We start from the raw sequence: 72,089 nt of genomic DNA, 5'->3' as shown, positions 1-72,089 counted from the left end.
GAATTTCAGAAAGGCCTGGAGAGACTTACATTAACTGATGCTGAGTGAAATGAGCCGAACCAGGAGATCATTGTACACTTCAACAACAATAATATATGCTGATCAATTCTGATGGATGTAGCTCTTTCCAATAATGAGATGATTCAAAGATCTTGTGATGGAGACAGCCATCTGCACCCAGAGAGAAGACTGTGGGAACTGAGTGTGAATCACAACATATATTTTCACTCTTTTTGTTGTTGTTTGCTTGCATTGTTTTCTTTCTCGTTTTTTTTTTCTTTTTGATCTGATTTCTCTTATGTAGTATGATATTTGTGGAAATATGTATAAAAGAATTGTACATGTTTAACATATATTGGATTACTTGCCATCTAGAGGAGGGAGTGGGGGAAGGGAGGGACAAAATTTGGAGCACAAGGTTTTGCAAAGGCGAATGTTGAAAATTATCCAGGCATATATTTTGAAATAAAAAATAAAATAAAATTTCTTCCTTAAAAGAACACCCACAAACTTTCTTGAAATTTTTAAATGAAAGAAAAGTAAAGGTTTGAAGACAGATATCAGGTCTGTATCTGTCTATTTCCATTCATGTATTTTACAGACTTCTAAATATAGAAGATGCAAAAAGTGTTCTGAGGACGGATTATCTCAGATATCAACTAAAAGCATCCTCCCTTATTTTCAAAGTTGAAAGAAATGACAAGGAACTAATCTTTACAAATCATCTCTTATTTATTGCTCAAAATATTTTACCACAAAAAATTCCCAGTGGGTTCTTTGAAATAAATACAGGAAACAAAAGACAAAAAAGGAAACTGAAGAACATCATGACCATGTATCTTATCTTATAATTGCCTAAAATCTGTCAAAAAAAAGCTAGTCTCTCTAGAGGACTCCTCCAGATACCCTTTTAAGCAGACTCCTTTCCCAAAGTCCTATCTTTGATCTTCCTAGTCTATTTTCCTTCTCCCAATCAAGTATTACATAGATTTATGAGAGTTAACCTTGGTTGTTATGTTTTGATATTTTGATGGATGAGTAGAGAACATGCAACTTATCCATGCCTTCTGAGTAATTCTTGACTATATCTTTCCATCAATTTTCCATGGAGGTTCCAGTGCAAAAGATTTTATCTCTCTCAGACTGTAAATTGTACAAGTTGTGAAATGAATAAAATTCAGTTCTATCTCATTTTCTTCAGCCAATCAACCACTCCCAGCAGTGCAGCTTGAAACTTTTGGCAGCTGATTCTCCTGCTATATTCTTAACTGCTTACTTTATCTTCTTAACTCCCCTCCTGCTAAGTTCTTCACTTCTAATGGTTCAAATCAGAGCACCCTGGCGCTCAGTGACTTACTTTTCCCTTAGGAGGTAAAACTCATGAAATCCACTTTTATGTTAACTATGAAACCAACAATCCTTATTTAATTGTTCTCTGGTTTCTCAAATAGTTATGTGATTTATCACTTGATGAATTTTAACCTCTACAGCTCTAAAAACAATAATATGTAAAAGAGTCTGAGGAACCATAGTCTCAGATATTTCTATCCTCAAGCAAATTCTCAGTTCTCTAGCTACTCTTCTGTTTCTTTCATATTTTAACTTCTTTACAAATGGATTTTGTCAGTTTTTCATTCAAAAAAGGTCTTCTGCCCTTTGTTGTTATTGCTGCTGCAGCAATACTGTTCAGATATAAAAGGGATAGTGTCTCACATTCTTTAGAAGTTGTTGTAATGATTTTTTCTTTACACAAAAGTTCATTTTTGGCCAACAAATCCATTTTCTGCCTCTTTCAATAATCAAATTATTCACTTGTAAAAGGGACAATAGCTTACATTAATATAAAGCAAGGCCTAAAACAGGGGGAGACAAAGGTGTTAAAACTGTTTGCCATTGTAAAGGAAAAGATTCACAAGTAGTTCAATTGTAAGAGGTATCTTTTATATGTGGTGAGTCCTTGAAGATAATTTTGTACCAATTGCATAATCCCAGAATTTTGTAGAATATCCTAAATAAAATCCAAGATCACTCAAAAGTAATTAGCCTGACTTTATGCACATAGAAAAAATAAAGTGGACAAATAATCTTTTTTTTTTTATCCAGACTACATAATACATATTTGAACAATCAGACCATAGGACTAATCCATCAATATATAATCTTGGGCAGATATTACAAATAGACAATGAATTGGACTTTGGATTTCTCTATCATGCTCCAGGAACCTTATTATCTTGCTAGATCACACCAACCACACGTTCTGCCCCTGGAGCTCCACTGAATGGAAGGCAAGTGTAGAGTTACCTTTAGAACCTTCATTTAAGGAGGGTGCCCAGGTGATAAGATCTTCAGTGTTAGGTAGCAGAGGAACTGATCCTTGGGGCAGGCAGGGAGAAGGCTCTGATGGAAATTAGTTTAGCTCAACCTTTGGGGAGGTGGTCCAGACTGAAATCCAAGTTATGTCAAATCTCTGAGACCCACCCTCTGTTAGAGGTCTCCAGAAGTCTCACCTTGGCATGCCCTGTCAGAAATCCCAGTCATATCCCTGAAGTTAAATTTTCCCTGTAAAATCTACTTATGGGCCTTCCCATGACTGCTTCCCTTCTTTGGGTCAGTCCCCTCCCCACACACACACTCTGCCTTTTGGTATCTCTTCCCTTCTCCCATGCCACATGGTATCTCCCCTAATTCCACTAGGCTTTTCAAACCCACTTCTCCTCCTTACAGCTAACTAACTCTTTTAGGGGGCTAGGTCTCTTTCAGGATTTTTCCTGCTAGTTAAGGGCTTACCCCAACCTCATGGGATGCTCCCTTTTTACTGGGTAATTGTGAGTTCTGTTGAGGAACTTGCTTGTCTTTCATATGCTCTTCCACTCTCCTTCATATTTACCATTCCTGATGTCTAGTGTATCCCTTCATTTTGTGTATAACCTCTTCCTTAAATAAATCTACCTTTTGCCAAAGAGAATGGCCACTGAATTCTTCACATGACTGAATCCCAGCTTTTGGCCCTGCCATCACCTGGTGTCTACATCACCCACGCCATTTTGGTCCATGAACTATATCATTTGTGGCCAACCCCACATCATAAAGCACATCATCATCAGCCATTTCTTCATTTCCCTCCCAGCTACACCCATTGGCACTTCTGTATAATATTCCTGAGATGGGATATCATCACTCTCCCTTCTTTTCAGCTTTTATTGTTGTGTGTTGTCTTCCCTCTATTAGATTGTAAGCTCCTTGGGGGTTAGAACAGTCTTTCTTTTTTCTATTTGTTTATCCAGTCTGGTTTATAGCGGGTATTTAATAAATGTTTATTGACTGAACACAGAACTAAATAGGACAAAGTGGATGGGATTGCATTTCAGAAATTATACGTCCTTTTGATCCCTCCAAACATTTCCCTAAAATAAAATATTGACATTTCAGTACTTTTCAGTAGTGCTATATGTCTATGAATCATAGAACCTCCAAATTAAAACAGCAGGACACTTAAAGGAAAACATAGACAAATGAGGCTACAGCTTTAGTTCAGTGCCAAATTGATAATCAAAAACACATTAATGAGAAGGGAAGATGAGCAATCATGTATCCAGAGCAAGGAAAATGCATATATCTTGTGTGCTGTACCTGAGTAATGTCAGATGTAAAGAAAGGGTCCATTTGAGTTCTGATGGGAAGATATAAGCAAGAATCTCATAAAATGAGAAGGTTTAGCTAGATTATCTGCCTCTTTGCAAAGAATGCCCCCATTTACACGATCATAGGCACATTGAAGTATTGGGGTTAGTCACTGCAGCTCTGTGGCTGTTGGAAAACCAAAGAAAAGCTCATCTAAGCCCATTAGGAGAGGGTTCATCTTTCAAGAGGCCAGGTCACATTGAGGGCTACAGGATAAGGACTTCTTTGCTTGCAAGAACCAGCAGCTTGGTGAGGATGAAGAGCAGACAGGCTTAGAGACAGGATTAGAAGAAGAAAAGTTGAGACTGAGCAAGAAAAGGTGTAAAAGCTGAACTCATTAAGGGGAAAAAGTGAGGACAAAAGTATGACAGTTGTAATTGTGCAGAGCTCTTTAGTGTCCCAGGAAAAGAAAAAAAAGATCCGGGAGGGAAAAGGGTCGATTATGGGACTATGGAAGCCTAATTCATTACAATAAGATTCAAAGGAAAAATTTATGGCATAGGAGTCCTGACTAAAAAGTCATTCTAAGAGATTTTTTTAAATGATGATTTATCACTTATCAGGGATCAGAGAGTATGATGCATACTTTATACAAGGGGAAATTTAGAAAATTTAGCAACAAGGGGAGAAAGTCATGGGAACTACTGCTTTTACTTTAAGGCAATACTTAAGCAGACAGGCTTTAAAGCCATTTATAGCCCCTTTCAAAAGGAAATGGTTGCCAAGGAGAAAGGGAAGATCATTTTCGCTTCATGGTTCAGTCCATGTGAAATCAGCTAAATAAGTTTAGGCTTGTAAAGGATAGAAGAGAAATTTAAGATAAAAACAGCAGTGAGAAATTGGAGGACAGAATGCTCTCAGAATTCTTCACCTGAGAAGGAGGGATCCAGCTGGGTGCCCCCCTGTCAGAGCCATTAGGTGGGAGAGGGTAGACTCGCTACCACCCACTTGGATAAATACACATCCATATAACCCAATCCCATAAACATTTATACCTCTCTGTGCCAAGTACTGTGCTGAGACTGGGGATATAATTATTATTTTTTTTATTTAATAATTACTTTATATTGACACTCGTTTCTGTTCCGATTTTTTCCCCCTCCCTCCCTCCACCCCCTCCCCTAAATGACAAGCAGTCCTTTATATGTTGGATATGTTGCAGTATATCCTAGATACAATATATGTTTGCAGAACCGAACAGTTCTCTTGTTGCATAGGGAGAATTGGATTCAGAAGGTATAAATAACCCGGGAAGAAAAACAAAAATGCAGATAGTTCACATTCGTTTCCCAGTGTTCTTTCTTTGGGTGTAGCTGCTTTTGTCCATCATTTATCAATTGAAACTCAGTTAGGTCTCTTTGTCAAAGAAATCCACTTCCATCAAAATATGTCCTCATACAATATCGTTGTCGAAGTGTATAATGATCTCCTGGTTCTGTTCATTTCACTTAGCATCAGTTCATGTAAGTCTCGCCAGTCCTCTCTGTATTCATCCTGCTTGTCATTTCTTACAGAACAATAATATTCCATAACATTCATATACCACAATTTACCCAGCCATTCTCCAATTGATGGGCATCCATTCATTTTCCAGTTTCTAGCCACTACAAATAGGGCTGCTACAAACATTTTGGCACATACAGGTCCCTTTCCCTTCTTTAGTATTTCTTTGGGATATAAGCCCAATAGAAACACTGCTGGATCAAAGGGTATGCTCACTTTGATAATTATTTGGGCATAATTCCAGATTGCTCTCCAGAATGGTTGGATTCGTTCACAACTCCACCAACAATGCATTAGTGTCCCAGTTTTCCCGCATCCCCTCCAACATTCATCATTATTTTTTCCTGTCATCTTAGCCAATCTGACAGGTGTATAGTGGTATCTCAGAGTTGTCTTAATTTGCATTTCTCTGATCAATAATGATTTGGAACACTCTTTCATATGAGTGGTAATAGTTTCAATATCATCCTCTGAAAATTGTCTGTTCATATCCTTTGACTATTTATCAATTGGAGAATGGCTTGATTTCTTATAAATTTGAGTCAGTTCTCTATATATTTTGGAAATGAGGCCTTTATCAGAACCTTTAACTGTGAAGATGTTTTCGACTGGGGATATAATTAACAAAAAGAAGGCACAATCCCTGTCTTCAAGGAGTTTACAATCTAGTGGAGAGACACAGTAGACAAAAGAAGGCAGGAAAGGGTCGGGGAGAACAGGAGATATTTTGTGCCATGGAGTTAAACCAGGAAGAATAACAGATGCAGAGTGGAGGGAACCCCAAAGTCCATTTTCTTTCCTCTATAAAGGAAGGCATTAGGGGAATTTGGTACCCCAGCCCTCCAATCAGAGGGGAGAGGAGACTGAAGGAGATAATGTCAATCAAATAATGCCAAGTGTAAGTGAGAGATGGACTGCAATACTTAAATGCTACAGGGAAAAGTAAAAGAAATACAGACCAGATAGGCTTTAAATGTCCATACTTACTACAGGGATGTGACTGTCTGGCAGATGCACAAGATCACTTTTCCACCTAAAAGATAAATGAAGGAATTATGGAAATGGCAAGAGAGAGAATAAATGAAATCCAGCAGAATTGACCGCTCCCTGGGGGCCAAAGCTCCTTCCACTATGATTCTTTTACTCAAGGTTGTTCTTTCCATTTCAATTGTTTTAGGAAATTCTGAAGACCACTTGGCAGGATTAGATACCAGACACTGAGTTCCTTTCTAACTAAACTGCCAACCATTCCAACGCCACTGCAGAGGGCACAACTCTGTTGGACTGGCCACATTGTTCAAATGCCAAATGTTCACTTGCTAAAAAGACTATTTTATGGATAAGTCACTCAGGGCAAGTGCTCACAAGGTGGTCAGAAAAAACAATGCAAAGACATTCTCAAGGTCTCTCTTAAAAACTTTAGAATCGATAGTATGCCATGGGAGACACTGGCACAGGACTTCCCAGTATGGCGTGCCCTTGTCAGGGAAGGTGCTGAGCTCTGTGGGCAAAGCAGGATTGAATTAGCTCAGAAGAAACACAAGATGACTAAATTAGAGAAGCCATCCTGAATGTACATAGGGATTAGTTGTTTTCCACCTGTGACAGAGCATTTTGAGTTTGTATAGCTCTAATCAGCCATAGACAAACATATTAACTTTACTCCAGCATCATGATGTCATTTTGGTTTTCCTTGAGAATATAAGACAACAAAAGCATTTTTTTTCTTTTGAATCTCTAAATATTCTCAATATATTTTGGGATTTACTGACTAGAAGTCTCTCTTAAGGCCATACTTTAAACCAAAACCACTCAATAGGTCTCACACCAAACCCCATTTGGTCATAATTTGGGTCCTGATTGACTCAGATTGAATATAAATAGCAATCATTTCTGCTCTGGCCAGAAATCCTGAGGGTCTTCCCCTCCCAGATTTATTTATTTAGATTATTTTTTCTGACTAGGCAAAAAAATAGTAATATTTGCCTCTGTCCCTTTCTAGCTTTAATCACTGAATGCATGCTGCCTCAGTCATACTGAAACCTGTTGTAGACCTTAGCTTAGAAAAGCCATTGCATCTAGGGCCCTCTCCAGTCATCCTGATCTCTATACTGGACCCAGATGGCTCTGCAGGGGAAAGTGAGGCAGGTGACTTTGCCCAGCCCCTCTTCTCTTAAATCCAAATCACTTGTATGTCATGGCATCCCATCCCTGATGCCTTGGTCCTCTTCAAGAATGAAGGACAAACAACAATAAAAATAGCTAGTCAGCCAACCCACCAGCTCAAGGTGTATTTGTAAACGTTTAACAACCTTGGTGGGGAGGATACATACATGACACATTTCTCAGTTTAACCACATTATTAATATTTTCTCCACCACTTTCTTAAACCTTGACAACAAACAGAACAATAAATCAAGCTGCCTTTGGCTTATTTGTAGTGTTTATAGACTTGGGAGAGATAAGTGAACACATAGAAAACTGAACAATGGGCTTTAGCCTCTAAGCTGGCTCCCACAAGTCCCTGCCCACAGCCCAGTCCAAAAAAACCTGCCCTCTGGAGACACAGTTTATTTAGCATAGAGGATGGAGAAAGTCTATCCTCTTGCACTTGGTGGCTAGGGTGACCTAGACCTCTCCATGTCCCACGTAACTTTCTAAAGTTGTTCTGATCTATTGCTGGTTTCCTCCCTTAAAACAGTGAATTACAGATGTAACATCCCCTCCACTCTCCTCCTCCCCTTGAACCCCATAAATCTTCCCTCTGGAAAGAATATGATAAACATATTCACACAGAGATGTAAATGACTCCTAATATCATCAACTGTTACTATATTCAAGAGTATTCATATTTCTATAACAATATAAATCAATAATAATTGCTAACATTTACTTATAGAGCATTTTCTATATTTCTGTGCTATGTGCCTTACAATTTTTATCTCATTTGATCCTCATAACAGTCCTGGAAGATAAGTGCTATTATTATCCCCATTTGACAGAGGAGAAAACTGAGATAGGCAGAGTTTAAATAATTTGCCCAGAGTCACAAAGCTAGTTAATGTCATAATCTGAGTATTAAATTAATAGTCTGAAGCCAGATTTAAACTCAGGAAGATATCTTCCTGGTTCTCAAATGCTACCTAGCTGCCCTATAACGGAAGGTACATAAACCCATCACTCTACAAGAATTCATACTCTACCAATCAAGTTATCAAAAGGCAAAACTTTTCAAGATGAGACTTGAAAGCATCTCCTCAAAATCGCTTACCTGGGAAAGAGAGGCAAAATTTGTAAAAGTACAGATTTAGACAAGATAATAATAATGGTACAAATGTGGTTATCTAATCTTACCTGGGTTATCAACATAATCTTTTTACCCTCCTTTAGTTGATTCTCTATCCTGCTATTTACAAAGGCTATTTTTTAATACTTTTTTATACAGAGGCTATTTTGATACCTTTTCTTTTCTCAATCCGTTCAGAATACCTTCTCCCCCAATCCTCTTAATTGAAGATCTTGTCTTTTATTTTGAAAAAAGAGAGGTAATCCTTTGTGGGCTTCTTCTTCTCTTTATCTCCCCAACTCCATACCTCAAAATTCTTTGATACTGCTTCCCATCATTTTCTCCTCTTTATTCCAATGGATAATGAAAAGGTGATGCTCTCTTCTTTTTCAAGACTAATTAATCCTTCCATGTTTGGGTAATTTCCTCTTTTCCCCAGCCACATCTGGAGATTGTCTCCCTCTCCCCACAGCAATTCTTCTTTGTTACCAATCTATTTCTTCCTAGCTCTTTGTTACCAATCTATTTCTTCTTTAGCATTGGCTATCTCCCATGTATTCCTTGCTCATCTTTACCTCTTAGAATCCCTGCTGAAATATGATCTACAGGAAACCTTTTCTGACATTCCCCTCCCCACTCTTAGCTGCTGGGGCCTTAACATAATAAGTGTTTAATAAATACTTATTGATTTCTCTTTCAAATTATCATGTGTTTATTTTTGTTAATATATTTTTTATTTTTAATTTATGGAATAAAACAGGCATCTTCATAAGATAGCATAACCAAAAAGATGATTGCATATGAAACTACAATCTATTATGTGCAATTTGCTTCTCCTTTTAAATATATGAGAAAGTTATATGTAAATTTTTCCCTCCCCCTCCCAAAAGGGCTACTATTAGACACAAATGAGTACATATATGTAAAATTATTTTATCCATTCTTTCTCTAGATATAAATAGTGTCTTCCTTCTTATATTCTTTGTACATTTTTATAAACTTATTTATGTACAGGTTGTTCCCTCCAATAATATTAAACCCAAGAACAGGTTTAATTTGGTTTTTCTGTCTCTGTAAACTCAATATTAGCACAGTGCCTCACACATATAGATTATAACAAATGCTTATGGATAGTTTATTGATTAATAAGTAATAGAACAGCCAGTAGAGAATAGCCAAAATTTGACTTGCTTTATTTGAGGATAGCTTTCAGCTGACTCTTACTCTGAAGTTATCTTTGAGGAATATAAATTTCCCCTCTCAATCAGCCCATTATGGACCCTCTAAATGTAGTTTAATCTAAATCTGATTTAGTTTCCCCATAGAGTCTGTTTAAGTAGGTCTCTTTCCTTAGGGGATGTATGAGATGATAATTCTTTTCAACCAAGTTGATGCAACTTTTATGGCCTAAGAGGATATATGAGATTATTAGATGTAAAAAATTCTCTCTGTTGTAAATTTTCTCTATTAAAAAAAAAAAAAAAAAGCTTTGTCTGAATGCCAGTAAGGGTCTGAAATGGACAGACACGAGATAGATAGCTCAGATCAGATCATTTAATTTAAAGCATCCTTTAATATCTGACCGGCCAGGATTGACCTCCACTAGACAGGCTAGAAGAGATCAGCCCCAAATCTTTAGCGAGGAACACTTTTAAGTGCATTTGCCACATCCTGTAACCTTGTGGTTACAGATTTCAGAAATCACTGACACAGTTTCTCATTTACAATGGAGATATGTCTGCATGGGAGTGAGCTCACAACGGAACCTGTCAACATGTTTTGCAATGTTGTCCTGACTCTATTAGGCACACACTTCTCAGAAAATCTGGGACTTCAACTGCTTCTCGGAAAGTCTAGGGTCTCATGAACCAGGGGATGGGACCCAGTCTGAACATAACACTTCCTTTAATTTAGTTTGAGCAACGTCTGCCTATAAGCCTGAGGCCCCTTGACCCAGGGATGAGGGGGCCAGTCTTTTGTCCATTTCAGGTCTAAAGTTATTTTTCCACTTGTACTTGAGCATAGCAAAAACCTAGGTTTTAACCTCTATAATTTTGCATTGTTATAGCATTATTTGGCCGCAATTGCCTATCACATGAACTCGGTGGGAGATATTTCTCTGGTAACAAAAGGAAAAAGTCTAACAACAGAGAGGATCAGTAATTCAAGCAGAAAATAAAATGTAAGGACTTAAAGGACTACATCCAAATATACAAAGTAAGAGTACTAAATAGGGAAAATTAGAGATTCTAATAAAAGAGGCAAATTTCACCTTGTAGCTGTCACTGAGACTTGTTGAAATGGAATTCTGAAAGTTACAGCTTCTTTGAAAGGAACAAAATAGACAGAAGCTGCACCAGCATAGGGTAACTAATCATCAAGAAGAGACAGTATTTTGGGGGGGTTAGGTGGGGGGGTAGATGGAATTAGATTTCATTAGTATAGAGAATTCTTAGTGAGGAAGCATCATCTACCAAAGTAAATTGACTTTTGTTTGGCCACTTATCATTTTAAAGAATTATCCAGGGGAATTGGTCTTGGTCTAGAAATAAAAATCATATTTTGACACCATTGCAAGTGTCCCTGATCTGCTTTTCTCTTACACCTTGAATTGATGACAGAGATATGTTCCTAAATATTTTGGTTTCTTCACCAACCTGAGAGGTTAGCCATGGTCATATATCCAATAAATGGGGAGCAATATTTGAACACAGATCCTGACTCAGTACTCCTTTCTGTAAAATTGGAATATTATTAATACTTCCTGGGGCTGTTCTGAGAATAAAATGAAATATTTGTAAAAAACTCTGTAAATCTTTATAAAGCTAACCACATGTCAAACAAATGTCATTTGGATCTCAAAGTATGATCCAGAGACCCCTAAGGGCACCTGAGACCGTTTCAAAGAATCCACAAGGTCAAAATGATTTTTATAATAATATGAAGATGCTTTTATTTCTAATATTATATTCAGTAGGGCAAAGGAAACTGGAGTCTTTCACAAATGTGCTAATTTAAAATAAACAGACCCTGATACACCAAATATGAGTAAATTAGGTAAAGATATACAAAGAAATTCAGAAAGTTTCTAGGGTGCTCAATATTGACCCCTAAGAATTCATCAGAATTTCTAGATATTTTTAGACCTTTCCTCTAGAAAAAGTTGTAGATGGGCAGAGATTGAGTCTGAGCAAATGCCCACAGTGACATCACATGTTAAGGGGATGCTATACTCACATAAAGAAATCCAGGAACTTTAAGGGAGTGAAAGTCACTTGTATGTGTATCAAGTATAGGTATAAAAGGAACATTCCAAAAACCACCTGATCCAAAGGAGGAAATCAGGAGGAAATTCATCAAGATCTCAGAAAACAGCACAATCCTAGAATACAGGCAAGATAGTAAGCGAGAATTTCAATTATCTGGACATCTCTTAGAAGAAATTTTTAATGGCAAGTACAGCTGATAAATTAATGTCTTATCTCAATAAAATATAATTTTTTGAAAGCCTGTTATTCTTTTTTTTTTAATTTTTTAAAATCTTTTTATTGATAGAATGCATGCCAGGGTAATTTTTTACAGCATTATCCCTTGCATTCATTTCTGTTCCGATTTTTCCCCTCCCTCCCTCCACTCCCCCAGATGGCAAGCAGTCCTTTACATGTTGAATAGGTTACAGTATATCCTGGATACAATATATCTGTGCAGAACTGAACAGTTCTCTTGTTGCACAGGGAGAATTGAATTCAGAAGGTATAAATAACCCGGGAAGAAAAACAAAAATGCAAGCAGTTTATATTCATTTCCCAGTGTTCTTTCTCTGGGTGTAGCTGCTTCTGTCCATCTTTGATCAATTAAGGCTCTCTTTATCGAAGAGGTCCACTTCCATCAGAATACATCCTCAAACAGTATCGTTGTTGAGGTATATAATGATCTCCTGGTTCTGCTCATTTCACTCAGCATCAGTTCATGTAGGTCTCGCCAGTCCTCTCTGTATTCATCCTGCTGGTCATTCCTTACAGAACAATAATATCCCATAATATTCATATACCACAATTTACTCAACCATTCTCCAATTGATGGGCATCCATTCATTTTCCAGCTTCTAGCCACTACAAACAGGGCTGCCACAAACATTTTGGCACATACAGGTCCCTTTCCCTTCTTTAGTATCTCTTTGGGGTATAAGCCCAGTAGAAACACTGCTGGATCAAAGGGTATGCACAGTTTGATAACTTTTTGAGCATAATTCCAAATTGCTCTCCAGAATGAAAGCCTGTTATTCTAACACTGGTTCTACAAAACAAGAAATAACTGCTTACTGAAGAAGAAATAGGAAAGTGGCGTTTATTGAATATCAGCTTGGTGTGGTAGAAGGCCTGCCAGGCAACAACAGTTGTTGCTAGCTGGAGCTCTGCACCCACAAATCTAAAGATGGGTCTTTGCCAGGGTAATGTATTAATAAGGAAGGGGCATTTCTATCAAGAGAGAGCCTCTATGACTATACCCTCTGAGCACTAACTCAAGCTTTCTGGAAAACAAGAAAATGGGATATTCCCATCTTCATGGTCTCTATTATTTTCCAACTAGTTTTGGCTCCTGTTAAGTGCTGAGAAAGTCCCTATTCTGCTCTCAATCTTGCCTTCCCAGTGGGCAGTTGTTCCTTCCTTCAGGGCTTGTGTGAAATGAGCCCCAGCTTCAAATCAAGAAGCTTAGAAGAACAAGTTCTCCAGCTAAGAGGGCAACAAATTTAGATTTCTAAACTGGAAAGGCCCTTATTAGTCATCTAATAATATCTCTGTATTTTGTTGTTGAGGAAAATGAGATCCAGAAGGCATCCTCAAGACCACCCTCTGTTCTCTGACTTCATATACAGTGCTGTTATCTCTGGACCATGTAGCCTTCCTGGCTCAACCCTGTTCTGCCTCCCCAAGGAAGGCTACCCTTTCTTCCATTCATTTTGAGGATTATTAGTGATGTGTGCCTAATAAATATTTTGGACAATCATATTCTGAGGACAGCAACGGGGAAGTGGGATTAGGAAAAGGAAGTAGGCCAAAATCAAGAGAAATTTGAAAGTAAATATCAGGGAGATCTTCATAAAACATTAAAATATGCAATGCTACCTAAAATTCTGTAGTGTTATTTTGCTTTTTAAAGCAGATTTTCACACATTATTTTTTCTGCCCTACAGAGAGTTGTGTAATGGACAAAGATTATCATCTCCATTTGACCATTGATCTCCACTAAAGTCCTATTCCAAGGTCTTATATTAGTTTAGAAATAATCTTGGGTTCTCTCTACAGAGGCCCCACAGTTCTGGGAAGCCTCAACTGAAAATGGCTTTTGAGGCTAGGCTGATAACAGAATGTGGTACAAGAAACAGTTCAGGTTTGGAAAGGCTCTATCATAATTAGCCATCTCAGTCACTGCAATTAATAAAGTCGTCTAATAATTCAATTCAATAAGCATTTAGTAAGTGCTTTCTTTTTGTCCAGATACTATGCTCGGTACTAGGGATCTAAGTGTAGGGGGAAAAAAGTTCCTTTTTTTCTAGCCTGGGTTAGGTATCCCTTCTAAGATGATTTAATTGGGATCTCTCTGAAACTCCATTCTAAATCTCTGGAATTTAGAGCTCTAGAATAATCCAAAGTTTAGAGAGCTTCTAAAATCTTTCCTGAACTCGCTTTAAAAATAAAGAGAAAAACTAAACTTGTCAAAAGAATAATGACAATCTCAATAGGCATAGGTGGTGATAGGGGGGAATTTGACTGTCAAGTAAAACTTACAAGGTACTATTCATAGCTGAATGCAAATTTGAAATGTGCTCCGAAATCCTATCTTGCCTGTGTAGATTAAATACCAGTTTATATTTTAGCTGTCCTGGAATATCTGGCATAAACTATAGCTTTAAGGTTTTCTTGTCCTCTGTGCAATGTTTTCATTATGAAAATGTTTATTTGAATTTTTAAGACACATAAAAACAGGAAAGGGAGAAATGGATGTCTCACTTCAAATTCCAGGTTGTTTTGGTTAGAGAAACCCCTGGTGGTTTCGGAGGTAAATGATGCATTATGCTCAACTGGCCATTAAAAAGTTGATTATCTCTCCCTCCACCACCAACCTCAGGAGATGGATAATGCAAATCCTGAATTCTGGAGGAAAGGGCACTTACTGGGTATTTATAGTTGACACTTGGAGTGGCCAAGAGTGGGAGAAAATCAGGATACTGTCATTTCAAATTCCTGCCCTTTGCCACACATATAGTTTAGCTCATCTCAAGGTCAAGGTGACCTTTAGAAGCTGACCTCAGGTGACCATGTGAATTGGTTCTATGTTGAAGTGGCTAAAGAGCTTGATCACCCACCTTTTTTTGTCTTGTATTTGTCTACAAGTACCTGTCCCCTAAAAAACACTGAATTTCTACCAACTTGTGTTTGCATTTTAGCTCCTGGATGATTTTCCGGCTCAAAATACATCTCTGTCTATTCATCCTTTTTAAAAAGAGGGAAGTAAGTGCTGGTATTTCAGCATTATTTAACACGCTTACATTCTGTCCTGTAATTTCAACCGTGGTCATTGTCTTTGCACAAAGAAAAGGGCAGACATGAACACATCTCCCCTTGGAACCTGCCCAAACTAGGGTGTTTGTATCACTACCTGAGTGGAGGTTGCGAATGAAAATGGATTCTGATGTTCTGACTGGCTCCACAGGATTCTTGCTGGGCAAAAAACATGTTTTCACCAAGTATGGGTAATCTGGGGGTTGGGGGGGAGGAAATCAAAATATGCATAATTGCCATTTGGAGTATACCCTCATTAAGTCAACATGTAATTTTACAAAGTTGTGAGAAAGTTAAATTTTTCTAAATCAAATAGTATTTTAAATGTAAAGGCAGAGGGGGAAGAGTCTTGTTATTTAAAATGAACTCTGAAAGGAACCCTTTTGTTCATCAAAAAGATTTTTCTGTCACATGAATAATCAGTCACTGCTCATTCACCAGCCTGGAATTCAGATGTTGATTTATCTTGGGTTTTCTTCTGTTAATGCTGATCCCTTAAGCGAACCCGTGACATCATTTTTGACACCTGTTTTTCTCCAGTACACTCCTATTTTCAGACACCATTCTTTGAAACCAGAATTCATAAGCACATAATGTCAGAACTGCAAACAGACACCTAAATTTTTTCACTCATGGGCTTCTTTAGATTTAAAATCTCATAGACTGAAGGGTGGAGGGGAAAGGATGTTAGGGAAACTCTCATGTTTTGGTTCACTTTACAGCATCACATATTGTCATCTGAATGATACCAATTACAAATGTTTAGGTAATAAATTCTCTCCCAAAGAAAATCAAATTTCTAAAGTATTAGAACCCTCATCTTCTGACTCTCTAACTTTATTGCAAATGAAATATCAATGCCTTGTATCACTACCTTTGTTCAATAATCTCATCAACTCCCATGGATTCAATGATATCCTTATGTAGAGTATTCTCAGATCTAATGATCACCACATAATACCAAAGAGATCTCCTACTTCCAAAGAGGGAAAAACTAAAATAGTTTTGGAAATGGAAAGAAGCTAACAACTTTATTTTAAGGTTGCATGCTAAGTATTTCAAAAATAGTAAACATTCTCTCAGCCCCAAAATAATCCTTCAGCTATTGCACATTTGTGAGGTCTTTTTCTTTTAACAATTACATATTTTCATGTGTATATAAACAAGGCATTTAAGGTTTTTAAAGCTTTTTAAAATCAACAGAATTATCATCATGATGTCATTATTAACCTAGAAAAGTGGACATTTTTACTGAGGAGAGGCAATAGTGAAAAAGGAAAACAATGAAAAAGGATAAAAGGGACAGGCAACAAAATAGAACTGGATTTCAGAGGAAAAAACTCCAAGGAAATAAAGTAGCCCATAACATGGAAAAAATTAAGCTTCCTATGAACAGATGAAACTCCCATTTTGAACTCAATTCAATGTCAGTGCAACTAATATTTATTTATATAGCACACATATTCCCATAAATTAGAGTGTAAATTTTTTTTCATTTGAAAATGGTTTTTTGGTGGCAAATATTGATCATGGCTTGAAATAGCACACTATCTTTTAGTCATGGCCTTTTATTCTTTCAAATCTTCCAATTTCACTCTCTAAAGGATCCACATAACTATTTCCACCAGTGGAGTCCTTCCACCAGCCCACTTCCATATGGTTCCTTCAATTATCAGCTGTAGGAAATTAACTTAGACAATAAAACAAGATCCATCTGCCTTCTTGATATGGATGCCATTTGCCAGTAGCTGTTGAATAGAAAAAAAATGTGCATTTTTTATTTGAGAGGGTCCAGTTGTCTCTCACTCTCCCAGAATACTTTCCTCCTATTTTTGGCAGGGCTGATGTAGGTCTACCACAGACCATGAAATAGCTGAGGAGGCTATGATTTATTAAGGTTTCCTAAACAGTGACTTTGAGTCATTGTTTTCAACAGAAAATGTTCATTTCTTCTTCCCTCTTCACCCTACTGCTTGCCAATCACAAGCACCATAAAAGGGTCTTGGGCTTAGGAGAATGGCACCACTATGCCCTTTTACAGGGCCCTACAACCTCTAGAAAAAGAGGATATTAATTTGCTTTAAAATCTCAGGTTCCCAGCAGCACTTGCTGCTACATAACAATGCACCCCACTCCTCTGCAGTGAGAAGCAATGATTGAGGGGCCTTAGGTGACAAAAGCATTCCTCATCACCCAAAGCCATCTGGCACATATGTATGAATGCACCACCTCAGCCAGGAAGTACACTTGTCAAGTCAGAATGGAGAAACATCAGAAAGGAGACAGAACAGACTGTAGCAGATACAGGGATTCCAGAAGTAGGGAACAAAGGACCAAAGGCTCATGACCACAAATTAAGAGAATATAAGCATTGGGAAAGAAGAGAGCCGGAGAGGGAAAGGGGTGATGAGCGGAGGGGGAGGAGAGATGAGAATTGAAAAAGAGGTCACGTGCTGTTAGAAAATGACATTTTGAGGTAAACTGTGTTCTCAACTGTTGGAATCTTTACAAACTTCTAACTCATTAGAGTTGATAGATTATTGATCTGATCTTACAAGAAGACGTTTTGGGCCAGAACCTGAAACAAGGTACTAAGTAGAACTAATTGATACAATGCTTGTGTTCACACCTTTACTCACTGGAGTTCACAAGTATGAGAGATTCACAAAGTTAACTGTGTAACTTTGTGAATTCATACCTCCCTTGAGCAACAGGTAACCCTAGAGAACTTCTAAATTTAGTTCTCTATACCATTAATTTTTTAATCTTTGATAAAGATGCACTGGCTCCAGCAGAAAGGTTTTATAACCGATCAGAAGAGCAGTGTCCAGTGCGAGCAGCTCCACTATCTTTAGATAATCACCAGGTGATGTGGAGAGATCCAGAAAGTGGTGAATGGAAGGGACCAGACAGGCTAACTGCTTGGGGGAGAGGGCTTATGGCGTAATTCAGCTGAAATCTGTCCGAGAGCCTCTGTCTGCTTCTTTTATACGAGAGAGAGGAATTGTGGGATATGAGAGAGAGGGATTTGGGGTTTTCTCCCATAGTGCTCTCTGGCCCTAAGAACTTCAAGGGAGGTGTAAATTCAGATATCTCATACTAAAACCCTGAAATTTCCCAAACGTGTGAACTCCAATGAGTAAAGGTGCAAACACAAGCATTGTATCAATTAGTTCTGCTTAGTATCTTGTTTCAGGTTCTAGCCCAAAACTTCTTCTTGTAAGATCAGATCAATAATCTATCAACTCTAATGAATTAGCAGTTTGTAAAGATTCCAACACTCAACAATATGATAAACATAAAGACTTGCATTAATGAAAAATATGATATGTGAAGTTTTTACATAGACTCTACAGAAAAGCTTGGCCAGCTTTTTAGTCCTAGTGTAAGTTCCCACATTTTACTACTACTATTCATACCAAATGATAAAAGGGAAACCCCAGGAACACTGGCTTTCCTCCCATTTGTAGGGGATTGTTTTTCCTTCTCCAAAAACAGACTTGATGAAATGGTGGAGGCTGAAGGTTTTCTCCCTATGTATTCCAAATCAGTGTTGAAGACGGTTGCCATGGGCCAGAACTCTTTCCCTAGGCCCAAAATTGTTTCTGGGAAAAGCCGTAGGTTGCCAAAAATAAGTGTATCAGAACTGCTCCCAATGCCAGAGATTTCAGTTCATCCCAACAAAGGAGAAATGATGCTATAGTTATTTAGCTGAGCTGAAGCAAAAGAATTCCTCTCCCCCTCCTTTTATATGTGTAGGAACTCATGGATCTCCTGAGAAACACGGCACCCTGATCGCGCTGCCGATGCTCTGCGACAGCTGCCGGCTTTCAGATGGACTATTCGTTGCCGCGATCATCCGGGAGCAGTGACCATTTGTCCCCTCCATCCGCTCCCAGGATGCTATCCTGAGAGCCCCAATCCGACATCAGGGAGGACAGTGACACCTGGCTGATGTTGCTGACCTGGTCCCACGGGGCGACCTTGTCCCTTCGCCGGTCATCCATCCCAATGTGAACGCTCACCTGGGAGGGAGTAAGGGGCTTCATGCGGCCATGGGCTTGGGCTTCATACTTTTCCATATCTGGTTTCTTGTAACTGGGAAGAAGGAGATCAGCAAAATGAGAAGTGGTCTGACAGGATTTTTTTTTTTTTAAGCATTTTTTAGGCCTTGTAAACTAAAGACATTTTATAAACAAAGACAAGACTCAAGGGCGGCCCCATTGATGTTATTTTACTGTGTTTATTGGCATTATTTAATGCTGCCATTTAAAAAAAAAATTAGTCAGAACAGCTAACTATACCTCGCAGGACTTCCCAAGTAACCAGGAAAAGGAATCTGAACAAAACCAGCAGACTCAGGACAACACCTGTACATCCTCCCCCTTCCTCCCCCAACTCTCCAACAAAAGCTACACTTCCTCCTCCTTCTGGGATCGCCTTCCCTTTAAGGGAAAAAATTGGCTCAGCTCGCCCAGGGCCAGGAGCTTTTCTCCTTTCCACATTTCCCAAGCAGTAAGCATCATTAAAAGGATAAATGAAAGAGCTTCCTTGTGATGGGTGCAAGGCAGAGCGCCTACCCTGGCACTAGACAGAGTTGGTGATTTATAAAGGATTGCACACGTCCAGCTCCACGGGAGACCTGATCTGAAATCTCAGCTTCAGGTGAATGAACGGTTCTGCTGGGAGGATGGCCTGGACTTCTCTGATTCCCCTCACCCGCCCCCTGGGCTCTCTGGGCTACTCACCACTTCAGCTGAAGTGAGGAGAGTACCACAGACACGGAGGAGGCGGCCATGGCAGCGGATCCCATCCAGGGCTGCAGCACAATGCCAAGGGGCATGAACACACCTGGAAACACACACAAGATAATGACAAACCCCCCAGATGTCAGCCTCCTAGACAACATGACTCCCATGTGCCTTTCCAGTTTTATTTCATCTCTCTCTCCTTTTTTTTTTTAAGCAAAAAAATATGAGCATTTATTAAGTGCCTACTAAATCTAGGCACCAGAATACAAAAACAAAGCAAGAAGCAGTCCTTACTATCAAGGCTTATGTTCCAAAACTCTACCTTTTGGTTAAATTGGCCAAATAGCTCTTACCACAATCAGTAAATTGAAAAGAAGCAAAACCCTCAAGGAGCTTACAAGCTAATAGGAGAACATGAAAATAATTAATTAGAAAGTAAGCTACATACATATGAATAAACAGGAAATAATTAACACAAGGAAGGCACTGGAATTAAGAGGGGTGGGGGAAGATTTCCTTTAGCAGTTGGGATATTTTTTTAGGACTTAAAGGAAGCTGGGGAAATCAATAATTGCATACAGGAGGGTAAGCATTTTGGGTTTGGGGGCCAGTGGGAAAAAACCTGTAACCAAGAGCTGAGTGTCTTGTTTGTGGGACAGCCAGGAGATCAGGGTCAACGGACTCAAAAATACATGGTGGGGCACAAGGTGTCAGAAAACTGAGAGGCAGGAGGAAAGGGGATAAAAACCTTCATCTTCCTCTTCTCTATTTTTGATCCAGGTGATCCAGATATGGCTATGGAGGAGAAAGGAAGTCTGGTGACTGGCCAACTCTGCCTCAATTAAATCTAATTAATTTTCAAGTCATCTTCCTAATGTCACTGATTCTCTCTGAGATCAAAGAACAAATAATAACACCACATTTGTGTAGGGGACATTTTCTTCAAAACTAAACTTGGAGAGCTCCAAACTTCCTTCACAGAACAGCCTGAGGCTATTCATGATCCCTCCTTCCAGTTAGTAGTGTTCCCTCCCTCCTGAAGTTAAGCTGTGTAAACTCTTAAATTGGCTTATCTGTGTGTAGGCTGTCTTCCCTCCAAGAAATTGTAAGCTCCTGGAGGGAAGGTTTTGTTTTAGACTTTGTATCCCCAGTGCCTTGCACATAACATAGCAGGTGCTTAAAAAGTATCGAATTTAATTACTCAGCCCTTAATAAGAAAGCATTGGGAAAGTGTCCCCTGCACCAGCTCATGACAACACCAGGGACTACCTTTGCTGTCCTAAATCAGGCAAAAAAGTCTCTCCTTTCCTAAAACCAGTGCTCTCCCAGTGATGCCCTTGGACTGTCAATAATGGATCTCCATGATAATGTTGTGCAGGTCACCGCATTAAAAGGCCCAGAGCAAATCCTCCAGCCTCCTGGGGAGGTTTGTTGGGGAAGATGTGTAGAAGGTAATAAAGTGATAGCAAAGGAGTAAGATGCGGGGACTTGTGGTCTGCACCAACTAGCAGAGTCCCTCATCTATGCAATCACAGAAGCTACATGAATAAGGCAAAAACAACCAACAAGATCTTAAATACATGAGGCTATACATGGGAGAAGAGTTGTTTTACATATTACTTTCTTGCCCTCTCCCTCCCTCTGTCTCTCCATCTCCATTTTTGTCCCTCCATACTTCCCTCCCTTTCTTTCACTCTTGTTTCTCACTGTCTCTCTGTTTCTTTCTTACTCACTCTCTTTTTCTCTTACTCTGTCTGTCTCTATCTCTTTCTCTGCTTCTTTCTCATTCTCTCTCTCTGTCTCTTTTCTTCCTCTTCTCCTTTCCTCTCCTCCTTTTGCTGTTGTTTAGTCATTTCAGTCCCAACTTTCCCTTCATGACTCCATCTAGGATTTTCTTGGCAGAAATACTAATTTGTCATTTCCTTCTCCAGCTCATTTTATAGATGAGGAGATTGAAGGGAAATAGGAGTTAAGTGTCTTGCCCAGGGTCATACAGTAAATGTCTGGCCGGATTTGAACTCAGGGAGAAGAGTCTCCTGACTCTAGGCTTGGCATTCTATTCACTATAGCCCCTGACTGCCATCCCTCCACAACCTCCCACCCTCCTCCCTTAGCACTGTCAAAATCTTCAGTACTTCTCTACTGAGCACAAGATACTGTAGAATGAAACAATTCAACTATTATAAAGCTGGAGAATGTGAAATTAAAAGTCATAATGCTCCTTAATGATCCATCTGCTTGGCTCTTCCTGAAACTAGTCATATGACATTGTAAGCTTAAGGACAGTCTTACAGATGTATATAATTTATTGAGACATTTCGGGAGAGATCTAGGGAAAAGGAAGTGAAACCCTGGACTGGAACATGATATGGGAGAAAGCATACTAATCCTGGAATTGAGAACCTGGATTCAAATCTTGTCTCTGATACCATCCAAATGTCTTTGGAAAAGTCATAGCCTTCCCAAACCTCTGCTTCCTCATCTATAATATGAGGAAGGGTTGCAAGACATGATCTCTGAGACCCTTGAAACTCTTCATCTATTACTATAAATAAGAGACATGATCCAAAAAAAATTAGTGAAAAGTTATATTAACATAGGAAAGAGGGTTGCTTTTTTTAAATGAAGGTTATTGACGCTAAATTATTGAATAATAATTTTTTGTATTTATAGGGAACTCCGAGTCCTATTTTGGAACTTCATCATGTTGAGAATTCTCAAAGGCCATGCTTAGTTATGTTGCACAAATTCTGGCAGGTCTGTTTATACTGAAGACTTCAAATACTCATCTAGCAGAGAATTATGTGTCTTTTTAGACAATAAGCTCTTTGAGGGCAGGCTTATCTCCCTTGTGAACTTGTGCCCATAATTTCTAGTGCATAGTAGGCATTCAAGAAATGCTTTTCAAATGACTGTTCAGAACTACCTTAGCTGCATAAAGAGGCTCCCCACTAGAAGGTTACTCAGCAGGTGATGAATTTTTTTCAAGAAGAAATTTAAGAAGCTTCTAAGGGCTTCAGGACAAGTTATAATGGTGGAGGGAACTCATATTGATTAAATACCAGATCAAAGGAATGTTTAAAGATCAGTTTTCACCCAAGGACATCAAATCATTTTGGTTTAACAGAAACAAGGGGCTTGGTCCTGACATGGTACAGATGGGGAAATTTATATCTAAGAATAGATACAATAGATAGATAGATCTAAGAAAACAGTTTCTTCTCCGTCTCCCCAAAGCAGACAGAGCAATGTGTGATACAGATAGCTAGTCAGGACAAAACTCATCTCTAGCTAATAAAAAATTAAGCCAGTAAGTTCCTTTACTCTTTCTTCTCCAAGAGCCAACATCTTTGTAACAAACCAACTGCAAATCACCACCTACCTGCTGCGATGGGTATCCCAACTAGGTTATAAATCAAGGCCAAGATCAGGTTTATCCGTATTCTCCAGACAGTCCTCCTGGAAAGATGAATGCTAGCAACCACATCTAGCAAATCGTTCTGAAACACAGGAGCACACTGACTCAGGAAGCCATCCTCCCTGACCACAGCCAACTCCCTTCCCACTGGCGTCTCCAAGTTAGGAAATAAAAGGAGGGAAGATGAATCCAAGCTCACCCTAATGAGGACGACATCAGCGGCTTCGATAGCCACATCTGTCCCTGTGCCGATGGCAATGCCGACATCGGCCCTCGCCAAGGCTGGAGAGTCATTCACTCCATCTCCTACCATGGCCACTTCCTTCCCTTGGTTTTGAAGCTCCTGGATCTTGGCCACTTTGTGAGAGGGGAGGACCTCTGCAAATACTCTGTTAATGCCCACCTGAAGAGCAAAGGAAATCATAATGTGGTATGGCAAGGACAACAGCTTGCAGAAGCTCGGGGCTTTCATTCCTTCCTCTTGCACCAAGAACCCACGTTCTGAAAAAGGGTCATCAGTAGAGATGAGAAAAAAAAACAGAACACGATAATTGTGCCTTGGCCACCTATCTCTCCAATCTAGGAGGACTGAGAGAGCAGGTTGGCCAGGAAAGCAATATGGTATAATGAAAAGAGAAGTGGACTATGGGATTTTCATCTTTAAAATAATAATAATAAAAATAAAATTAATAATGTCCCATTACATTTATATTAGTTTTGGAAGCCATTTCCCAATCAATAAGTATCTTTCTACTTCTACTTTTTTGCTATCACAAAGGGTAGTGCTACAAATAATTTGTCATAAATCATATTTTTGTTTCTGCCTTTGATTTCTTAGGGATATATGCTTTTCAGTGCAATAATGAAGCTAAACAGGACAGTTTAATCACTTGCTTAATTACAAAATTAAATCCAGAACTGTGAGACCCTTTCACAGCTCCTGCTACATGAATATACAAGCAATAGCTAGTGAGTAGTAGAAATAGCATTCAAACCCAGGAATCTTGTTCCCTTGGTTTGCCACTCAGAAAAAACTCAAATTCTCTATTAGCCGAGTAGAGATTCAAGAAAAGATGCTAAACTAGAAAAATGTCTTCTTTTGATATGTTACTTGGTTTTTTCTTTTTTATGCAAATAAGGACACATACAGAAAAGATTGAGTTGCTTTTCACTCCAAGGTTAAACTGGTTGTGTCAATGATGAAGACCAATATAGAACATGCAAAGTCATGGGATGCCTAGAAAGAGTTCCAGCTTTACAGTCACGACCCTGAGTTCCAAGCACCACTTCTGATATTTACTCTGTCAGTGCTGAAAATGGAGATTACAATACTCAACTTCCTCCCACAGAGGGTGTCCTGCCTGACCTCTGAGGCCCCCCAAGACTGAATCCGAGGCTTCTATGACACATGGGGACTGAGGGAGCTGGCCACAGAAATCATCATTGGCCTCCCTCCTTCCCCACCCCCCACCCCCAACCAAACCAATCCGGCCGTAAGCAGACCTGTGTGGCGATGGCTTTTGCAGTTTTCCTGTTGTCTCCAGTTATCAGAACGACATCCACACCCATACTTTTAAGGATATGGACAGCCAATGCTGCCTCTTGCTTGACAGAATCTGCTATGGCCACCATCCCACAGAGCACACCTGGGAAGAAAATTGCCTTAGTTAAATAATCATAAAAGTAAAGCAAAACAAAAGCAGAGAAGAAAAAAATGGGCTGGTTATCTCATTCCCTTCCTATCACTTTCTAAAGAATACATAGGTATACATCTCCAAAGTTTTAGTGTCCTTTTGAGCTTTGATAGCTTTTGAAGAGTTGTTCAAACAGTTTTTAATAATCTTAAGTCTTGGGAACATCTTGAAATATTCTAGAAGTAGATTTTACATGATTTTTTTGTGAGTTAAAATGGCAGTTTTCAAATGTGACTAAAACTCTGGGGTTCAGGTTTGGACAAAAATATTGCCCATAGTTGCCAGGCTATAGGGAGTTCCCTTCTCTATCCAAAAAATATTTCTCTTCTATCAAAAAAAGAAACAAGCAACAATCAAATAATCAGTAAGCACTAAATAAGTATCTGTTCTGTTCCAGGAATACTTAACAACTAGCTCAGGAGTATACGTGGGATGTATATACAACACACTTTTTAAGTTTAATTCTGCATTACCAAAATTTTCCCCATCACTTTCTTAAGCTTAGATAATCAAAAGAACAATTAATCAAGCTCTGATTTGTAGCGTCTCCTGATTTCCAAGGTATAATAACAGAAAATTTAACAACTGGTCATCACAAGTCAGTGTGAGCAGTACTCCTGGATTTGACCCACTTAATGTATGCAACCCCCTAGCCTGAGCAGCCTCAACCCCAAGAGCCAAAACACTCGCGGGAGAAAGAAACAGAAAATGGTTCCTTCAGTAAAGGAGTTTATAATACAATGGGAAAGAAAATATGCAAACAAACATATAGAAACATGCTATAAACCAGATACAGAAAAAAACTAATAGAGAGAAGGCACTAGAATTAAGGAAAGGTTTCCTGTAAAAGAGAATTTTAGTTGGGAATTAAAGGCAATAAAGGAAGTCACTAGAGGGAATGGAGAAGAGAATATTTCACAAATGGAACATTTCCACTCCACATGCACCAACTTATACATTTATACATTCCTCACACAGAAAATGGAAACTAAGGAGAAGAAACTCAAAGGAAAATTCTGATAAGGTGGTTCTAGGGAAAGTTTTGAAAAAAGGAAAAAAAAGGAGATGGCAATGAGAAAGAGAAAGAATCTGTCTTAAGACTTTAAAAAGAAAAAAAAGGATAAATATAATTTCCTAAATTTTAGGTATGTGGTTCAATTTACTATATAAAATACAGATGTTCCTTCAGCATTCTGCAAAAATCATTTTCTATAAACTTAATCATTAAATGTCCTATGGTATCTTACTATTTAAAAGATTTTTGTCAGTAAACATCTTTTAGAAGCAAAAGATTTTTATTTTTTATTTTATGAATCTAAGTCTTCATATATTGTGTTCTTCTGAAACAATTTTAGCCCAAAAGAAGACAGACTATGATTATAATATGGTACCAATTTATAGAAGCTGGGAATGATCAGATGAAAGAAAAAAAGTAGAAATCAGAAGTCTAAAAATAGGATGGCCAATGTCTCTGAAAGACAAATTTGACTACAGCAAAGGAAATAAAACTAATCTTGCAGAATATAAAAATATTATAGATATGTTTAACTATATTTATACTTATAGTATTACTATATTTCAGTAAAATATTTAACCAAGTATCTCTTATGCTATTTCTGTGGAAAAAAGAGAGCTAGGCTCCTTATTCCTAAAAGTGTAGGTTGTAACCACAAATGGGATCTTATGACTAAACATGGAGGTTGCAAAATTATGACTTATTATCAGTAAATGTCTGATTTGCATACCAAGTTTATAGAGACATAGACCTATATGCCTGAGGTAAAAAAAAAAAATTTCTCAGGTGAAAACAGGTCACAAGTGGAAAAAGTTTAAGAAACACTGGCACTAGCCAGCAGTACTATTTAGAATTGGTTAAATGATCAGACCCAAAGAGTAGTTAGTTACTAAGGCTATGGTGAGAATAGGTAGAAAGATAAGAGGAAGTAAACAGCGAAATGCCTCATTTTGGCCAAATGTACAAAAATGTACCATTGAAAAATCAGGAAGGCACCAAGACTAAATAAAAACATAAATCTACATCTATATATATTATAAATATAAAAATACAATTGGTTATCACAAGTCAATGTAAGCAGCACTTCTGGATTTGAACCATGTAAAGTACTGGCCTGAGCAGTATTAAAAAAAATTTTTTTAATTTTAAAAATTTTTATTTCTCCTAGTTACATATAGAAATAACTTTTTTTGATCATATATGCACATTCATTTTTATTTTAAAATATTTCCTTATGAATCACAGTAGGAGAGAAAAATCACAGTAAAAGGGAAAAACCATGAATTTTTTAAAAGACAGAAAAAAGAAAAAAAAGCTAACATAGTATGTGTTGAATTTATATTCAGTCTCCATATTCTCTTTCTAAAAGCATATGGGGTTCTCTATGCAAAGTTTATTGGGGTTGCTTTGGATCACTGAACTGCTGAGAAGGACTAAGTCTGTTATAGTTGATCATTGCACAGTCTTGCTGTTGCTGTGTACAATGTTTTCCTCATTCTGCTTGTTTCACTCAGCATTACTTCATATAAATCTTTCCAGGCCTTTCTAAAACCAGCCCATTTATCATTTTTTATAGAACAATAATATTCCATTATTTTCATATCCCATAACTCATTCAGCCACTCCCCAGTTGACGGGCATGTACTCATTTTTCAATTCTTTGCCACCACAAAAAGAGCTGCTATGAATATTTTTTGCACATGTAGGTCTATTTTCCCTCTGTTATGATTTTTTTGGGATACAGGCCCAGTAATGAAACTGCTGAATCAAAGGGTATGCACATTTTCATAGCCCTTTGGGCATAGTTCCAAATTGCTCTCCAGAATCATTTCACAACTCCATGCATCAGTGTCCCAGTTTTCCCACATCTCCTCCAACATCTATCATTATCTTTTCTGATCATCTTAGCCAATCTGAGAAGTGTGAAGTGATACCTCAGAGTTGTTTTAATTTGCATTTCTCTAATCAATAGTAATTTAGAGGAATTTTTTTTCATATGACTGCAGATCAGTCCTAAAATCTTTAAAGGACAAAGCACTCAAAAATCTAATGAAAGCAGCAGCAAAATACTAAAAAGCACAGGAATAAATACATATTCTCCATTTAAACCAAGAACTAGCATTATACACAATGAGGATAATCCACAGTCCTTTCCAATAAGAACAGGAGAAAAGCAGGGATGTCCATTTAAAAAAATATTATATTTTATGATTAGCAGGATGATTTCAGAGAGACTTACATGAACTGATGCTGAGTGAAGTGAATAGAACCAAGAGAATACACAGCAATAACAAGATTATATAATGATCAGTTCTGATGAACATGGCTCTTTTCATCAGCGAGGTGATCCCAATAGACTTGGTTAAATGATCAGACCCAAAGAGTAGTTAGTTACTAAGGCTATGGTGAGAATAGGTAGAAAGATAAGAGGAAGTAAACAGCGAAATGCCTCATTTTGGCCAAATGTACAAAAATGTACCATTGAAAAATCAGGAAGGCACCAAGACTAAATAAAAACATAAATCTACATCTATATGTATTATAAATATAAAAATACAATTGGTTATCACAAGTCAATGTAAGCAGCACTTCTGGATTTGAACCACAGGCTTGGTCTGAGCAGTATTAAAAAATTTTTTTTTAATTTTAAAAATTTTTATTTCTCCTAGTTACATATAGAAATAACTTTTTTTGATCATATATGCACATTCATTTTTATTTTAAAATATTTCCTTATGAATCACAGTAGGAGAGAAAAATCAGAATAAAAGGGAAAAACCATGAGAGAATTTTTTAAAAGACAGAAAAAGGAGAAAAGAAAAGCTAACATAGTATGTGTTGAATTTATATTCAGTCTCCATATTCTCGTTCTAAAAGCACATGGGGTTCTCTATGCAAAGTTTATTGGGGTTGCTTTGGATCACTGAACTGCTGAGAAGGACTAAGTCTGTTATAGTTGATCATTGCACAGTCTTGCTGTTGCTGTGTACAATGTTTTCCTCATTCTGCTTGTTTCACTCAGCATTACTTCATATAAATCTTTCCAGGCCTTTCTAAAACCAGCCCATTTATCATTTTTTATAGAACAATAATATTCCATTATTTTCATATCTCATAACTCATTCAGCCACTCCCCAGTTGACGGGCATGTACTCATTTTTCAATTCTTTGCCACCACAGAAAGAGCTGCTATGAACATTTTTGCACATGTAGGTCTATTTTCCCTCTGTTATGATTTTTTTGGGATACAGGCCCAGTAATGAAACTGCTGAATCAAAGGGTATGCACATTTTCATAGCCCTTTGGGCATAGTTCCAAATTGCTCTCCAGAATCATTTCACAACTCCATGCATCAGTGTCCCAGTTTTCCCACATCTCCTCCAACATCTATCATTATCTTCTCTGATCATCTTAACCAATCTGAGAAGTGTGAAGTGATACCTCAGAGTTGCTTTAATTTGCATTTCTCTAATCAATAGTAATTTAGAGGCATTTTTTTTATATGACTATAGATCAGTCCTAAAATCTTTAAAGGACAAAGCACTCAAAAATCTAATGAAAGCAGCAGCAAAAGACTAAAAAGCACAGGAATAAATACATACTCTCCATTTAAACCAAGAACTAGCATTATACACAATGAGGATAATCCACAGTCCTTTCCAATAAGAACAGGAGAAAAGCAGGGATGTCCATTTAAAAAAATATTATATTTTATGATTAGCAGGATGATTTCAGAGACTTACATGAACTGATGCTGAGTGAAGTGAGTAGAACCAAGAGAATACACAGCAATAACAAGATTATACAATGACAATTCTGATGGACATGGGTCTTTTCATCCGTGAGGTGATTCCAATATTCTTGGGATGCAGAGAGCCATCTGCTTCCAGAGAGAGAGAACTGTGGGGGCTAAGTGTGGATCACAACCTAGTATTTTCATCTTTGTTGTTGCTGTTTACTTGTTTTTTTATTTCTTTCTCTTTTTTTTCCTTTTCTATCTGATTTTTCATGTACAGCATGATGATTGTGGAGGTATGTATAGAGGAATTGTTATGTTTGACATATGTTGGATTGCTTGCTATCTAGGGGAGGAGGTGGGAGGAAGAAAAGGAGAAAAAATATGAAATGCAGGGTTTTACAAGGCTAAATGTTGAGGGCCTGTTTGCATGTATTTTGAAAGTAAAAAACTATTATTTAAAAAAAATAAAAAGAAAAAACAAAGTTTTAGAAATGTAAACTATAATAAGAAAACAAAAAAAAAAGAAAAACTAAGGGAATATAGGAAAGATAAAACAAAATGCGAGTTTTATAGATAATATGAGAATCAGAGATGACGAAAGTTAAAGTATATAAAAATTTACTTCAGTCATCAGTATTTCTATATTTTACTAACAACATTCAAGAGAAATAGATAGGAAGGGAAATTCCATTAAGATATTTACAGAATAATTACAAATAATTTATACAGAATGTATAAATACATGGGAGTCTACTTACCAAGTAGCACACGATAATTATATGATTTTAACTAAAAAACACTTTATAGAGACAGACCTAAAGAAGTGGAGAAATATTAATTGCTAATAGGTAGACGGATCCAATACATAAAAATGATGTTACTTCTAAATTTAACTTCTCAAACAACCAAATCAATCAAACAACAAAAAGGTATGTAGGGCTGTAGGGAAAAACAGTAAATTTACCTAAAGTAAGAGTCTCAAGAAAATAATTTAAAAAAAAAAAAGGACAGAAGTTTTAGCAATAGCACATCTCAAACAGAGAGGTAATAAATAAAATTATTTGGGTCTACTTAAAATACAAAGGTCAAATAGTAGAACAGATTACAAACAAAAGCAGACAAATAAATGAGGCATGGAGTGCAATAAATATTAATGGAGTAAGAGCTTGCTACGTCATAATTTGGAAATTAGTCTGGCAGAAACTAATTTTGAAGTAAACCAACATTTCATACAGTATGCCAAGACAAATTCCATTCAGATATATGACAGACATAAAAGGTCACATAAAAACAAATTAGAAGAGCAAGGAAGGAATTTTGATTTTTAACTATAGATAGAGGAAGAATTTATAACCAAACAAGGGATGGAGAAGAAAAGAAAAGATAAAATTTACAATTTTGATTATATAAAATAAAATAAAAATGACACAGACAATATCAGTACACTCAAAACTAGTAGGGAAATAGTTACTTAGGGAAAAAAAAAATCTTCACAATCAAGTTTCTTTTATAAAGATCTCATTTTTGAGATGCATAAAGAATTGATTCAAATAAAAACAAGAGCCATTCCCTAATTGATAAGGAGTCAAAGGATACAAATAAGCAATTTTCAAAGGGTGAAATATCCAAGCTAATAACAGGTATATAAAAAAATGCAACAAATCACAGAGAAATGAGAATCAAAGCAACTCTCAGGTTTGCCATCAAATTGGCAAGGATGCCTCCCCAAAATGTTGGAGAGTTAAACAAAAACAGGCATCATTATGAATTACTTTGATGATTTGGAAAAATGACTTAAAATTATGTTCAAAAAGTCAATAAACTATACATACCCTTTGACCAAGTAATATGACTGCTTGGACAAGTAAAAAAGGAAAAAGATACATATGTACATAAGTTTTTCTCTAAACTCTTTTTATAGCAACTAAAAACTGGAAACCCACTGATTGGGCAATAGTTGAAGAAATCATAGTATGTAGATGTAATGGAGTAAATGTTCAAACCCAGGAAAACTGATGCCGATGGAAGAAGACAGATATTCACATAGAACATATATAGCTACCACAATGCTGTAAAAACAGACATGTTTTAAAGACTTACAAGTGGTTTTTGTTTGTTTTTCAATTGGCAGGAGGTTGGGAAAAGAAAATAAATGCTTATTAATTGAAAATTAAGTAAAAGTTCAAAATAATGATAAATTTGGGGCACTAATGCTTTTTTAAAATGACACACTAAATATACTGGGCTAAAGCTTTATGCTGCTTGAATTAAACAGATTTCTAACAACAAAAACATTCAGCTCTCACCTGGGGGGAGAAGGGCAGTTTCCAAGATCAGTCAGGGAGTGATTTTGTTGGCAGGGATAGGAATGCATCAAGTAATACGTTTGATTCAGAGAACCCATAAGCACATACAAGTAATACACATTACACTATAAAGTGGACTGAGGAAATGACTTACCATCAATAGCCACCAATATGGCGGTCTGCCCCTTCATTTCGTGGTTTGTCATGGCGTCACTGACATCAGTGGATATAGTCAAACCATTTCGTCGCATCCATTCCCGGTTCCCAATCAGCACAGAGTAGGTCTGGGATGCTGCTGCACCTGTGCGATAAAACATTTACTGGGTCAGTGCATATGGCCAGAGAGGGATAAAAAACAAGCTAAAATGTATATACCAGCTTGATTACAAAATCCCCATGTTTAATTATCCTGGAAAAGAGTTAGCCAGCAATTTCCATCCTGCCTATCATAATAATATTGCTTATAGAAGGCCCAAAAAGGAAAATATAACATGTAAAGTAAGCACTTACAGACTTCTGACAATACACAGATTCTAACTCTCTGTAGTCTCATTTTGTGTCTCCAGCACTTAGCATAACACAATACCTGGCATATTATGGGCATTTAACAAATATTTACTGATCATTTTTTATAACATTTTATAGTTCAAATTCTGTCTCAGATACCAACTAAGCCTTTCTCAGTCAGTTTCCTTATCTGTAAAATGGAGACAATAAAAGCACCTCCTTTCCAAGGTTCTTGATCAAATGAGATGTGAAGTACTCTGCAAACATTACCTAGTGCTATATAAATGCTATCTATGATCATAGAGTATCTTTCTTCTGCCTTTAGCAATAATAGTTGGTTCTTTTATTGCAGAAGTTCATGCCCTTTTTATATTTTGAAGCCCTTTTGGCAACCCAATGAAATTTAAGAACCCTTCTTCTTAGAATATCTTTAAATGCATAAAATGAAGTACATGAGATTATATAGAATAATGTTTATATTAAACATGCTGAGATACAATTGTCAATTTTTTTAAATAAAACAAGTTTGGACTCCAGATTAAGTATCCCACCATGTGGAATTGTGAACACATCCAGCCATTCTGGAGAGCAATTTGGAACTGTGCTCAAAAAGTTATCAAACTGTGCATACCCTTTGATCCAGCAGTGTTTCTACTAGGCTTATACCCCAAAGAGATACTAAAGAAAGGAAAGGGACCTGTATGTGCCAAAATGTTTGTGGCAGCCCTGTTTGTAGTGGCTAGAAGCTGGAAAATGAAAGGATGTCCATCAATTGGAGAATGGCTGGGTAAATTGTGGTATATGAATGTTATGGAATATTATTGTTCTGTAAGGAATGACCAGCAGGATGAATACAGAGAGGACTGGCGAGACTTACATGAACTGATGCTGAGTGAAATGAGCAGAACCAGGAGATCATTATATACCTCAACAACGATACTGTTTGAGGATGTATTCTGATGGAAGTGGACCTCTTCGATAAAGAGAGCCTTAATTGATCAAAGATGGACAGAAGCAGCTACACCCAGAGAAAGAACACTGGGAAATGAATATAAACTGCTTGCATTTTTGTTTTTCTTCCCGGGTTATTTATACCTTCTGAATTCAATTCTCCCTGTGCAACAAGAAAACTGTTCAGTTCTGCACATATATGTTGTATCTAGGATATACTGCAACCCATTCAACATGTAAAGGACTGCTTGCCATCTGGGGGAAGGGGTGGAGGGAGGGAGGGAAAAAAATCGGAACAGAAGTGAATGCAAGGGATAATGCTGTAAAAAATTACCCTGGCATGCGTTCTATCAATAAAAAGTTATTAAAAAAATTAAATTAAATTAAATTAAAAAAAAAGAAAAGTATATGTACATAAAAAAAAGCTTAATGTTCTCCATGATGTCATGCAAACTTATGTAGAATCTGAATAGTAAAACATAAAGTGAATTCTGATATACATAATATATTTAAAATAAAGTTAATTAATTCTTCCTTTAAAAAAAAAAGTATCCCACCATGGCTAGTGAGACTTTCTTAGTACAAAATGTAATGATTCTTTCTAATGTATCTTGATAACATATGTATATTGTATCTTGATACAATATAATGTATCTTGATACAAATTTTTCCTAAGGAATCAGTAAGCTGTCTTATCCTCTATGGCCCTTTTTAAGTGGAATAAGCCCATCCTTTAAATCTCCAGTATATAGCATAGCATCCTGCACATAGTAAGTCACTTAATAAATGCTTGTTGAATTGACCTGAATTCATCATGCCAGTCTGCAAAGTGTCAGTTTTCAAGGGCAGTCATGTTAGGGACTATTAGGACAATTTCTATTGCCTCCCCTGGAAAGGTCAACCTGGAGCTCCATTTTTGCTGAAGAGTATCTAGTGTATGTAATGTTTAATACCATAACTCCAATCCTCTGTCACAGTCAGAGTAAGCATAAAGCAGTCATGGATTTAGGATACTTAGTTATTTCCATGTATTCAAATCAGATATGCCTGAGTCTTGAGTCCTCGGTTGCCTATTTTCTCAAGATCAGGGATGGCATAACATTATCTAAGAGGTGAAAGTCACCTTCTGTTGCTAGATTTGGGTAATTTGTGTTTAATAATTGGCTGATGAATTTAATTATATTACCACTGCTACTAAACCATTCATAAGGATTCCTACAGGCTGTATATTAACTTAGAAAGGCACATATGAACAATATCTACTTGCTATTATATTTTTACTTACTTTGTTAAATATTTCCCAATTACATTTTAATCTGGTTCTGGTCACACATGGATGTTGCTACAATGTAGCCTGCACTTGACACCTCTGCTTTATACGACTTCTCTTACATAATTTTTTGTTTATGATTGTTGCAGCCAATTTATCTAATACATTTAAATGTATTTCTCTGTTATCCTTTGGATTGCCCTTAACTTCAAATTTTCAGAGACTAGAGTATTCCATTAATCACTGCCATGCTTACACTAACATACTTAACACCATGCTTGGAACATATAAATGGGTGCTATATAAATGGCAGCCACATTATCATCATCACCATTGTTGTTATGCATCACTGGAAAAATAAAGCTATTTAAAAGAGGAGCTTTTGTTTCATAAGGCTCAAGAAATATAAAAAGAAGTCTATAATTTCCCTAAGGCAAGAGAGACCAGTTTCTTCTTCAATTCTGGGCCCAATTCACTACCCATCCATAGCATCTGTTCAAATCTACATTCTAATGAACAAACTTTGCCCATGGAGTTGCCCATCCAGTATAAAAATAACTTGGACAACAGGTTCTTTATCCACAAAAGTTTTTCTGTGTGGAAAGTTAGACCAAACTCTTCTGAGAGATGATGGTTATTATTTAGGGGGATTTACAATAATTAGGTTTTGGTACAATCAGCATAATGCTATTAACAGGAAATCTAGAGTATCTGACCATTTATAAGGGATCCCTTTTCAACTTGGACTCCACACTGAATTTCCTCCATAATGAAAGCAAGCAAGATTAAAAAACATACATCTCCCTATTTTTATGCTTCTCTAGCTATTAATAATCACATTTTCTCTGAACAAGTAATGTTTTATCTAGATTTTTCAAAGACTTTTATACCTTTGACACATATATATGTATATATACATTTTTATACAGCAAGTACCTTGTTGAAAGAAAAATGTTAATGTGATGTTTGCAACACTAATCTTACAATCAGTAAACAAAAAATGTGATTTTTGTGGAATATGTTTTATGATAAAGCCTGTTCACTTTTAATCCCCCTTGCTGAACAAAAAATAAGAATCTTGTAAATGCTATACTTTGGACTTGGAGTCAAAGATTTAAGCTGAAATCTGTCCTCAGACATTATTAGCTATGTGTCCTTGGGCACAATATTTAATCTCCATCTTCATCATTTTCCTCATCTGTAAAATGACCCAAGCTTTCTCCTGAAATAAAGGAATATCTTTTTCAGACCATTACTCCTCCAATAATATTGAATAGCTATGATTCACACTATTAGTTCTGAAGAAGTGATGTTAAAGACCACCCATAAAGCAACGGATGAAGCTGGAGGACTTGATCAGAAGTGTAAATGATGTCATCAAATAAAGGTATGCTAAAAAGATGATAAGTTGGTTGCATTGAGGGAATGAGGAATATATGATGGACAAAGTGGTATCTTCAGGATGTTAGGAAAAGGTGAGGAAGGTTTTCAGGATTTGGAGTGGACTCTTCCTAGATAAAAAAATAGATGAGAAGGTCACACCAAGAAAATGAAAGGACTGATGGACAGACTGTGTTCCACTAATAGATCATTTTCAAGGAGTCAGGACAATTCAGGTTGGTACAACCATCTAATTTTACAGATAAGTAAACAAGTGAAGCGGCTTGTCCAAGATGACATAACGAGTAATTCACAGAGCCAAGATTCAAACTCTGGCCTTATGGTTTACAAATCCAATGTTCTTCCTATTATACCAAACTAGCCCTAGCACAAACTATATAAGATTTTTGAGCTTTTTCTTCCTTGATCCGCCTATCTCTTAATATTTTACTTCACCTTCATCAGAGGGATAAAAATAGAAAGAAAAACATAAAAAAGATTATTAAGCAAAATAGATGGATGATATAATGAAGGCTGAGATCATTTTTAAAAAGGGAAAGGATCTACATGTGCAAAAATGTTTATAGCAGTCCTTTTTCATGGTAGCAAAAATATTGGAAATTGAGGGGATATCCATCAATTGGGGAATAACTGAACAAGCTGTGGTATGTGAATATAATAGAATATTATTATGCAATAAGAAATAATGACCAGACACATTTCATAAAAACCTGAAAAGACTTATATGAACTTAGTACAAAGTAAAATGAGCAGAACCAGGAAAACATTGTCCGTAGTATCAGAAACACTTATGTGAAGACCAAGTATGATCGAATCAGCCCTTCTCAGCCATACAATCATCAAAGACAATTACAAAGAACTCCTGAAAGAAAATGTTATAAAGATAAAGAACTGATAGACTGAATACAGATAAAACATACTTTTTCACTTATTCTTTTTCATGATTTTTCCCTTTTGATCTGTTTTTTCTTTCACAGCTGTGACTAACATGTAAATATATTTTACATGAGAGTGCATATATATTATCTCTATCAAATTACCTGACATTTCAGAAAGAGGGGAGGGATGGAAGAAAGATTTAGAACTAAAAATTTTGTAAAAATAAATGCCAAAAAATTGTCTTGACATGTGGTAATTGGGAAAAAAACACTATTAAAAATAAATATAATGACAGAAATGAGGGTGGGGTGGGAGAGTTATCTGTGAATTTCACCAATATGTACTATCATTAGTGTTGAGGGATCTTTAACACCAATGCTACCTCAGCAATACTATATCTGTGAATCCCAAGCATGCCTCAGTAGAATTAAAATGACAAAACAATCCAAAGGACAATAAAAAGATGCATGATGCAGTAACCAATCTCGGTCTGGAATAATTTCCCTCCTCTGCATGTGTAGGAACTACACATCATCAGAGAAGGTCATTCTGTTGGTCTAGTTTGCCAGTTTCTTACAATGAATAGAATTCAATGATAGGGAATAAGAGATGTCTAATGGGAAATGACTGGTGTAAAACAGAAAAAATACCAATAAAACTCAAGTCATCTTATGATCCTCCAATCAAGCTATCTCCATCTCCATAGAAAAAGACATAGACATCTATATCTACACAGATACTTTGTCATTCAGTCATTTTTTTTTCAGTCCTGATCATTTCTTTGTGACACCATTTAGAATTTTCTTGGAAAAGATACTGGAATAGCAAGCTTGCTACTTTCTACTACACTTTATTTGATAGATGAGGAAACTGTGGCAAACAGAGTTAAGTGACTAGTCAGGATCACAAAGCTATCAAACACCTGAGGTCAATTTTGAACCACAAAGATACGTCTTCTTGCCCTAAGTCCAGCACTCTTATCTAGTACTATCTAGCTGCCTACGGATAGATAGATAGACAGATAGATGAATAGGACAAATACATACACACACACATACAGATATGATATAGATATACATATATGTAAAATGATTGGAGGACCATAAGGTCAAATGACTTTAATTATCACCTTTGTTTTATATACATATGTAGAGAAAGATCATGATATATTTATGAAATAAATCAATATAAATAAATTTTATATATTTACTAATGTACATATTATATATACTTATTAGTGTAAGAAGGCTGAAGCATATTATTTGTGTATGAAAAGTAGCATTAAAAAACATGGATAAGGTTGGGTATGATGAAAAACAGCTAGGGGTCATTTACGTATCAAAATGAAAGGCAAGAGAGAGACAGATGGAGTGGTTCCCATGAATTTCTATCACATAGGTACCAAGTCTCTTTGTGAGCAGTAAAACTCAGATCTAAAACTAGACTATATGAAAGACTATGGAGTCTACCTCAATCATTTTACACATGCGAAAACTGAGGCCCTGGGAGAATAAAAGATTTAGTCAATGTCACACAGGTAGAAAGTATCAGAGGCTAGATGTAGATCCAGGTCCTTGCATCCACAGATAGGGCTTTTCCCACTGTACCAGGATGTTTTCCTAAGCTAGGGAAAGGATTCCATGTGCTTTAAGTACAGGGAGTATGGACAATGATGAAATTACCATTTTCCAGAACTACCAAAGTAAAGTGTGATACCCTTATCTCCCATTACCATTGAGCATTGTGTGGATTAGAAAAGGCTTTTGTATGTGACTTGGCTATGTAGCACATCCACCCATATGCACACCTTTTTCCAGACTAAGAAGGAAATTACAACAGAAATACTTGGCAAGGTTGCCTCTGCGGTTTGGCACAATTCCACTTATACCTAATCAAGTTCTGACTACTGATTTCTCCCCAGAACTAAAGACAATGATTAATGAAACCTTTTTCAGTGGGAAAGCTGCCAATACCATTCAGACGACTTCTCTGTTCATTTAAAGGGTCTTTGCTCCGACCCAGGATGGCTTCCACATTGCTGACTTTACAGCCAATTCCACACCCTGGGACAGCTTGGAAGTCCATGCAGTATCCTAGGGTTTCAGTTCCAAGTTCCTATGAAAGAAAGTCAAAATGGAAAAAAAGAAACAGTCAGATGGAAGGAAGTGGTGGATGGAAAAAGAGGAATGAAGTGAGGAAAGAGGAATGAAGCAAGGAAAGTGGAAAATGTGAATGAAGGAAGGAAGTATAAAAAAGACAGAAATGTTAGAGAATGTTAGATATAGAGACAAATACAGATACAGAGAGACACACAAAAAAGATTAATTAACTCTCTTCTCAGTTTCTTTTCTTTCATTGTTGCTAATACCTTGTCCCCACTCATATTGTCCTATACTTAGACTGTGCTCTGGTCCAGTACTGCCTATTGTATTGTTCCAAGCTGTACAAATGTCTCCTCCATAAACTTTTCCTGCACAGGGAGAAGTGATCCCTCCTCCCTCAAAAGTATTCTTCTCATGCTCTAATATGCATATTTCCTATGTGTTTATCTGATTTTTGTTTTCATTTATACCTATTGGTGTACCTATTTCACTCAATCCACCACATATATCAAAAAATTCAATAACAATTCAAACAATGTCAAATACTGATTAATCTTACCTAAAAAATGTAATATAAATCAAGTTTCTAAAGAAATGAGTTTCAATACAAATTGAGATTGTACAGTACTTTCTGTAAAATTGCTCATGCTAATTTTCAATATTTACTACTCACAGACAGTTCCAATTGTCTCTGGTCTGTGTCTTAGTGGGAATCTACTACTTTTACCATGATGATCAAGATGTCAGAAAAAAATCAATAGAGCGACCCAGTCAAAGAAAGATCTGTGGTTGCTCAACATCAAGGCTGAAAATCTTGCCAAAATCACCTTGGAATTTACTTGAATTTTATAGGGTCTTCTCCATTATTTCTGTGACAACTGAGCATACATTCTTGTTGGCATGAGGCACTTCTAATTTATGAGGCATAACCATGATGGTGTTATGTAGTAAATAGAAAGAATATTGGCTTTAAAGTCAAGAAGAGCTAGGTTCAAGTTCTACCTCTGATTCACACTGGCTAGATATGACCCAAAGTAAGTATCCTAGGAAAGTCAGACTGCAAGTTACAGAACAGATGTCTATGTGTACTGGTAGAATGAAATATGTCTATTATCAAGGAAATTACAGATCCCATTTACAAAAAAAAAAATTCCTGCATACAAAGTCTAGCCAGGAATTCTTCAATTCTATAGTGGAACCATATGATCACTGCCCTTGGTGATATAATGGAATAGACATATAATAAAGGGACCAGGAAGTCTTAACTACCAAGGCATTAAAAATGAACATACAGGACAAAGACTAGGACTTTACAGACTGTGTACCTACCTCTTTGCAGTACTTAGTGACAGCCACACCCAGGGGATGCTCACTGCTAGCTTCAGCAGTCCCAAGCACAGCCAGAACTTTCTTCAAGGGTAAGGAAACCATATCGACCAGCAGAAGAACTCTCATGACTTTGGGGACACCATAGGTGATGGTTCCAGTTTTGTCAAACATCACTGTCTTGATCTGTCAGAAAAAAAAGCATTGGAATGATCACTGTGGCAGAGTGGAAAGAGCACTACCTTGCATTCCAGGACACAGCATTAAGCCTCTGCCTCTTGTTACCTGTGTGATCCTTCAGTTAACTGTATAATCATTCTAGCTCTGAAGCTATAAGATGAGAAGGTTGGACTAGACAAGTTCTAACTAGTTCCAAATCTATGACTGATTATATATGATCCTAAGTTCCACCGCCAGAATCAGAGTTAGAAAAGACATTTGGAGGTCATGTCTTCTGGTAGAATCTTTAATACCTAAGTCATCTCAGAAAAATTACAGTCTATGCCATTTAAAAAGCCCCACAAAGAAAAAGATTTTGCACATCCTTCTAAAACCAAATCTCACTTACAGAAATTTATTCCCATGTCTTCTCACTAAAACCAGGATGAAGCCCAGGCAAGATTACATACAGGTAAAGTCTTTTGGGACACTCATGTATCAATTTTTGTAAATAAACATAATTCTGACAACAGAAAATTCTATTATTTGGAGCACATTTATTTTATAGTAAGTCAAGTTATATGTTTCTGAAGCTCAAAGGTCTAGAGGTTCAGAAACACACAAGAGACAAAGTGATTTTCAAACCTTAAATAGGAGCACAAAAATGCTTTAATGCAGACTTATATTAAAATAGAAACAAAGACCAATTATTAGCCTTCCTTTGTATGTTAACACTGGGTTTAAAGCTGCCTAATATTAGATTCAGGGGCCCAGGCTTGCAAGGATGAGAATGAGAACATAGTTAAGTAGGTCTGATGAAAGGGAGAGTTTAAATATTCAAGAATATCTGTTGTTTTGTGGACTTGCCCAGATCACAATACTATGAACTATCAACTAACAACTTATCAACTATCAAATCAAAAGTGATGACTTCTGTCTCAATGAAAGGCAATAAGCAGTCATTCTAAAACCAGTTTCAGAATTTCAGAGCTTGAAGAGACTTCAGAGGCCATCTTGTCCAATCTGTACACATACTTGAACTGAAACCACTTAGTCTCAATGACACATCATGATTCTATGGTGTATGAACTCTATCCCAACAGTACCTGAGAATACACATCACTGTATCTGGGGAGTCCAAACAGATGCTTCCTCCTCAGAATCCTCTCAAAGAAGACCCAATAAATTCAAATCCAGTTTTCTTTTAACTCTCAGCAAAGTACAAAAGGGACAGTAAGCATCCCTACCCTGTGTGCCATTTCGAGGGGCTTTCCTCCTTTGATGAGAATCCCATTTTGGGCAGCCACCCCTGTTCCAACCATTACTGCTGTTGGTGTAGCCAAGCCCAGAGAACAAGGACAGGCAATACACAATACTGTGATGGACGTCTGGAATGCAAACCGAATGATCACTTCTGTCTGGGAGATATGTTTGTTAGCACTCTGAAAGTGAAGAAAAGAAGCAGGTTGGGATTTAGGCAAGAATTCTGAAATTAAAAGAAAAATTAAAAGAAAATATTGAAGAAGACTCCAATCTTGTTAGGAGCTGGGATTCAGGGAAATTGCATTCTAATTTTGATTTTCTCTGACTGGGTAGTTTCAGGCAAATCATTTAATTGGTTCATAACTCAGTTTTCCTATGTATAAAAATTGAATATTCTACTGATTTCCCTCAAAGATGTATTGTGGATGAAATCTTCCCAATTAAATAATGCTCTACGTCACAACTCAAAAACTTGGAAATGTTTTTAAAAACCCAAAATGCAGAAAGTGCCAATTCATGATTTCACATACAGTATTTTTTTTCTGCTCTTTCAATCAGGAAGTTTCATGATCATTGATTTTTGTCACATTTTAGTAAAAAGGAAAAGAAAAAAAAATAAAAATTTTAAAACTGATAGCCATCCATCTACTAATGCTTTATGGCAATATGAGTATTTTAATATAAATTGAAAGTCCCTGGATTAAGTTAGCTTGTTTTTAGTGTTCTAAAAAATTTCAGTTTTAAGATAATAAAGAAATGTTTCTTTTACTCAAGATCCAGTAAAAAACATTTTCCTGAATTAAAAATATTTAAACACAATTTCCCGTTTCTGCCTGTATTTCAATAGATGAAAATACAGGTTTCATTTACAAAAACTCACAGGGATAAGGACAGGAATCATGACTCTATGATCAGTATAGGGAATTGACAAGTGTGGAAACTGTCTCTATTAATCCATGTTGACTTCTCTGCAATTTACAATCTTAGAGTTGCCTAGAGCAGAAAAGTCAAACATGCAGCTCAGTGACCACAACATTCCCAGGTATAGCCCAAGAAAATAGAATGTACTAGGGAAATATTTGACAAAATAAATATAATAAAACATAAATATAAAAAAATTAATATTTGGTATTTTCAAGTCAGTATATAGTCTCATAGGGATCCTTAGGTTGTGGTTAGGAGCCCCTAATTCTATCTGAGTTCCCTGGCCTAGAACACTAAGGAATTACTTATTTGCCCAGGGTCACACTGTTAGTACCTGGTACAGGAAGGACTGGAAACTAGGCCATCTGAGCTTCAAGGCCAGCTCCCCATTCCACTATGTCACATTATCTCTGCTATGAAATATAACAGTTTATGGTTCTTACACAAGTAAAATCTGTGTCCATTAATGTGTATTTAAATATTTCTGTTTGACTTTTCACAGAAATAAACACAGATCTTAACAACTGGAGCCAATATAATAAAAATAGCAATCCTACTTAAATTAACATACTTATTCAGTGCCATCCTGATTAAACCACTAAGAATTATTTTGTAGAGCTAGAAAAATGGTAATAAAATTCACCTGAAAGAACAAGAGGTGAGAAATAATAAGGAAATCAATGAAAAAAAAAATATGAAAGGTAGTACAGATTGAAGTATACTTGTCATTTCCTTATTTTCCTTGCTTTTTTTTTTTTTTTAAACTTTTGCTCCCCCAACATAGCTAATACAGAAATATGCTTTGCATGATTTCACATTGCTTGCCTTTTCAATGGCTTGGGGGAAAGATGAAAGGGAGAAACTTTAGGCCTCAAAATTTTTAAAAATGAGTGTAAAAATTTTTTAACATTAAATATTTGTGTAAGGCTTTTAAGTTTGTAAATTTTTTATAAATTTAAGCCACTTCAGCCATTAGTATCAAAATCCAATGGTCTATACCTGTTTGATATAAATCTGTATTTAAGTTACTAGAATTCAACAGAACCCTGAGAAATTATATGAACTTTGTGCTTTGGGAACAATTCTCACAGAGCAAAGTTATAGGAATATACTAGTACATCATCTGTTAGCTCCTCCGTGATTTTGCAATTAAAAAAGAAAGTTCAAATAAAACACAAGGAAGCATGGAACATCAGAAATACAATAAAATCCTATAGTTGCCATGACTGAATTTTAACAAAAGGGTAAACTGAGGCAGATTTCTACACAAGAAAACATTTATTAGCCAGAGCACACTACCCATCAATAAGTGGGTCAATGGCTGCTTCCACTAATTCCAAAAACCATGAGCAAGAAGACAGTTCTCCTTACATAGGGTTTGGGCAGGACAGAACAAAGAAAACATTTACTTTTTGGTACATGACATCATGCAATTAAGGGCAACGACTGTTATGGAGCTGAGATGTAGGAACAACATGACTACTGGAAGTTTGGTAATGGGGTCTAGGAAAGAACCTTCTTTTTCTCTCATGAGAGTATGAATTGATCATCATCTGGGCACAGGTGTGAGATACTGGGCCAGACTTTTGGACAGAAACCCAGACACTCATGCTTAGTGGCAGAAAGCTATCAGGTCCAAACTCCTTTGCTTTCTCACACACCCTCTAAGTTCATTTAAATTCCTTGAGGGAGGAAAACTTGAATTTAAAACTTCATGCATTACATGCCAGTTGAATTCTGAACAAAGTTCAGAGACAAAAAGTTATGACTTAAGAAGTTCTGGGACAAAAACCAACTAACTATAAATAGGATCAATAAGAAAATGATATAGGATCAATCTTCTCATGGTCCAACTTTTTAATCTTAAAACAATTTTTCTTTCTTACTGAATGACTTCACTTGTCCCTCCCAAGCTCCAAAGTCTCAGCTTTTGTAGGCAATCAAGTTAACTAACCCAGGCATTAATGTGAGTTCTTCTACCAATAGCTGGGATATTTGAGTTCGGCAAATACTAAAATACTGCTCATTTGCTTCTACATATTGTATATCTAATCGATTCTACTGATCAATCTATTTCTTAGTACTAAAATTATTTTGATGATTACTGGATCATAATATAGTTTGAGATCTGGCTTGGGTTACCTTCCTTTTCATTCCAGAGAAGTATTTATATTTTGCTTTTGTCACAAAAGAACTGCCACTTGATGTCAGAAAAGAATGTATTGGGATATCTGCCTATTGCTATGTTAAGTACTATTTTCAAAGAAAAGCCACATGGAATAGTGGATAGAGAGCTGGCTCAGAAACTAAGAAGAATTTAATTGTCTCCTATGAGGCATATTGGCTATGAACTATGGGAATGTCACTACACCTCTTAATGCTGTAGGGCACTTCTCTAAAAGCATACTTTTGGAGGAAATGCTGACCTACAGTAGTAGAGGGAGTTTTTCTAAACCACTGAAATCCCAGGTCTAGTTTCTAATCCTATTGATTTCAAAATAAGAAATGGCATCTTATTTGTCAATATATTTTTAATGAATCCCTCTAAGAGAATCAGTGATGGAGAAATAACAGAAAGAAAGGTAGCTTCCTAAACTCTAACCCTATGATAAAAGACTAACAAGTATTAAATTGTTCTAGATAAGAAAAATCAAAGTTTAAAACAAAACTAAAAAGCTAAAAATATTACTTCTCACACTTACTTTGCCCATATCATATGAAGCTTTTTGATGTTAATTTTTAAAGTATATTTTTCTCATTTTCCCAAATGTATAATAAGCAACTTGAATGAAGGGCTGGTGATTTGTTGTATTCCTGACAGCCTGATCACAGTGTTGAACCTAGAAGGTACTAAACAAAAGTGATAATACACTCATGCAAGTTTTAATGTAGGGTGGGAATGCCTTTACATTCAAAACTAAGCTCCTAAAGACACATTGTTAAAATAATAAGAAACTAATTTGTTTTTGACAGTAATCACAATGGAAAACACAGAGTAATGGTGGTCATGTTGAATCAGAAGCATCTGGTAAATGGACCACCCTGCCTCTGTCTCACATTTGTATAGCCAAAAAATGAAATAAGCAAATACAATGAATGCAATGGATAATTAAAGCCTGATGACTTGGGCACTGAAAGAAAGACATTAGTTGCAGTAGAATGTAGAAAACCAATGTAATCCAGGCACTCAACTTACAGGAAAGTATTTTTCAACAACACCAAAATCGATAAAACCGATTACAATCCATACCACCAATGTCACAGTTGAAGTGAGGATGATGAATGGGACAAAATATCCACTAAATTTGTCAGCCAGTTGCTGAATGGGTGCCTATGGGGAAAAAAACAAACAAAAAGACAACAAAATCATTGGAACTTATAAACAAAAAGACAAATAATGCTATAGGCATGGATCAAGAAAGTAATGAACAATCATCTCTTTCCTTAATCATTTCACTGACCAGCCATACTGAGGGAAACTGAATGGGCTCCTATGAAGATCTTAAAATAATTTCCAGAGTGAGGACACCATAAGGCCATATCCAGTGTTTGCCAAATACTCTGGACATTTTCATTACCTTTGACATTTGAGCTTCCTCTACCAGTTTCACAATTTGTGCCAATGTGGTGTCAGACCCAACATGAGTGGCAGTAACTAGCACCGAACCATGTGTATTGATTGAACCGCCAATCACTGTGCTCCCTGGTTTTTTAGTGACCGGCATTGCTTCTCCTGGAATGGGGAAAAGGGAGGAATGCTATGAGCTACATTTGCCATCAGCATTTAGGTGTCCTGGAAAATCCTGTACAATTTCCCTGAAGTAAAATTCAATCAATACCAGCTAACCTGTGATGAGGGACTCATCTGCCATGGTGCTGCCTTCTAGGACTTTTCCATCCACTGGGAACTTTCCCCCAGGGACTACCTTGATCACATCATTCCGTTGGACCAGCTCTATAGGCACTTGTTCCTCCCTGCAATAAATATTACTAAAGTAAAAAAAAATGGAAAAGTAAAAAGCCCAAGAAAGGAGGATAGTTTAGTAAAGCTTGTGCTGCTTTGGAGTCAGAGACCTGTAAGTCTCTTCACTCCTCCCAAACTACAATTCCTAATCTTTAAGATAAAAAAGATGAATTGGATGATCTCTACCATTCCTAAGATATAAAACTTATAAAGGACATTCATTTATATTTTCTCATCACTGGAACTATATTCCATTCAAAGAGATAATTCTCTTTTTAAAATGCTTAAACATTTTTTAAAATGAAATTTTCTTTTAAACAAATGTGCCTTTTCTCTTTCCCACTTCCCTTTCCCCTTGTAAGAAAGCATGAAAAACAAAGTCCTCTATTATAGTCAAGCAAAACAAATTGTTGGGTTGGCCATGTGCAAAAATATCTCAATCCTCTGAAGCTGCCCCTTTCATCATGTCTTACACAACATACATAGATCAGGACTTGTTCAACCACTCTCCAATCAACATACAGTTCCTCAGTTTAAAATTCTTTACCGCCTTAACAGTAGGTGCTGTAAATATTTTTGTGTCCTTTCTCTGACTTCCTGGGGTATAGGTCTAATAGCAGTATCACTGGGTCAAAGGCTATGTATGCACAATTTAATAGCTTTTTGGGAAAAGTTCCAAAAGGCTTTAATAGCTCCTAGATCTATCAATGGTGCATTAGTGTACTTGCTTTCCCACATTCTCTTTGGCATTTCCTTTTAAGTAAACTTTGTCAACTGATGTATATGTATGTGAAGAGGTGCTTTAATTTATATCTCTCTAATTATTAGTGATTTCAAGCATGTTTTTATAGAACTATTGACAGTTTGGATTTCCTCATCTGCAAATTGCCTTTTCATATCCTTTGACTATCAATTGGAGAATGGCTCTTATTCTTAGAAATTTGAATCAATTCCCGACATATTTTCAATTTGAGACCTCTATCAGAGAAATTTTCTACAAAAATTTTTTCCCATTTATCTCCTTCTTGCTAGGTGAGACAGTTGCACAATGGATAAACTGGTGGGCCTCGTATCAGGAAGACCAAAATTTAAGTCTGGGTTCACATTTACTAGTTGTGTGATCCTGAGCCTTGGTTCCTAATTGATAAAATGAACTGGAGAGTAAAATGGCAAGCCATTCCAATATCTTTGCCAAGAAAACCCTAAATGGGGTCACAAAGCTCCAGACACACTTAATAACTTCTATTTTTAGTTGCATTGGTTTTGTCTGTGCAAAAATCTAAATATAATCAGACCTGTCCATTTTACCTTCTAGTTAGTTATGAACTCTTCTCCTCTCCATAGAACAAGTAATTTCTTGATTTTCTAATTTATGATCTCACCCTTTTTGAGTTTTCTTACTATATGATGTAATGTCAATCTAGACCTAATTTCTGCCACACTGCTTTCTAGTATTCTGAACAGTTTTTGTTACACAATCAGTTTTTGTACCAATAGGTAAATACTTGGATTTATCAAATATTAGGCTATCATGTTCTTTTGTTCCATATCCTGTATATATGATCTGTTCCAATGATCCTGTTTCTTAGTTAGTACCAAATTGTTTTAATGATTACTATTTCATAGTGTAGTTTGAGATCTGGTACTTTTAGGTGCCCTTCATACCTTTTTTCAACAAATTACAATTATTGAAATGTCATTATTCCGGATGAATTGTGATTTTTTTCTAGCTCTATAAAGTAATTCTTTGGTAATATAATTGTCATGATACTGAATAAGTAAATTAGTTTTGGTAGCACTACCATTTCTATTATATTGCTTTGGCCCCCACATGATCAATTAATATTTCTCCATTTATTTAGCTCTCTATTTGTGGAAGGAGCATTTTAGAGTTGCATTCCTATAGATCCTATGTGTGTGTGTTAGCAGGTAGACTCTTAGGTACTTTTTATTTTTTGAGCTATTTTAAATGGAATTTCCCTATCTTTGCCTGTTACATTTTGTTGCTAATAACAGAAATGCTGATGATTTAGGTTTTGATGTTTTTAAAATACTCTTTAAATTGTACATCTTTCTCAACTAATAGCATCACCATCTCTCACCTTTAGTCTCTTCATTAGGTGAAGGAGGAGTGGAAGGAAGGGAAAGAATTTGGAATTATACTTTTTTATTAAAGCTTTCGATTTACAAAGCATATGCAAGGGTAATTTTTCCAATATTGATCCTTGCATAATCTTTTCTTCCAAATTTTCCCCTCCTTCCCCCATCCCACCCAGCTATCAGGTAGTCCAATACATGTTAAATATATTGAAATACATGTTAAATCCAATACATGTATACATATTTATACAATTATCTTAATGCATAAGAAAAATCAGATCAAGAAGAAAAAGAAAAACTGAGAAAAAAAGGCAATCAAATAACAACAGAGAGAGTTTCTAGCCACTTCAAAGAGGGCTGACACAAACATGTTTGCACATGTGGGTCCCTTTCCCTCCTTTAAGATCTCTTTGGAATATAAGCACAGTAGAAACATGCTGGATCAAAGGGTATGCACAGTTTGATAAATTTTTGAGGATAGTTCCAAATTGTTCTCTAGTATACTTGGAACCGTTCAGTATTCCCACATCTATCTCCTCCAACTTTCACCATTATCTTTTCCTGTCATCTTAGCCAATCTGAGAGGTGTGTAGTGGTATCTCAAAGTTGTCTTAATTTGCATTTCTTTGATCAATGAGCGATTAAGAACATTTTTCATATGACTAGAAATGATTTTAATTTCTTCATCTGAAAATTTTGTTCATGTCCTTTGACCATTTTTAAATTGGAGAATGGCTTGATCTATTATAAATTTGAGTCAATCCTCTATATATTTTAGAAATGAGGCCTTGAACAGATGCTTTGGATGTAAAAAGTTTTCCCAGGAACTATAGGGTTTTTTATTAAGTATATTAAAAATGATAAAATAGAAAGAAAAGGGGGAACAAAGACAGAGATTGGTCTACTGGCAAATTCTCTCTTCACTTCAAGTACCCTTCATAAAAGAAAATATTTAGATCATTCAATGTCTATTAATTAGCAAAGATGCAACCTATTTGGCCTTTCAAGTTTTAGTTTTTAAGCTGGGTTTGAAGTAAGATTGATGAGATGAGATTTCATTAGTTTATTTAAAAACAGCAATGGCTGAAAGGTTTGTGACAATAAACAAGGAAATCATAGTAGGAGGAAATCCCCAAACCAGCTATCCTGCTTTCTACTCCTGGTTCCTCACCTCATAAAGGCTAAAAAGAGAGTAAAAGGCTTTTGTATCGAAGCCTTTTATTACCTAGTTTTGACAAAGTATTTTGATTTAGAGACACTCATAATTCACTCCAATCAAGAAGATAACTTCTCTCTGATTAATACTTTAACTATGGTCCAGTATGAACTGAAATCTGAATCACATCTATTCCTTTAGTGACTGGCACTTTTATAAAACATGATGTTTTACTTCTAGTAGAGATAGGTAAGGTTGTTGTTATTATTTTTTTAATCACATTGATTCTGGACAAATGTATGCTAGATTAATGTATAAAGGACTATGTATAAAGTGACTAATCACTATTTTTATCGTCACCACTTTTAGAATAAAACCAGCTGTCTGACAGAAGTAAAGTACATAAGCACTTGAGGGGGAAAACAGACTTAGTTCTGCAAAAGCTCTTATAAAGAAGCTTTTTTATGTTGTTTTTTGTTGCATCTAAATGCATTAGAATGATTATTCCTAAAGGAAGCAGAGAGAGGATAGAACCAAATGCATCCAAGTTTTATTTCCATTTTCATTATTTTCCAACATTCTAGCATTTATTATGCGCCACATACTAGAGACACAACAAGATTCCTGCAATCACAAACAAAAGCAGGTACATACAGGTAATGGATATTTATTTACTCCATGTTTGTTGCACTAAAGCATACTTTCCAGTCTGAAGCCTATTTCAACAAAAAGTTGTTAAATGCCTACTCTACACAAAGCTGTTTCAGCAGATACTACAAGAAAGAGTAACTAGAATAGGCTGGACTGCCCAAGTTCTTTCCCCAAGCTAATTAATGAAATGAAAAGGAAGCAATGTCATATGATAGAGAATATTGGATTTAAGATTCGAGAGCTTGGGTTCTACTCTTAGCTCTGCTATGTCTGTAATCTCTGGCTTTCAAGGTTCTCTTATACTAGATGATAACAGATGGACTCTGGTGATTCCAAATCCTGAAATTTTCTCCTCACAAACTGATAAAGATCCAGAGAGGACAAAATGAGGGGCCAAAGTCACTAGGATGAAACTGATTAGTGACAAATATAAAGCCCCAATGTTTGTCACTGGGTAAAGTGGTGGTAGGTTCTCAAATGCCCCACAGCAGAGTACAAGGTCCGACTATCAAGCTGGTGATGGAGCACCATTTGAGAACCAGCCAAGATAAGTTTGGACAAGCATCTCATCTAACTGGCTAGAGTAACAATTTTTATTTTTAAACATGGCAACCCTTGGAGTGAACCATCATAGAGGATCTGCAATCTGGATACCAGGAGAAGTGTCCATATTTATCAAATTATAGATCTTTGAAGAAATAGTTTGCCTTTTAAAAGTATAAGATTCTGTAATTTGGCTTTTAAAAATCATCTATACAAGCACAGGGTGGAAAAGAATGGCTAGACAGCAGTAAATATGCCAAAGATCTGAGAATTTTAGTGACCTAGAAACTCAATGTGAGTGAACTGAATGATGTGCAAGCTGACATTGCATTAATAGAAAAACTGTACAGAACGAAAAAGATGATAGTTCTGCTGTGCTCTGCCCTGGTTACACACCTAAAAAGTTAGTGCCTGATATATAGCAGACACTTAATAAATGCTTACAAATTGATTTTCTTTAACTGCTAGCTTAACTGGGAAGCATCATTTCTTTTAGGAAGTGACTTCCACACCCTTACAGGACCAAAATATCTCGTAAACATTAGCAAACAAGAAGTGGCATTATTATTATTAATCTCATTCTACTGAGGGGAAAACTAAAGCAGACAGAAGTTATGTCCTCTAATCACTACTAGCACTCTGGTACTTATTTGACTATTTACTTCTTTGTGTTGTCAATTATTTTTTTAAAGCTAGGTCCTGATTAGGGTGAATAACGAATCCTCAGAAGGTTCTGAAAAATTCTAACTCAAAATTATTTAAAGTTAGTATTATATAAAATGTGGTAACTGTTTCAGCCTACGGAAAATATGCCATATACATTCAAATAATGTAAGCACTTTAGGAGATTCATTATCTTATGTCCCCAAATAAATTAAGTGTAAAGGAAAGCATAATGGATTGGAGATGGAAGGGCCTAGGATTACCATTTACTAGGTTTACCTTGAGAAATACAACCTTTAAGGTCCAAAGTTTTGATCAATAAAATAAAGTAGAATAGATAACTGTCAAATGATCAATAACCATTCACTAAGTGTCTACTCTATTCAATGCTTAATGTGGCATGCCAGGAGTACAAAGACAAGAGTAAAACAATTCCTGGTTTTGAGTTTATATTTTCTTGGAGAGGTACATATACAGAGCATCCCAAAAGTCCTAGTGCAAGTTTAAACTATAATAACTCCAGAAGTATAAAGTCTATAAACTTAAAGAAAATGTATCAATTAAAAAAATTAATTATTTATATTTTACATTTCCTTAGTTTTGTGAAGTTTATATGATTAAGTGATGTATATTAATTCTAAAAAGACAGGGCACCCTATCACTCACTGTGCATTGTATGAGAGATTTGGGATGACCCTGTCTTAGACCACCAGATTAATAGAGGACATCCTTTAGCTTCATTACCTGAGTTGTATAAACTGTCTCCTAAGCATCAAAACCTGATTCTCAGGATGACCTTCCGGCCAGATATCACACACACAATCCTTTCAATCACTGAGTTGCAGGTGATGAAAGTTTCTATAAAGTTTTCAGTAACTAAAGAGTTATATGGTACAAGATAGTGCTGTTGGTGATAGTTAAACATATATGAGAATATTTTAAAAACACATAAAGTAAAACAGAGGATTACAAAGAAAATTGATTATACTAAAATATAGGCATCAAAATATTTTAAAATAAGTTCACAAATCCTAAGGTTAAGAAGCTTAAGATAGGAGGACCAATCAGAAGTTAATGCAAAAGTTCAACTTTTTTTTCTTTTCTTACATGATGGAGTACCACACAACATAATACCCATTCACATTTATATGAAGCTCTAAGGTTTGTAAAGTACTTTGCTTTTGACCCTTCTTGTACTGATTCAGGGAAATGAAATCACCCAGGCTAAAACAAGATGAGCAGTAGAACCATAACTCAAATGTAGGTCTTCTGACTTCCTGTCCAATGCTGTTCCCATCACATCACTGAACATTTTCTGAATAACTAATATAAACCCTAGCCTGTGAAAGAGAGCCTTTGGGAAGGACGGTCACCTGATGATTAGGTTGTCATCATCTAATGTCACAACAGTAGCTTCTGTGGCTTGAAGAGACATTAGTTTCGCAAGGGCTTCAGATGTTTTGCTCTAAAAAATAAAAAGAAATACCAGAGAAATATTTAAGACACAACCACGTCAAGATAATCCAGGGGTCAGGGGCTTATTGAACAAAATTGCTGTCATTTAATAATCTTGCTGATAGATCCAGATATTCTTCCTATTTGAATAAAATACTGCTGCTTCTCCCTCAGGCCCACAATGTCATTGCATAAGTTGTAATTCAGTATAGAAGTCAAAGCATCTGAACTTCTATGTATTTCTTAAAATTCTAATGATTTGCTTACTATTTTATATTCAACCTAATTTCTTTCAGAGTGGAGTCCCACCAAGTTGTAGAAGTGTTTTAATGTTTCCTTTTGTTTTGATGTTTGAGTGTGTATGTGTGAAGTATGACCAGAATGAGCACATCCCTTTAGCTGAATTTGGCTTTTGTGTAATTTAAAACTGAAGTATCTGAATATGAGTTCTCTGAATACAGGTCAAGCAATGTCAAGATCTGCAACCGACCTATCTTCCTATGCTTCTTACCTTTGCCACATGTTCCAACCACCTCCCCAGGGCAATGAATACAAAAAGCATGGGAGGTGTATCAAAGAAGGTGACAGGACTCTTCTCTGCCTGTTCAGCAATGGCTACCACCAGGATCACAAGAGAGTAGGCATAAGCAATGCTTGTGGCCAGCACAATGAGCACATCCATGTTGGCCGTCCTGTGTTTCAATGACTTGTAGGCCTGGACATAGAAATACCATCCACCTAGGAACTGTAGAGAGGAGAGGATCAGACTGTGGATTACTGCTGAGAAGCAACCCAAATAATCTTAGGACACAGCTCTAGCACTCTCACCCCTCCCCTATCCGGCCCCATCCCACCCTGAGAACACATGCACTTGGCTTTCATACAATGGCTTGTTTTCATTTTAACAGGTGACTTTTTAAAATGTGAATTCTAAAAATGAAGACTGAACTCTGCAATGAGGACTTATAAAGAATGGCCTTTAAAAATCAGTGAGTCTCAGCTGGGATGGTTAGATTCAGATTCAAACTCAATCATTTACTTATAAAGTTCTCCAGAAGGTGAACAATTTTTACATGGACCCTCCCCTCACAGAATTTACAGTGTAGTTGAGCAGACACAAATGTAATTAATGACATGTGATTAAAAGGGAATCCTTGATTAAAGACTGGGACAGCAAGAGAGAGGAACAAACCTCAAGATTATTTTCAAAGATCATGTTCATCCCTAAGACTCCAGGACTAAAATAACAGACTCTTAAAAGTAACTGTGTCCCAAAATGTGTGCACCAAGTGCCCCTCTCCCACTCCAAGAAGATACTCTTGGTTTTCCAACATGGAGCCAAATATTTAACATTTTAACTCCCTTAAAAACCATGAGTATTAGTAGGGTGCCCCTACTTCAGTGTGTAACCCTGTGCACATACTCTTTCCAAGTTTTGGGTTTCTTAAATGAAAAATCTGGTCATTGAATTAAAGGACCCCAAAGTCTAATCTAATGTTCCCTTAGCTAAAGAACTCTAAGTTATTTAATTCTCTAAGTGGCTACTGTTCTAATCCAACCCCCTTATTTTCGATGTGAGAAATCTAAGACCCAGAGATTAAGTAATTTGTCCAGTGCCACATAGCTAACAAATGCCAAAGCTGTGATTCAAACAAATACTCCAAGACTCCAGGTCTCGCCCTGTTTCCCTTCAGGATGAAGAGGAAAGCTTTGTACACATTGAAACGAGGATTATGACAGTGATCATTTAAGCAGGATAGTCTATGCTGTCCTTTATGCCACCCCGTCACAGAGAAAACTACTGCCCATCACAGGAGAAAAGAGAATATTGGCTACTAAGTGACCCACCAGGGCAGCCCTGCAGCTCAGGGAGAAAGGCCAGTCTGGCTAATGACCCCACAGGCAGCATCCCTCACCCAGCTCGGGCACTGCCGGGCCCTGGAGCAGCAAGAAGGGGTCCCAGAGTGATTCTACCCGGGGGCCCCCCTTCGGCCTGGGGCAAGCGCAGCAGCAGAGCTCTTCCCTCTCATACACACCTGGACAAAAGTGCACAGCACAAAGAAGACGAGATTTAAGACAGATAATCCAGGGATGAGGTTGTGCTCCAATACCATGGACTTGTGAGGCTGGCTGCTAGGTATCAACATGTAAATCATCAAGCACAAGACAGGGATGCCAAACACCAGACTGGACAGGAAAGACTTCTTCCATCTGGAAAGGAAAGGGCAGCAGCTCCATCATGGGAGACCTAACTCCCATTTGGATCAGTGTCTTGTTCCACTGATGGGGTCTGAGACACAACTCTGTAAGTGTACGTAGAAGGTTTAAGGGGGAAGTTTGGGCAGAAGGGAAAAGGCAATGCCCTCCCTCCCAGCCCACAGAGTTTTCCACAGACTTCAAAGGGTCTTCAGGGACTGTGGGATCCACTTGCCTAAAGGCAAATAAGGTATTATTGTAACCATTTTTTAGATTAGGTCACTGAGGAACAGAAAAACAAAGTATTTGCTCTTGAAATAAGTGGTAGAAAAGGGATTAGAATCCTGGCCTTAATCTTATTCTCATTTAAATAAAGTACCAATTGTTAACTTGCAAGGTGTTCTGTGTGTAAAATTCCTCTGAGGTCAGAGATGTTACAACTAAGGGACACAAAGCCATACTGATGCAAGACTGCATGAAATACTGGATACCAGCAGCAACAGTTACAGAGACAAGCATGCACCAAGAGAAGCCAAAGATTCTGGGTCAAAGAGAGAAAGACACTTATAACCTTTGGGTTATTTTTAACTGTTCTACCTACTGTTTGATTTCGTTCTTGTGATCCAAATGATGACCATTGGGATTTTTCTGAGCCAGGGAAGCATGAAAGCCGATTCCCTTTTTAAAAGAAAAAGAAAAAAAAAAGTAGAGAATCCTTGGTAAATGAATGACCACATTGGAAGAAGTATTTCATAATTAATGTGATGAATTTATGACTCTCACTTTTTTGTTCCATTAGCAATGGCTTGTAAGTTTTCATTTGTTCTTCTACATAAAAATGTACAAATTTTACCTGCTTCTTCCCCTAACACACAAACACATTCTCTCTCTCTCTCTCTCTCTCTCACACACACACACACACACACACACACACACACACACACACACACTCTCACACAAAATAAGCAAGCACAAGCAAAAGTCTCCATCCTGGGTCCAGCATGCATAATGCTTTACAGAATGTCTCCCACTCATAAAAGCAGCAATGCTTTCTTTTTATGAACTGCACATACAGAAAAGTCTTCTTCTTCGGATTCCAATATTCAGAGGGCTTCAGAGCTGGAAGGTCTCTAAAAAAAATATTCCAACTCCTACATTTTGGAGAATTCAGATTGAAAGGGAATTGGGACTTGCCCAAAGGCAAGTTGCTTCTCCTCTTCCTCTTACTGATAAAAACTAACATAATCATGTATTTACACTGTACTTTTCTCACAATACTGTGAGTAGTGAAAAATATGTTTCATATTATAAAACTGAGGGTCAGAAGGTTGAAAACTTGCTGAAGGTCATACATCTAGTGTTAGAGCAGCAGTTCTTGAAATGTGTTCTGGGAACCCTTTTGATTGCTAAGGCCTTCCACAAGATCCTTAAGATCAAAATCTTTTTATAATAAAACATTTTCATTTATAAGATAGTAAATATAGAAGAAGCAGCCCTTACATTTAAAGTTCTTTGGAAGGGTCCTCAATAATTTTTAAATGAGTAAAGGGATCCAGGGATCCTGAGGTCAAAAAGTTTGAGAAATGCTGTTTAGAAGGACCTAGATCTTCTGATGTTTATTATATACAGATATCTTTCCACTAACTCCTATGATTTATAAAATCACTCAACAGTTAGGCACATTCCACATTTACACACATGCACACTTCTTTCCTACTCTTCACCACATAAGGACTTTTAATTCTCTCTTTACAATGCCCATAGGGAAAAACTACCAGGAAATGACAACTTTCATCACAGCTGTTGAACAATAAAAAATCAAATATAGCTGGAAAAGGGAGTATGAGAGAGATGAGGACGTCTGACAATCTTGAGAAAGAGAGCCATGTATGACTAATTCCAACACTGTGGTGCTAGGAAAAGATACACGAGCTGCAACAAAGAAGGTCCAAGCCAGAAGTGGGTGAAATTTCTCAAAATGCCAAGGAGGATACAGCTATAGCTCTGCTGGGTTTGAGACCAAATGAAGATGGTAAGTAACAGAGGACATAAAACTTTGAGAGGCCTTAAAAAGCTGCACTCCAATAAAAATGAGAGGCATAAATAAAGATAAAATAAAGTACAGGAGTAGAACCTTATTGTATTTTTTAAAAAAAGACTAGAAATCATTATCTCAAAGTAGATGTTAAAATAGATTTAATCAAAAGACAAAAACCACACTACATATCAGCTCTTATTCAATATTGTTTTAGATTATTTAAAATAACTAAGCAGTATAAAATACCAAGAGTATACCTGCCAAAACAGACTTGGGAACTATATGAACATAAACATTTTTTATACAAATAAAATCAGATCTAGCTAATTAAAGTAATACTTATTGTTCATAGCTAGGTAAAGCCAATATAATAGAAAAAATGACTATTTTACATAATTAAACTATTTAATACTATCCCAATTAAATTACTAAAAAATTATCTGAGTTAAGTAAAAATGAAGTTCATTTGGAAGAACCAAAGTTAGAAACCTCAAAGAAATCAGGGGAAAAAAATATGTAAAAGAAGTAGATTCAGTAGTATCAGACCTTAAACTAAATTATAAAGTGAGAGCATTATTGAAGTATAAAACAGATAATTTTGATTAGTCTAAGTTAAAATTTACTTGTATAAATAAAATCTATGCAGTCAAGAATAGAAGAAATGAAGAAAATTGGGGGAAATTTTTCATAGATAACTGGAATGCGATTGGTCTGGAATATTATTGTGGTATAGGAAATGATGATCTGGTTGACTGATAAAAAAAAGGAAAGACTTAAGAATTTTGAAGGAAGATGCTCTACACCTTCAGAGAAACAGATAGGTAGAAATAAACATAGTACAATTTACATGTGTATGGGTGTATATATGTTCATTTATCGGTATCAATGTATATGCATACACATTTTATAAATATAAATATACATGTATGTACATATATGTCTATATCTGTGCTTAATTGTAACCTTTTTTAGGGAGGTGTGAGGGAAGAGAAGGGCAAAAATAAAATTTAAAAGAGCACAGCAAAAACAAACAAACAAAAGAAAACCTACAAGGTAGCAAAGAAAAGTTGAGCACCTCTGAAAACAATATATTGTATATTTAAATAGGCTTTCTTGAAATGGAAATTTATTGTTTTATATTGAATTCTCTTAAACTCTGCTATATACATAGCAATGTTGTTTTTTCCTTTTCTCATTATGAATTTACATTTAAAATAAAGTTTTAAGTTTATCCCAAAATAAATAAAAGCTGTGTACAATCACTGCCTTCTAGAGATTCTTACCTTTGCAAACATGACTTTTATATTTTATATCACTCTTTTATTTCAAAGGGTTGATATCCTTCAAGATTTGTTGAATATTAACAGCATGCCATAGCCATTGAACATGCGATGTTTATTTGGTTTTTAAACGGTGGAAAAGTCACTTTTATTATTAAAGAAAATTATGAATGAACATTGCTAATCTTGCTTGAAAATGCTACATTTCATAAGAGATTTTTAAAAAGTTAAGGTCAAGATGCAATTTTATCCTATTCTCTAAAGATTGCATTGAAATCTTATTTGGTTTCCTTTTTCAAAAATCAAGCTAGTCATTACTAATGGTCTCTAATACTAATCAAGGGGGAACCTTGATCAAAAGGAATGAATACTTAAGGTAGCTCCTTGAGGGAAGACTACATCTTTTCCATCTTGGCATCTTCTCTGGTACAGTTCAATGCACAGAGAAAACACCTGACTATGCATATGATGAATAAAGGAAAAGTGTTAAAATATTAGTTCATCAGGAATTACCAAGGTTCATGGGCCAGGCAACTTAGCTCCAAAATGAACACGGGTGCAAAAATGTTGAATTACAATCTACCTCCTTACTATTTCAGATTACCTAATATTTAATCTTGATGAGTTCGCTTTAAAATAACTTACCTCAATAATTTTTATAATATCCCGAGGACCCACGATTTCAGGATCAAACCTGATGTGAGCCTTGCTAGTAGCAAGGGCCACAGAGGCATAGAGAATGCCATTGGTTTTGGTCAGCTTGGATTCAATATTATAAACACATGAAGCACAGGTCATTCCTGTGACCTGCAAATCATAAAGATAAAAGAGATATTTACAAAGAACCTGCAGGATCTAAGCCAGGATTCCCCAACATCTACACCATTAGTCACCCATCTATCACAAATTAGCCACCACATTCCTTCCCATCATCTCTTAAGTGGCCAATAATCCATAGATTGTAAAATCACCAGACCACAGATCTTGAGGCAGAAAACATATGGGAGGTTATCTGGAACCAATCCCCTCCCCGACTTTTTGCAGATGAGGAAACTGAGGTCCAGGGCTGATAATTCACTCATGGTCTCACTGGTAATAAGCATCAGAGACTGAATTTGAATTCACATCTTTTGACTATGTGTTATGGGAGCCACCTACTAGTGGATGCTAATTCTGACCAGCAGAACAGATCCCTTCATGTGAGAGGATGATAACAATACAAGGAGACTGAGAGGCAGTTGCATTCTCTGATCTTTCTCCTCTTCCCTCTTGCCTCCAATTTATTTCATTCCTAAGCAACATCTGCGATAGTAAAGGCTGCTTCCCAAAGTGGGGACTTTCAAAGAACTCACCCGCCCCTTCACACTTAGGCATGCATGGTCCTTCACAACTATGAAGTCAGCAATCTTTCCCCATGTTACTCCCACTCAATCAGAGTTAACTCTCCATATTAACATCATCCATCCTACTCCCCCCTAAGTATCTTCAAAGACATAAATAAAAGGTAGTTCTTCTCTCATAAAAAGATTGTGAATCCCTTCTCTAGGGATTCTCTAGGCAATCACATTGATCAATAAATGGGGATTGGGCACCTGACACTCAAACTGTCAGCTCTAGGAGTTACTGGCTGTATGTAAGAGGTATCTCTCCATGGGTATAATGATGCCTGCTCTTCATCTACCTTAATGATATTTAGGAAAGAGATAAGGTATTTGTAAAAACAATGTGAGGTCCTTAAAACTTAAGCTCTTTCCCAGCTAAGAAAGAGACTGGCATCTTTTAATTCCATAATTGTAGAAAAGGAGGAAATCATTGCTGCAGCATGCATACAATGAACCAGACAATGAGTACTAATATTCAGCATTCTCCTTCAGTAAGAACTTAATTGCTACATATAATAGCTTGCATTTATATGGGGCTTGATATATCTTGCACAAAATATCATCTGCATAAAAACCCATAAGCCTATTTTAAAAGGATTAGATTGGACAAAGGAGATAAAACCTGAATAACACAGAAATACAGAATGTGAAAGTTGGAAGGGACTTCAGTAGCCATTTAGCCCAACACACATTGAAATTAAAAATATAATTTAAGATAATACAACATAATATAAAATAATGGGACAGCTATTTGAGTGCCAGGTCTGGAGTCAGAAAGATCCAAATTCAAATCTGGCCTCTACACTTACTAGCTATGTGACCCTGGGTAAGTCACTCAACCCCATGTGCCTCAGTTTCCTCATCTGTAAAATGAGCTGGAAAAGGAAATGGCAAACCATTCACGTCTCTGTCAAGAAAATCCAGAATGAGGACATCGAATCAGACAAAACTGAAAATGACTAAACACACACACACACACACACACACACACACATTATATTATATAATTATATATATAATTATGCACTATGTAGGTATGTATATATACACATACACATATTTATATAGAGACATACAAATACACATGCATGCATATATACACTTGTATATGTGATAAAGTTTGACTCAAAAATATGGAAAATGGAACAAAAATGAGATCTCTTTCAAAGAAAAAAGTGTGTATATGTGTGTTCATATATGCATGTATGTATATAGCTAAACATTTAAAAATAATGCCAAGTACAATCTAGACCCAGGATTGTATAAGCTGGATTTGGGAGGGATGTCTGGCCTATATTTGGCCCAGTGCAGTATCCCCATTTACAGATAAGGAACCTGAGTGCAGCAGATCATTAACATCTGATTCAAAGTCACAGGTGTTGGAATCTTTACAGACTGCTAACTCATTAGAGTTGATAGATTATTGATGTGATCTTACAAGAAGATGTTTTGGGCCAGAACCTGAAACAAGTTACTAAGTAGAACTAATTGATACAATGCTTGTGTTTGCACCTTTAGTCATTGGAGTTGACACATTTGGGAAATTTCAGGGTTAAGTATGGGATATCTGAATTCACACCTCCCTTGAAGCTCTTTGGGCCAGAGAGCACTATGGGAGAAAACCCATAATCCCTCTCTCTCATATCCCACAATTCATCCCTCTTGTATAAAAGAAACAGACAGAGGCTTTTAGTCAGATTTCACTAGAATGACATGAAGAGTGGAGCTGGCTGGAGGCTGAAGAAAGCAGAGGCAGAGGCTGAAGGACAGAATCTTTTGGATTTGGCGACATTCAGAGGGAGCTCTTGGAACCAAGCAGAGAGATAGACCTCTAAGCTAACCGGGCTATAGTGGAGATAATAAAAGATCTGAACTTTTATCACCTGGCTGCATTTGGGAGGAAGATCACCACATTTTGGCGCCCGAAATCTCGACTTGTAGCTTCTTCACTCTGAGGAACTTCTTTGACTGGCCCATTGAAGCTCTATTTATGCTCCTTCAAGAGAGAGATTGTGGGTTTTCTCCCATAGTGCTCTCTGGCCCAAAGAGCTTCAAGGGAGGCGTGAACTCATAAAGTTACAAAGTTTACTTTGTGAAACTCCCATACTTGTGAACTCCAATGAGTAAAGGTGTGAACACAAGCCTTGTATTAATTAGTTCTACTTAGTACCTTGTTTCAGGTTCTGGCCCAAAACATCTTCTTGTAAGATTAGATCAACTCTAATTAGTTAGCAGTTTGTAAAGATTCCAACAACACTGATGTAGAAAGACCACAAACCCAAGCCTTTTAAGTTTAATGCTTTTATTATACCACATTGCTTCCCTCAATGCTGAGATCCATAAGAAATTCCTGTGTACATTATAGTGACCAATAATAAAAATAACACTCAGCAATATCATAAAGGCAAATTAGCTCAAAACAGCACTATAGCTCAAAATACCACAAAAGATTAAAGCGCTATAATTTTTATAATGTTAAAAAATAGTTCTTAAATGAAATGATTCATTTTCTTTTAGACTAGGGGCTAATGCATAGCACAGAAGAGCAAACTGGCTGATTTAGTGTCTTTTGCAGATTATGGTAGTATGGGAAATGGAAAATTCTTCCAGGATCCATTCCTAGACCAAAAGCAGCAATCAGGGACTGCTAGGCTCTAAATCCCCCAGCACAGAAAGGAAGGCCCCATTCCACAACACCCAGTTCATTCCTTCACAAAGAATGGCACTCATCAGAAATTCAAAGAGCCACCTATGTTATGCCAAAGTTCCCTTTTTAATGTCATGACCCAGTTTCTCCAATTGTCCTATTTAGTTATTCTGCCTGAGGTTATAACCTTTCCCTCTTAAATGGTTGATGAGATAAGGTTTCATATCTTTAGGTTATAGACATTGCTTCTTAATGTTTGACAAGATAAAGGTTTATTCATTTTAGATATCATTACAATATTGGTAACGTCTCCCACCATTAGGTTATCCCCATCTAGGTGCCTCCTCCACCATGTCAATGTTCTTGTTAGCCTATAAAAAAAAGCTCGTAGTCCCTATACTCACTAGCCACTCTTTGAGATGATAGTCTCATCTAGCCCTGGGATCAACAATGGATCCATTAGTCCCAGTATTTCTTTCCATTTAATAAACTACTGAATTGGACTCTAATCTCTTGTCTTGCTCAGTTTCTTCGGCATTACATCCTTAAAACTTGTCTTTAAATATTTGCTTATTGCTAATGGCACTGAGTCAGCTACAAGCAAACGAGAGACCCTTTTAACTGCCACAGAGCATTGCTCAATCTCTTTCTTTCAAGTCAGCTGCTTGACACAATAATTCCCTTACAGAGGGGCAGCATGGGGGAAGCAGATGCAGGGCTGGACATGGAGTCCTGCTTTATAATATTCCTCACCTAATATTTGCTAGATAGGTAAATAGATAGTATGTTCTACAATCATTCAAAATCTGTTTCTTACATGTCAAATGAATATAACAATAATAATAATAGTTAGCCTTTATGTAATGCCTTAAGGTTTGAAAAGATTTTTATAAATATTAACGCATTTGATCCTCCTTGGAAGGTGTGTTGGTAGAATCCCCACTTTACAGAAGAGGAAATTGAGGTAGGCAAAGATTAAGTGACTAGCCCAGAATCCCACACTTAAGTCTGTATGGTTAGATTTGAACTCAGGTCTTCCTGCTAGTGCTAGTGCTAAATTCTAAGTCTTGTACTCTAAACACTGGGTGACCTCTAATAATACCTGTACTACCTACCTCACACCATTGTCATTAATGAAAATACTCTGCCAATTTAAAAAGTAATACAGGGTGTCCTGGAAGAATGGCAATAGTAATAGTACTGCATCAAGACTTCTGGGACACTCTGTATAAATATTTTGATGTCCTCCTCCTGCCTTGTAGACAGGAATGGCAGTGAATAAGTGAGCACCACAAACTCGACCCAATCACATGGTACAGCTTCTCACTTTTCTCTGAGCAGCAGTTACAGTGACTGCTTATCTTTCGTTTGGGATGTATGACCTTTGTCCCTTCCAGACAAGGACACAAAGAGGAGAGTTTACATATTCTGGTTTATACCAGCCACAGGGTTTTACAGAGTCTCAATAATCTTTTCCATCTTTATAACTCCTAATATTAGCTTTTTACCCTTCAGATCTTACTTACTGAATGGCTGTTGAGCCTCCTCAACCTCTTTCATGGCCAATCAGAATCATTCTAATTTCACAAATGCTTCAGTTTTCTGAGTACCTCTTCTAATATTAGTTTACCTCAAAATACAGTTTCCTAAGCCTGCACCTCCCCAAGGTTCTTAAATTTCTCCCCTCCCCAAAAACCTTCTTTCATTCCCCAAAACCTCTTTCTAAGGCACTGATTTAATTCCAAAGTACCTACTCCTGAAAGTGACAAATAATGACAGCCCATTGATTGCACCACAGAGTAAACAATTCATCACTGGTATCTTAGGAAAAAAAATTTGTGCTGGGTTCTCCAAACCAGAAATGTTAGTCAATAGCCCAAAGAATGAAGCCCTCCAAAAAAATAAGGGGAAAGTATCATAAAGTTTAAGTCCCTTCTATATCTGAGCCTAGTGTCCCATTCTTGAGAAACTGAGACAAGAGGGGGAAGTGCCTTGACCAAGGTCATCTTGCCAGTTAATGGTAAGGTAAAGCCCAAACCAGGATCCAGTTTTTTTTATACTCTTCTCCTTCTCATTCTCCTCCCCAATACTCACAATCAGCTCGATGTTGCCATCTGAGCCAGTATAATCTTCCATTATTATAGCTTCAAAGCCCAAGTTCTGGACAAGCTGAGCTATTTCAAGAGGCTGGATGGTTTGTGGATTATACTTGACCTCTGCTTTTCCAGCCATTAGAGCAACCAGAACCGAAAGTATACCTAAAAGCATAAGAACAGCATTTTATGAATAGGCAACCAGCATGTAGCGTACAATGATAAGTGAAAAATGTCTCCGCTTAGGCCATGGCATGCCATATTGGTGGGACATGGTCATATTCATATATCCTCAAACAGAAAATAAACCTTGAATTTTACAAAAGGGAAGAAACTATTTTCTGAGATACTTGTAAATAAGAAAGAATTTCCTCCAATGCATTAACCTCAAGTATTTTCAATCCACAGCCTGCTGTCATGAGATTAACAAGACTTTGGAGCACCCACCCTATTTCCTTTCACTTGCCATCACAGCACACCTTGTGCAAATTAGAAGAAAGAAAAACATGTTTTTTTAATAAAATACTAATAAGGAATATTAAGAATGGATTTACAGAGAACACAAAAATATGCTCTTGTTATAAATTAAGCCTGTGGACAATATACAAAGAGGTCCTTTTCAGATCACATTTTAAGGATAATTGTCCCAGGATACCAGGAAAACAGATTATAGTAAACAGAGGACTGGGGAAAGGTTCTTCAATCTTTAGAATTGGGGAACTCACAAAAAAAAAATGAATATAAGAGAAAATAAGAATTGCATGAAGCCATGTGATAAATAAGGCCTACAAGGTAAAAGGTACTACCTTTTACCTGAAAAAAAAAATGCCATGTAAGAAAACTCTATGTTGGGAGATACCATTATTCCATGCTTAATTTACACAAAGCTCTTTTATATTCCAAATAAAGGAAACATCAAAGATCAGAAAATAGGCAAGGAACCAATTGTCTGAGAATTAGGCAAACTTTTATATTAATCAGAGAAAAACTTCTTACCAGGTTATTGGATAAATAGATGAGTAGCAAATTATGTTACCAAAAGGAGCGAATGTATGCCCTATTTCAATGATCCCTTAAGCAATTCTATAAGCTTACTCTATATTGGAATATAGGATAGATTTCTTGAATTCTACAAAGGAGATATATAATGCATTTATGTCTCTCACCATCTTCTTTCAGTAGATTTCTTTCTATGTTGGAGACACAGGATGCACACGTCATGCCTGTTATACATAAAAAGCATTTTTCTGAGGGCACTGCCTTAGGGTGAAGTGGGTATTCTGAGGGAAAGGGCTTTGGAGAGTGGCCCAAGATGTTTCTTTTGTGACACCCCTTAACATCAATTTCTTCCTCTAGAAGAGAAACTGAGTCCTTAAGCTTTGCTTGAGCATTAGAATCCACAGCATAACAATTCCCAACATGCTTTCTGGAACTGGTTTCTATATTTGAAAAAAAGAAAAAAGATACAGTTTAATAAATTAGAGAATCAAATTATTTATTTCAAAAGAATAAAAACAAAACAAAATACCATTCTGGTTAACTGAATGCTTTGATTAGTCAGTCAACAAGCATCTCAGGGCCTACTATGTGTCAGCCTGTATACAAAACAATGCGAAATAAAAGGCAAAACCACTCATTGCTCTAGGGGAAAGAGGTAGAGAAAAGGAGGAGAAGGAGAAGGAAGAAAGAAGAAGAAAAAGAAAAAGAAGGAAGGAAGAAAGGAAGGAAGGTAGGAAGAAAGAGAAAGAAAGAAAGAAAGAAAGAAAGAAAGAAAGAAAGAAAAAAGAAAGAAAGAAAGAAAGAAAGAAAGAAGAAGAAAGAAAGAAAGAAAGAAAAAAGAAAGAAGAAGAAAGAAAGAAAGAAGAAGAAAGAAAGAAAGAAAGAAAAAAGAAAGAAGGAAGAAGAAAAGAAGGAGTAGGAAGAGGAGGAGGAGGAAGGGGAGGAAAGGGAAAAAGAGGGAAAGAGAGGGAGAGGGGAAGGGCGGGGAGAGGAGAGGAAGGAAGAAAGAAAAAGCTGTGTTATCCAACTGACCACTTCCAAATGGGCAGCTTTACTCACAGAGGCTGTTTCATCGTCAAAGAGGATCATACCATCTGGGACCAATGGCAAGCTATAGATCAGATTGACTGGAAAGGCTGAAATTGTACTGACCCTGAGCTTACAATCTAGTGGTTTCTTTTTTAATCAGTCCCTCCTAATAATGCTTTCTTTCACTGGAAAACTGTGGCATAGTGGAAAGAGTACTGGTTCTGGAGACAAAGGACAGGGATTCAAATCTCATCTCTGATGCTATATGTGACCTTGGAGAATGAGAGCCTAACCTAAATGAGGATTCTTTTTGGAAAAATCTCTTCTAACTCTGGAGAGGTCCCTTCCAATTTTAAATCTATGATCCTTAGGATTTGACTCCTCTCCCCTAAAAGTGGTATAATGAAAAGGTCTTTTAGGCTCCCTTTTCACACCAGAATTTATGGAAAACTCTCACCTCCTCCAGGATCCATCACTAAGCTGACTACAGCAATCAGGTGACTGCCAAGCCCCAAGTCCTCCCATTCTGCAATGCCCCCAACCTTCCTTCACAAAGAATGCCACTTATCAGAACTCAAAGAGTCACCCATGTTCTTAAAGCCTTTAAATATTTGCTTACTGCTAATGGCAGTGGTTAGACAGAGAAAGCAAAGGAGAGACTCTGTCAACTGCGATACCTTTCATTGCTCGCTCTCTTCCATTCAGGTTAGCTTCTTGACACCATAGAGCCCTGGCACAGGGGCCGCAAGGGGGAGTGGACTGGGGCCAGACTCAGAGTCATGACCCTGGTTTTTAATCCTCTCCTCTCAAGTTTGCTAGTTCCTACCCATTTTTTGGCATGCCTAGAGAAAAATCAGCAGTTTATGGGGGATGCATAGTTCAGAGCCTTGACATTGCTAAGGAACCTTCTTAATGGTCTTGTCTCTTTCTCCCCAGAACCAATTCCCAACATTTTCTACTCTTACCACGAAGCCCACCAACAGACTTGGCCTTCTCCTACAATGGGGCCATACTTCAAAAACTTGTTAACTTACACTGATAGAGTTTCCTCATTTCGAAGTTTCCTAAATTAATTAAATCACAAGTCCAGTTCCTATCCCCATTTTATTTTTTGAGTTTTCAATACACTAAATAGCCAGATAGTTTACAGATGAAATATGACCTAACCACAACTATCCTATTTTGAACCTGGGAACTTTTTTTTTTTAACCCAAATATAAAATTTTGGTTTTATCCCAATTAAATGTTGCATTTTTTTCTTATCTAGCCTATTGTTCTAGCCTGTCAAGATCTCTTCAAATTCAAAATCTGCCCTCCAATCCATCGACCATCCCAGCTGTTAGTGTATGGGTTTCCAAATACCCAAGTGTAACTGATGAAGGATTTTAAATCCCATATGAACAATTACTTGTTGACTTCATGCTACATTTCTTTCCTGCTAACATAGGGTTAACTGTTCTATTTTCCTTATTGATTCTTCTTTTTAAAAAGATTTTTGTGAAACTAGGAAAAGTATAGAATGTAATCAAAACAATATGTGTGATGTACACATTCTATGCAGGTAACTGAGTCTGTGTACAAAGTCAGAACATGATTATTATTACTGCTCCTCCTCTCGCTCTAGCTAGTTAGCAGTTGCATTTTATCGTAAGGTATGCTTAAGCACTCTACAAATATTAGTTCATTTTATACTCAAAACAATCCCAGTGAGATGTCATTGTGGGTGCTTTTATGCTCATTTTACAGATGAAGAAATTCAAACTGAGAAAGGTTAAGTGATTTGCTCAGGGTCACTTGGCAAGAAAGTATTGAAGGACTCACTGAACTCAGATTCAACACATTATCAACTGCATTGCCCAGCTGCCTTGCTATATAGTCTTAAAAGAAAAAGTGCTTCCAACAAAATCAGAATCCTAGCTATAAAACTATAACAAAGTAGGTAAAGACTAAAAAATTTTACTTGGTCCAGTTTTCTCTAAGTATCTTAATATCACATCAGTTGTAAAAAGAGTACTTTGAAGTCCAGATCTAACACTTTGTGCAGACCAAGCCAGATATATATTTCTTAGAGCTGGCTCACTTCTAGTATAGACCCACATCTTCTAAAGTAGCATATATACTGATGTAAAAGTATTTAGTACTTAATTGCTACCTCCCTTAACATATAAAATAGAAAAAATGCAAACCAAAAGGATTCTTATAGCGGCATTCACTGACCCGCACATTTTATAGCACTGCATGATTTAGCATGCACAACTTCACAACTCCATGAGGATTGTAATGAGAGCATTATTAGCTCCAGGTGGTATGTATTCTCAGAGAAGTGAAGAAGCTTGCCCCCAGGCTAGCAAGTGACAGAGCTGAACTCAGCCCTTCCTCTCCCTATGCAGAGCTCTACTATACCAGGTAGTCTCTCCAAACAAATATTACCCCTAAGCACCTGCCATGATTTAGACACAAAGAACTGAATCTCAGCCAGATTAAGCATGTCCCAATCAAGATTACATTTAGCATCTTCTTCTAACCCAGCCAGTGAAGAGGCATTTGCTCCTGTTCCCATTTTTACTTCTCATGTTTGTCTGAAGCGGCAAGGAGGCAACACCTGGTAACTTGCAACTCCTGGAAATTGGGGCTGACATCATGAAAATACAGAAAGTCCAGTTTTGGGAGGTGGTCCCCAAAGGGACATCTTTTCTTCTCCATATACCCTAAGGGCATCCCTATACAATGACAATGTATGGAGGCAGCCTAGGCTACAGTGTCAAGAAAACCGAAATTCCAACCACAAGATGTATCCTGGCTCTGCTGTTAGTGAATTGTATGATTTTGTAAAACTAGCAACTTATTAACAGATTCAAGTTTCCTCTGTATCTGTGCTGCTTATCTTCTAAGTATTCATTGTGACATGCAAGAGATAAATGTGTATAGTATGCTTTGTAACTACAAAGTGCTATATAAATGTAAACTTCTATTAAATTGAAAGTTTAGAAGGGATAGAAGATGAATTCAATTAAATCAATATTTTTACCACTGCTTGATTTTTTCCAGAGTTCAGACTTCAAGTAGTAGGAAAAAAAATGACTTAATTTATCTACTTGACTAAGTCTACTTCCTCCTTAGATTTAGAAGCCCTGGCTATGGTGCTTAACTTTCGATCCAATTACCAATTATTTTGAAAAAAAGAAGTGGAATGATCTCTAGGAAATTAATCTAAAAATGATACCACAAGTTAAGAAATTAATAGTGTCATAGATTCAAAGATAGAATTTAGAGGTCCTCTGATCTAATTCTCTAATTTTATAGTTGAAGGACTGAGATCCCAGTTATGTGGTATGTCCAAGATAATAAAAATGATAAATGATTGACCTGAGATTCAAACCCAGTTCCTCTGATTTCCAATTCAGGATCCTTCTCCCTATAACATACTAAGCATAATTATCATGGAGGTTAAAACTAAAAAGTTGGAAATTTCATTTCCTCTATCTTGATTTCACTTTTTCCCCTGACAACATGAAACTTTACTCTGAGATATCATCTTAAAAAAAAGATGCAGTTTTTAAAATATTCTAAAAGCATTTGTGGAAAAGATATTGTTTGGAGTAAAAAACAATCAAATAAGATATAACTACCTTAAGGGAAAAAACCAAAATGTCAAAAGGCCTTGAGCATTCTCATGTTCATTTTGTACTATCCACATGAGAATTTTACCTGGCTTTTGGGAATAATATGAATCTATTCAGTCATTCAATGTAAAAGGGAAGACTGCTTTACTGTTATTCCATAAGAAAATAAGCCACCTGTCAGACTAGCTAGATACCATATTATTAGATAAAGAGAAAAAGGGAAGACAGTTGACAAGGAAATTATCAGATTATTAGATACATACCAGTTACAATGAATGCCTCAAATCCCATGTCTTCAATAGCAGCTTTTAGCTCTTCAGGGCTCACTACTGAGGTATTATAATGGATCGTTCCAATCCGTTCAGCTAAAGAGACTGAAACTTTCCCTACCCCTTCCCTTTGGGATAGTAAGTTCTCAATAGACTGCACACAGGAAGCACAGGTCATGCCCTCAATGCCAATCACAACGGTAGTCCTCATTCTCTCTGCTTGGTTTCCTTGGGATCCTGTAGAAAGAGGAAGTTTTGAAGACAACTTGTCTAATGAATTCTCCAACCCACTACCTTCTGCTTCTTTAGGAAGAGTCACTTTGAAATTCCCAGGTGGGAGAGCCTTAATGGCTTGCTTCAAGGATAGTGGGGTGACATAGGCTGGGTAAAAGTGAACATCTGCACTTTTGTTTTCTAGAGATACTTTAATATTTTGCACACCTGACAGTCCAGCTATATTTCTTTCAATATTCAAGACACAAGATTTGCAGTGCATTCCCTCTACTCTTAGCTGTAGACTAGTAGCTGGGTTGGACTGGTCCCCACAGACTTCAATATTATTACAGGAGAGGTGAGTTGGCATTTTCTTTGGGTTATTGTCCTGTAACCTTCCAACGTCAATCATTCCCAAGCTTAAGGGTGCCATTTTGCTCTTGATGGTGGCTTCAAATCCCATGTCATTTATATGGTCCCTGAAGTCTCTAGGTTGAATGATGTAAGGTTGATAAGTAATGACAGCCTCCTGATTGCTATTTGCATTTCTCCAATCAATAGTGAATTAGAGCATTTTCTTACATGGTTATAGTTAGCTTTGATTACTTCACTGAAAACTGTTGGTAATTTTTGATCATTTATCAATTGAGGAATGACTTATTTTTATAAATTTATCGATATCTTTATTTTTGAAGAGGATATGGGTAAATGAACAGACTGAAGATTATAATCTTTGAAGACAGATTATATTTGTTATAAGCACCTAGGAAATCAATCTAATTGAATAAAAAAATATTAATAATGTATTTTAAAACAGTTTAAAACTTTACAATTCATTCTTAGAATTAAATACAAATTATCTAGGGAATTACCCATTAACTATGCTGTTTATTCTTTTCCCCTACTGCAATCATCTTATTTGCTTTTTGCTATTCACTATAAAACCCAATAGAATGCAGAAAGAGGAAGAAAAAAAAATTGTGAACCTTTTTTTCAAAGGTTTGGTAAAAATGTAATTGAGAACATTAAGCAAATATAGGAGATTTT

General features: G+C 36.7%; 1 protein-coding gene across 1 annotated transcript; it reads right to left on the bottom strand.

Moving 5' to 3' along the window:
* Positions 1 to 16,039: 16,039 nt before the first annotated feature.
* On the bottom strand, positions 16,040 to 71,456 carry ATP7B (ATPase copper transporting beta). Its single transcript, XM_051987384.1, has 20 exons — positions 70,831 to 71,456; positions 66,076 to 66,259; positions 64,911 to 65,074; positions 59,433 to 59,594; positions 56,071 to 56,147; positions 55,310 to 55,484; positions 53,785 to 54,018; positions 53,192 to 53,283; positions 46,589 to 46,716; positions 46,320 to 46,474; positions 45,938 to 46,072; positions 41,802 to 41,996; positions 40,399 to 40,581; positions 38,914 to 39,082; positions 32,114 to 32,260; positions 24,709 to 24,851; positions 23,405 to 23,608; positions 23,170 to 23,287; positions 19,785 to 19,887; positions 16,040 to 19,134 (listed from the first exon to the last, which is right to left on the bottom strand). The coding sequence occupies exons 1-20, from the start codon at positions 71,452 to 71,454 to the stop codon at positions 18,876 to 18,878; spliced, it is 3,651 nt and encodes a 1,216-aa protein (XP_051843344.1). The 5' UTR covers positions 71,455 to 71,456; the 3' UTR covers positions 16,040 to 18,875.
* Positions 71,457 to 72,089: the final 633 nt, after the last annotated feature.

The sequence above is a fragment of the Antechinus flavipes genome, chromosome 3, assembly GCF_016432865.1.
Source record: "Antechinus flavipes isolate AdamAnt ecotype Samford, QLD, Australia chromosome 3, AdamAnt_v2, whole genome shotgun sequence".
In the NCBI taxonomy this organism is placed as follows: domain Eukaryota; kingdom Metazoa; phylum Chordata; class Mammalia; order Dasyuromorphia; family Dasyuridae; genus Antechinus; species Antechinus flavipes.
The sequence above is the reverse complement of the archived record's forward strand: the minus strand, read 5'-3'. Positions and strand labels throughout refer to the sequence as shown.

What these genes read in the sequence shown, in the direction of transcription:
- ATP7B (XM_051987384.1), bottom strand. Translation starts at nt 71,454, where the DNA reads ATGATTGACGTTGGAAGGTTACAGGACAATAACCCAAAGAAAATGCCA. An exon ending in ATGGCAACATCGAGCTGATT is followed by an intron (nt 59,595 to 64,910) that starts GTGAGTATTGGG and finishes TATGATTTGCAG; the next exon opens with GTCACAGGAATGACCTGTGC. An exon ending in CAAAAGCCATCGCCACACAG is followed by an intron (nt 23,609 to 24,708) that starts GTCTGCTTACGG and finishes TTTGCTCTTCAG; the next exon opens with GTGGGCATTAACAGAGTATT.